General features: G+C 39.3%; 6 protein-coding genes, 1 long non-coding RNA gene and 2 other non-coding genes across 17 annotated transcripts; 3 read left to right on the top strand and 6 right to left on the bottom strand.

Annotated features, from left to right (window-relative positions):
* Positions 1–20,916: 20,916 nt before the first annotated feature.
* Positions 20,917–25,060, top strand: LOC121997740 (UDP-glucuronic acid decarboxylase 6). 4 transcript variants are annotated; one of them, XM_042552345.1, is made up of 13 exons: positions 20,917–21,050; positions 21,544–21,643; positions 21,917–22,003; positions 22,389–22,476; positions 22,848–22,939; positions 23,307–23,371; positions 23,458–23,546; positions 23,640–23,717; positions 23,849–23,942; positions 24,056–24,122; positions 24,211–24,274; positions 24,484–24,524; positions 24,661–25,060. In XM_042552345.1, exons 2-13 carry the CDS (start codon positions 21,554–21,556, stop codon positions 24,844–24,846), a joined length of 1,041 nt encoding a protein of 346 aa, XP_042408279.1. In that variant the 5' UTR covers positions 20,917–21,050; positions 21,544–21,553; the 3' UTR covers positions 24,847–25,060. The 4 variants fall into 4 exon arrangements, with proteins under 4 accessions (XP_042408279.1, XP_042408280.1, XP_042408278.1 ...); XM_042552346.1 differs by lacking the exon at positions 20,917–21,050 and adding an exon at positions 21,087–21,211; XM_042552344.1 differs by lacking the exon at positions 20,917–21,050 and adding an exon at positions 21,218–21,357.
* A 430-nt stretch (positions 25,061–25,490) lies between these two features.
* Positions 25,491–25,564, top strand: TRNAV-AAC. Its single transcript has one exon. It is a non-coding gene; the product is annotated as a tRNA-Val (tRNA).
* Positions 25,565–28,903: 3,339 nt separating this feature from the next.
* Positions 28,904–29,879, bottom strand: LOC121997742. Its single transcript, XM_042552348.1, has one exon. It carries the CDS (start codon positions 29,836–29,838, stop codon positions 29,113–29,115), a length of 726 nt encoding a protein of 241 aa, XP_042408282.1. The 5' UTR covers positions 29,839–29,879; the 3' UTR covers positions 28,904–29,112.
* Positions 29,880–31,089: 1,210 nt separating this feature from the next.
* On the bottom strand, positions 31,090–34,003 carry LOC121997739 (actin-101). Of its 3 annotated transcripts, XR_006116363.1 has the most exons (6): positions 33,875–34,003; positions 32,739–32,801; positions 32,251–32,644; positions 31,560–32,173; positions 31,344–31,460; positions 31,090–31,254 (listed from the first exon to the last, which is right to left on the bottom strand). XR_006116363.1 is itself a non-coding variant. In XM_042552342.1 (5 exons), exons 2-5 carry the CDS (start codon positions 32,796–32,798, stop codon positions 31,395–31,397), a joined length of 1,134 nt encoding a protein of 377 aa, XP_042408276.1. In that variant the 5' UTR covers positions 32,799–32,801; positions 33,875–34,003; the 3' UTR covers positions 31,090–31,394. The 3 variants fall into 3 exon arrangements, 2 of the variants coding, with proteins under 2 accessions (XP_042408276.1, XP_042408277.1); XM_042552342.1 differs by having other exon boundaries at positions 31,090–31,460; XM_042552343.1 differs by having other exon boundaries at positions 31,090–31,460; positions 31,555–32,173.
* A 1,606-nt stretch (positions 34,004–35,609) lies between these two features.
* LOC121997743 lies at positions 35,610–39,140 on the top strand. The gene is made up of 3 exons (XM_042552350.1): positions 35,610–35,949; positions 36,705–36,790; positions 37,016–39,140. Exons 1-3 carry the CDS (start codon positions 35,841–35,843, stop codon positions 38,723–38,725), a joined length of 1,905 nt encoding a protein of 634 aa, XP_042408284.1. The 5' UTR covers positions 35,610–35,840; the 3' UTR covers positions 38,726–39,140.
* A 159-nt stretch (positions 39,141–39,299) lies between these two features.
* Positions 39,300–42,900, bottom strand: LOC121997744. 2 transcript variants are annotated; one of them, XR_006116365.1, is made up of 3 exons: positions 42,617–42,900; positions 42,363–42,517; positions 39,300–41,045 (listed from the first exon to the last, which is right to left on the bottom strand). It is a non-coding gene; the product is annotated as an uncharacterized LOC121997744 (long non-coding RNA). The 2 variants fall into 2 exon arrangements; XR_006116364.1 differs by having other exon boundaries at positions 39,300–42,122.
* LOC121999000 lies at positions 40,169–40,281 on the bottom strand. The gene has a single exon (XR_006116772.1). It is a non-coding gene; the product is annotated as a small nucleolar RNA U19 (small nucleolar RNA).
* Positions 42,901–56,967: 14,067 nt separating the features above from the next.
* LOC121997746 (probable membrane-associated kinase regulator 4) lies at positions 56,968–58,887 on the bottom strand. Its single transcript, XM_042552353.1, has 2 exons — positions 57,547–58,887; positions 56,968–57,450 (listed from the first exon to the last, which is right to left on the bottom strand). Exon 1 carries the CDS (start codon positions 58,328–58,330, stop codon positions 57,602–57,604), a length of 729 nt encoding a protein of 242 aa, XP_042408287.1. The 5' UTR covers positions 58,331–58,887; the 3' UTR covers positions 56,968–57,450; positions 57,547–57,601.
* A 735-nt stretch (positions 58,888–59,622) lies between these two features.
* LOC121997745 (phosphatidate phosphatase PAH1-like) lies at positions 59,623–69,001 on the bottom strand. Of its 3 annotated transcripts, XM_042552351.1 has the most exons (12): positions 68,712–68,998; positions 67,199–68,292; positions 66,842–67,128; positions 66,163–66,755; positions 66,008–66,081; positions 64,810–64,894; positions 64,011–64,097; positions 63,350–63,422; positions 62,022–62,065; positions 60,360–60,488; positions 60,168–60,266; positions 59,623–59,865 (listed from the first exon to the last, which is right to left on the bottom strand). In XM_042552351.1, exons 2-12 carry the CDS (start codon positions 68,143–68,145, stop codon positions 59,812–59,814), a joined length of 2,472 nt encoding a protein of 823 aa, XP_042408285.1. In that variant the 5' UTR covers positions 68,146–68,292; positions 68,712–68,998; the 3' UTR covers positions 59,623–59,811. The 3 variants fall into 3 exon arrangements, 2 of the variants coding, with proteins under 2 accessions (XP_042408285.1, XP_042408286.1); XM_042552352.1 differs by lacking the exon at positions 59,623–59,865 and having other exon boundaries at positions 60,168–60,278; XR_006116366.1 differs by lacking the exons at positions 59,623–59,865; positions 60,168–60,266; positions 60,360–60,488; positions 62,022–62,065 and having other exon boundaries at positions 63,356–63,422; positions 64,743–64,894; positions 68,712–69,001.
* Between the last annotated feature and the right edge of the window lie 1,011 nt (positions 69,002–70,012).

The following is a 70,012-nucleotide window of genomic DNA, read 5'->3' on the forward strand; positions in this document are numbered from 1 at the left end:
CCTATATGTCCTCGCTGCACATTGATGTCACTAGGGGAGACGTTGCCCATATGACTGAGTTCGATGTTATAGCCGCTCGAAACTTTTCTCTAGCCGGCATCCACATAGATAGAGATGACGGGACTATGTCTTGGCGGAGGGGCACCGGCCCGATCCAGACGCACAGTGGACCAGTTCATGCTCGCACTATTTCCGGAGGAAGCCGCACCGGCTCCACCACCACCCCCAGCTCGAGCACCACGACACGCTCCCGCACTCTAGCCGACCGTATGACCGGACTAGAGAGCTATGGCGAGAGAACTCTGACTTTCATCGGGACATGCGGCGAGAGGTTGCCGAGTTACGAGCTGCCGGAGTCACCCGACACACTGAGCTGATGACACTTCTTCGATCCTTGGGATCTGGACCACCCCCTTCATCATCTCAGTAGCCTTAGTGATGACCTACGTCTGTAGCTACACTACTTGTAAAATATTTTGGATTTATCTAGTAGCGTTTCAAACTTACATTGAATATGTTCTATCTTAATAGGCTAGAATCTTTCAAAAATACTTTCAAAAATGATTTTACCAACTTATAGGCTAAAATTGTTTGTTTTTCAAAACTTTCCATTCTTAGACTTTCAAAAACAGTTTTGGCCTTAGACTAGTTTTGAATCCTTAGAAAGCATGTGCCCATAGGTCTAGTTCTTGAGCATCTCACCAACACCTTAGGTTTACCTTGCTTGTGTTTGATAAACATAGAAAGGGGTGAGATGCATAGGCCAACTGTCTGGACTTAAGATGCTAATTTCAGTGCATCAACATAAGTCTGGACGTTAAATACAATTCAGATATTAATCAGATTAAAGTTCATCAGTCAAGTCAAACACTGATTGATTATAATCTGACTAACCAAGTGAAAGCTACTATCTTTCGATAGTTAGTTAGTACCTAATTGGTTAGACATTTGGTTAAAGTTAAGTATCAGGTTCAGGGGGAGGAATTAATTAAAAATTTTCCTTTATATAAAATATTTTAAATTTTGTTTGAAAAATGTTCTCTTAAAAATTTCTTAAACCTACTTTTGAAAACTAACTCTTATAAAACTAAGTTGTTTTTAAGAATTGGGTTTTACTTTTTATTGAAAATTGATTTTGAAAATTAGATTTAACTTAGTTTTGAAAATTGTGGAAATTAGATTTTTTAAAACTTAAGTTTACAAACTAAGCTTCTCAAAATCATTTTTCTTAATTTTGAAAATCAAAGTTTAAAAATCAATTTTCAAAATCAACTTGCTTAAAATTGTGAAAATTTTTTAAATCAACTCAAAATTGTTTCTTTTAAATCACAAACTTTTTATCCATTTTTCTTAGTTTTTGAAAACTCAACTTTTCAAGTATTTTAAACAATGGTTTTGAAACTAGTACTTTTGAACTTTAAAATTTTGATTTTTGAAAATTAGATTTAATTATTTTACTCTATCAAGTGTTAAAAATTATGAAAGTTAGATTTTTTCAAACTTCAATCACTGTCAAAACTTAAGTTTTAAATTAAATCGTTTACAAACTTAGTGTTGAAAAATAAATTTTTCAAACTTAGTTTTGGAATTCTGGTTTTTGAAAACTTGTGTTTGAAAATGAAAACTTAGCTAGCTTTCTAAAAGCTAAAAGCTAATGCTTTAAACAAATTTTCAAAAGCTTAAACTCCCCCAAGTCAACTTGACTATTTTTTAACTTGCTGTTAAAAATTGTACTTTTATCAGTATCTTTGAATTTTTTATTACTCTACACTATGCTTGTTTACCCCTGCTTACTTTTTGATGAATGCCAAAGGGGGAGAAGGGTTAGGTGGTTAAGTTAGCTAAACCAATTTGAAAACACAAACTGACTTTAAAACCACACAAATGCATGTTGTTTCGTACATATGCTTTCACTAACTTAACCAGGTTGTCATTCCATCAAAAAGGGGGAGATTGTTGGTGCGGGTAGCACTAACGGTCTAACCCAGGTTTTGATGAATGACAAATAGGTTAAGTTAGTTGTGTTGTTGTCTGACACTTTGATCAAGTGTGCAGGAAAAGTCCAGCTAGGTCGACGGGCTGACCGGATAGCTGGCGAGAAGTCCAAGCGGGTCGACGGGCTGACCGGACGCTTGGCGAGAAGTCCAGCTAGGTCGACGGGCTAACCGGATAGCTGGCGAGAAGTCCAAGCGGGTCGACGGGCTGACCGGACGCTTGGCGAGAAGTCCAGACGGGTCGACGGGCTGACCGGACGTCTGGCAGGTAAGTGAGGTAAGTCACTGGAGGGGAGTGACTGTGAGGACGCGTTCCCGGGAAGGGGACATTAGGCGTCGATCCGGCTTAGATCCATTTCGGATATCTAAGTCGAGATCGTGACTAGATTCCGGTCTCGGAAAGACGGAATCTAAGTCATACTCTTGATGCTAATTTTTATTACTTAGCGTATCTGTAAAAATGTGCTAACAAACTGTGCTGCAGGGTTTATTTGCCTCGGACTAACACTGTTTTGCAGGTAGGGAACAGTGAGGGTCCGGGCGCCCGGAAGGGATCCAGGCGCCCGGAGGCAAATTTTATCCCCAGGACGACGTTGACACTTGGAGCATGCTGGTTGGGAGTGTTACGTCACACTCCAGGCGCCCGGAAGGGATCCAGGCGCCCGGAGCAGCATATAAAAGAAGCCCCAGGCAGGAGCTTCAACATATCAGTCTTCTGAGAACTCTGAGTCCAATCACTCTGCTGCTCTGCGCTCCAACAACGTTCACAAAGCTCCGACGACTCACTCCGGCTCTCTTTTTAATTCATTGTTTGTCGGTTAGCTTTGTTTTCTTTCTTTTCATTAGCAATATTTGTACGTAAATTGTAATTATCCGAATTGCTAGTGAATTGCCCAACGAAAGTACTCAAGGAGTACGGGCCTTCGAGTAGGAGTCGTCACAGGCTCCGAACGAAGTAAAAATCAACAGTGTTCATCTCTTCTTTACTTTTCCGCTGCGTCTTAACTCGAGATTTTCGAATTGATATTCCCCCCCCCCCCCCCCCCCTCTATCGAATCTAACGGTCTTACAGAAGGTACCTTTTATTTTATTTTTTGTGCATTATGTTACGGTGTAGGAAATGTTTTACGTTTTCTCTTTTGGATAATTTTATACACTTTGATTGTTTATGGTGTAAGAAATTTGATTGTCATTTGTTTGTATGATAATGAAGTTAATAGAAATATGTTCTTTCTTAAGCTACCAATCATTGTGCAATGAAGTAATTTAGTTACTGTCTAGGAGCTAGAAATATAAAAAAAAAAAAACTGGAATATGGTTTTACTTAAATAATTTTTCTATATTTAAGAATTATCTAGAAATTTATTATATACATAACTCATAATTGTTATTCCTAGATTTCAAACTATACCTTATCAATCACCGTCGAATGATATTGAGATATGCAATATTAATGTAAATTGATGATTTATCTATTGCTTAATGTTTGAATATGCCAATATTGTTGTCTTAATGATACTTTTAATTGTCCTTTTACTTATTTATTGACTATTCAGTATTGGCTTTTGTTCTATATCTTTAATAATAATTTCATGCAATTTGTTAGCATTATAAAAGATTGTAAAAGTTGATTCAAAATATCAAAGGACAATCTAAGGAATCGAGAGGCAGGGATCTTCAAGATGAACATGCATCAAATTTAGAATTTGATACACAAAATGGTTCACTAGAATCAGATCAAAATGAGGAGTTTAACGAGGAAGGTTAAAAAGATTTTTTTTTTTTTATAAAATGTAACTTATGTTTGTAATTAACATGAAATGAAACTTAATTATAGTTTACATTTATTTTTTCAGATTATGATGCTGACATGCTTACGTCTCAAAGGCATTGAAATAGACGTGAGAGGATAATGATGAGGGATGTGCATGTATTAAATCCTGATGACATACTTGTAGTGTAATTTAATGAAAGAGGTCAACCTTATGGAGGCATACAACTAGATTTTATCAATTTTATGAATACTATTGCCAGAAGTGGGAACTTGTTACCCTTTAGTTTTCTTGATTGGAGAAAGATGTCCAAAAAAATACTTGAATGATGCATGGAGAAAAGTAACTATAAATTGTTAAGTGTTTATTTCTAAATTTGAATTTAACATCTTCATATTATTTATTAATATTTATAGACACGTTTTGATATTCCTGATCACCGTCGAGATGTTATTATGCAAATGATAGAGGTAGCAAGGAGGCGATGATGGACTGATATCAAAGGTAAATCTTATGATTTGAATACTCCATTGGATGAGTTTATTTTCATTCGTCCAGTTCCTTAAAAGTTGACTCTTAAAGTTTGGGAAACATTTTGTCATTACTAGAACACTAATGAGATAGTAAATATATTGATTATTTTTTTTATATATGACTAGTGTAAGTTAAATGTGTTTTTTTAGAAAAATTCAAAAATTAATTTTAGAAAAATTCAAAAATTAATCAAGAAAATGTGAAGAAAAGAAGGGAGTCATGCACTTAGTCGTACAAATATTCCTTCCTTGAAGCATAAATTTGTAAATATCAAATTGTATTTTGTATTTACAACTAGATTCACATAATTTATGTAGATCATAATAGTCATGTATTATTAAAGTTCTATGATTTTATTTAATATGTTATGATAGTAATTGCATTATGATTGCTTTCCTACCTAATACTATAATTTTATTTTTCTGGATTAGTTACTTATTTAATTGATAAGGAATATGATTTGATATATGTTTTGTGTTTTTTTTGACAGATGAAATAGTAAATATTACTAATGTGATATAAATAAAGTAACAGTCAAAATTTATTTCAATTATAGATATGTGAAGTGCATATTTATATGTGGTCTTTATGTGAAATCAAAAATTATTTCAATTATAGCATAAATAAAGTAATATTTCTTGGTGGAGTCTTTATGCATATTTAATTAGAAAACATTCTCGTTAAAATCCTTCTAATTTCTTTCATAATTCATCTCTTGAATATTCGCTAAAAATCCATAATATTTGTTAATGTTACTTGACATTTATCTAAAAATAATTTTTTCGTAAGTAATTTCAAGAAAAAGGAAGAAATCCTATTCGCATTAGATAATAAAAATAAGTTGTCGAAGTAAAAAGAGATGAGATGCTCCTATCGATAATGAAGTGATACGAGTTTAGATAGTAATTTCTTTTAAATTTTGATGAAGTGACCCGAGTTGAGGTAGTAATTTCTTTTAACTTTTCAAGTTTATATATTTCTCAATATTCTTTGCATTTTATTAAACATTTTTTTTATATACTTTACTAGATGAAGTTGTGTAGCGTCAACTACAAGATAAACTTGAGGAACCCAACCTACAGAAGTACATGAGGACGCATGTTGATTATAATTTCGTAACAAGTTTTAATTTATTTATGATGGTTAAAGTTATTACAATTATATGATATTAATTATATTTTTTTGTGTAATGATGTTTTTGGACCCGAGCATTCTGACAGAGTTCAATGTTTAGTTGCCGATGCATTTCCCAGCTAAGTTTTCCCTAAGCAATGTAAGCACTCAATCTATACGCCAAGTTATAACTTTAATTCAAATATGACAGTTGAATTTAAAGAGATGCAAGAAAAACTAAAAGAAATGGAGACAGGAGAAGTATAGAAGCGGATAGAAATGTAGCAAATAATAAGGCAAATGCATAAACAACAGCTTCAAAATTTTACACATATTATGTAAAAGTATGATTTTAGAAGTTGTTGGAGGATCTCGTGGCCTAGAATTGTTACCGAACAGGTAATAAAAATATCAAATATTTATTAGTAACAATTGAACCATTCAAAAATATATGATTAAATGCATCGTTTTAATTAATATCTTTTTTTTAATAGATTACAGATATAAATGGCAGATATTATACAACAAAATGTAAATGTTCCACCAAATGTAAAAGGAAATCATCTTATACCTCCATCACCAATAGATCTAACTAATAATTAGATAAACATTTAGAAAAAAGTTTCTTTAAATTATGTTGCCACTTGTTAGTGCTATTGTATTGTGTTGTTTTGGAGTATGCACAATTTTGTAAAAGAATTTTGTACTTGTTACTGATATAGTAGTGTTTTAGGGTATACAAATTTTTATAAATGAATTTCGTATTAGTTTTGTAAATTGAAAGATTAAATATGAATGTTTTGTTGGTTAATCTATTGGTATTTTAATTTTATTGTTGAATGTTTGTATTTATTATTAAAAATTAGGAATCCAAAAGATTTTGTAATAGAAAAAATTAAAAAATGGAATGATTATAGGAGCTTTATTGGGGTCCATTCTAATACACTTATCAGAAGCGGTAAATAACCGATCCAAGTAAATAAATTTAAAAGCGGCTTAATAACTACTACTAAACATGATACATAGGAGTCGTTACGAACCATAGCTGAATTACTTTCGGAGTGGTTACAAACCACTCCATGATTTAACTTCAAAATTGATTAAATATCCGCTTCTACTACCTATCAACAGAAGTGGTCATTAACTGTGTTTGTAGTGGTTAACAAATGCAGTTAGTAGTCTCGTCAAACCGTATTTGGATCGGTTAAGGACCGTTGATATTACAACCCACTAAGATGATTAATAACCGCTTTTACATAGGCATCAGCAATAGTTATTCTTTGTTTACCACCGGTTCCTATAACCAATGTCATTGATGCTATTAGCACAGGTTGTTGGATTGGTGAAGTAACTGATTCAAAAGTAAGCTTTAGGATTGGACATTGAAAACCTTCTATAGTTTGTTAAAACTGTACTTATATATCTATTTTTTTTTTAGTGTTTTTGAATGAGATATTTGAGGGGTGTGACCCATAAATATATTTAGTTGATAAAATATTTGATTGTAGTATTTGAGATATTTATAAAGTGAGATATTAAAATAATGATATGGACATGAGAATCATAAATATTTGAGAAAAATATCCTCTCTTATTATTGTGGATGCTCTAAGGGTAGATGAAGTTGAAATGGGTATGCTCTCTTTCACGCACGCACAAGCACTCGTTTCCCCTTCATTCTCTTCTTTTCTTAGCCCAGTGTTAATTTGACTATCGAAGGGGTCACACAGTTCACATGGGGGTTTGCCGACGCATGCATGAAGTGCACGCATAAAGGCCAGTCGAATGAGTGGACGGATGGATGGGCAGACGTAAGTAAAGGCTCTATCAATAATGGACAGGGAAGGCATGCAATGGGGTTGAGCAACTTGAAGGACAGACTAAAATCAGTGGAAGTCATGCAACGAAGGCTGAGCTAAAGACAGTCAAAATGATACAAGTAAGAATATGATACAAGTTGATCCTGTCCGAGTGCTGAGTCGACGGACGCTGGAGATGTGACGTTCTTCGCTGTCCTTTGGTGTTGAGGTGGACCTCCGGTGAACCTGCAAAGAAGCCGAGCCAGGAGAGATTTCCCGGCGACGACCCTTCGACGCTCAAGTCAGGCAACGAAGAAGCAGAGTAACGTTACTGTGACTATCTTGATCAAGATTGCATACCTTCGTCGAAGTCTGGGGGTCCTTATATAGGACCCCGAGGAGGCACGGGCACGCTTTTCGATTCGTGCACGCTTCTCGATGAGTACACGCTTCCCCAAACATACCTCAGTAGGGTTGTGTCAAAAAAGTATGTCTGACACTATTCCGTAATCGTCCGAGCATATCTCGGATGTGACGGTAGAAGCTTCCACCGTACGATACCCTGTCCGCTCCGGCCGCCGACCATTCTGTTTGTCGGTGGCAGGTGTCTCGAGGATGAAGCTACCAGCTGTCCTTTTTGTCTTCCAGCGTTTTCACCTGCTTCCGGGCCGAGCGGACATGCCGCTCGGCTCTCTTGGTTTCCGGGAATGCGCCTACCTTGGCCTGGGCGGTGAAGCCCTGCTTCTGTGCTCGGATGGAATTGCACCTTATTGTCATGCGACTTGGCCGAGCGTTCCGCTCGGCCCATAGACTCTACTTGAGCGTCAGAAACCCGACCCCTGGTCGGGTTGTCTTTCGTTCGGTCCGGGAGACCCTTGGTCGGATGCCCGCTAGGCATGACCTCTGTCCATTCGGCACGACCTTGGGGTTTACTTCCTTGACCGTTGACCTCCACGTGTCGTTGACCTCCCGCCAATGAGGGTCCCCCGTCCTTACCACCGGATTACATGCCTCCCCCTCAAGTCTAGTCGAAGAAGGCGCTAAGTCCGACTGACTGGACTATGAGTTTGATCGAGCGACATCGACTCTGTCGCTCCTAAAAGTGTACCTCCGTTCGGCTCTAGGGAGGTCCATTCGGCCGACCGGCGAGTTGATGGCTATGCCTCGGTAGTTTTGATTTCTATTCGCCGCTTGTCGCGCTACCGCTTTTAAAGATGGTCGGAGTCGTCGGGTCTCCTCGGAATTCGCACCAATCCTCATTAAGTTGCCCACGCGCGAGTAATGATGTTCATTAAATGCTGCCCCATCACTAATCGCCGCTTGGCAAGTCCGCCGTCATCGTATGGCGAGGGCGTCATCTTCGATGGGACAGACATCAGTTCAAATCCGACGGTCCGATGCCGACGTTCCTTTCGATGACCTGGATCGAACGGTTGCTGTGGACTAAGCCCCGGGTTTATGAAGCACCGACGCTGATCTTCCTTCTATCGTTCTTGCCTTCGTGCTTTTGGTGATTCCTCTCGTGTCCAATTTCTCGACGTTCGCTTGCCTCGGCGCCCCGACGAACTTTCGACCTCCCTCTTCTGCACGCTTCGCCTCCCAGTAAGCCTTCTTCTATCTTTACCTTTTTCTGTGTTCTCCATTTCGGTGGCCTTTGCGCCCGTTCAATACAATTCCGACCTCCTCCGTCAACCCTTTCGTTCTTTTTTCCTTTCTTCCTCGATATTGTCCCGGCGATCGCTAGCACCTCGCAACCTTCTGATCCTTCTCCTGGCCTATGGTATATGACCATGGTAAGCCGGTTTGATGAGGATGATGCGGGACGCTTCCTTCACGAATTCGAACTTCCTCCTGACCATAGATTAGTTTTGGCCACCTCTTCCGATCGGACCCACAATCCGCGGGCCGGCACTGTTTGTTTCTTTCGCGACCAATTTGTGGCCGGCCTACGCTTCCCCATACATCCTTTTATCCTTGAAGTTTGTAATTATTTCTGCCTCCCGCTCGGCTAACTTGTCCCCAACTCTTTTAGGTTGTTGTGCGGCGTAGTGATCCTTTTCAAGTTGCACGGCATTCCCTTAGTCCCTAGAGTATTCCATTATTTTTACTATCCCAAACAGTCCGAGTGGGGTACTTTTCTCTTCCAATCGCGGATCGGTCTTGTCTTTCTCGACAAGATGCCGACCTCGAACAAGCACTGGAAGGAAAATTATTTTTACCTTCGCTTTTCCGAACGGCCATCCTTTCGCACCAAATGGCAGACCACTGTGCCGAGCCCACCGAACCTTGGTAAATACAAGAACCAGTCGGATTATCTTCATGCAGCCAATCTATTAGCCGGCCAGAGGTTCAGTATCAATAAGCTACTTCACGAGGGGGTGTTGTGCATATTCGGATTGAGCCCGATCCGAATGAAGCTTCTGAGCACCATGGGTAAGCGCTTTCCCTGTCCCCGCTCCTTTTGGTCTAACTGATTTATTCTTCTTTTATGTAGCTGACATCATGTAGCGCGCCAAGGCCACCGAGCGGATGAGATTGAAGGCCGCCGAAATAGAAGCAGCAGCGGCTAAGGAGATGGTCGGTCTGGGTATCGCGCCGGTCGGTTCGCATGAGGGCGAGAGCGAAGAAGCTCCAACAGAGGCCCGAGAGTCTACCGGTCGGATCCCTACAACCGGAGCGATCGGTGATGCTATCTCGTCAGCCGGTCAGCCTACCTCCGAAGATGTGGGGCAGTCGGCCGGTGACTCCCCCTTGATAACATGCAAACGTCGCCGAACGGATCTCACATTTGTGGAACTAGTGACCGAGCCAGTTGACGCCCCCTCTGAAGCGGTCAACTCAGCCCCTGCTTTAACCGAGGTCATCGCTTCGGACCGAACTCCTTCCCAGCTCGACCAACCAGCGGCCTCCCTCGAAGCACGACCCGTTAGTTCCCTGCCCCGGGTTCGTCTTCGGCTCAGGCGCTCAGGAATAGTTTCTGCTCCGCTTGGCGAGTCATCCGGTCGATCCATCTCTTCTCAATCCGATCCGAGCGGGCGTCGAACGATCAAGGTCGTCCTCCATCTTCCCACTAAAGAGTTCCTTTTGGCCGTTGATCGTCCAACTACTCCGGAGCATCAGATCACCATCCGAGGACCGCTCACCAAAGTATGGGAAGATGTGAGGGCTCGCGTTGCCATGATGACCCCCGGACAGCTCGGCGACAGCCATCTACAACAAGCAACCGGGGTATGCTCTTTAACCTACTGTATGCTTAATCTTAGTTCTTGACATTATTCTGTCCGAACAGTACTGGGTGGAGAACATTACGGTCAGCAATCGCCTGGCCGCCCTGGAGGAGGAATTAAAGAAGCTTCAAATTTCCGGAGGAGCGCCAGCTCAGGGGCCATCATACGCCACGCTCCGAGCCGAACTGAGTAAATTGGAGAAATTATTGGAGGTCGAACGACACAAGTCCTCTGGCTTGGAGACCAAGGTAGCTGGCCTTGAGGCCCAAGTCAAGTCTCACGACCGGGAGATGAAGCTGGCGACCAACAGAAAAAATACAGCCATCTCCGATTTAAAGGCCAAGAATCTGCAGGCCCGAGTGTTGGAGCAGCGTGTCCAGGAGTTAGCCGATCTGCTTTCTGCTGAGCAAAAGGGTCGATCGACTACTGAGGCTAAACTTCGAGGAGACATTAAAGATCTCCAAGACGCCTTAGAAGCCGCCCGAGCCACTTTCAAAGAATACCAAGATGGCGAACCAGGGCACTTTGCGACGATGAGGCACAACTACTTCTGGTCGGATGACTTTGGTAGCAAGTTCAGCGATCGGCTGGTCCTTGCCTTTGAAGAAGCCATCCATGCAACCACTACATACTTGAAGGCTAAGGGTCTGCTTCCAGAGGCGGCTTCTATCCCACCCAAGGATCTGGCCGGGCTGCTGGAGCACATTCCCAAGCCCATTTTTGACGTTCTTGAGTGAAAGTATTTTCTGTAATTCTCCCGGTCGGCTCCTATAGCCTTACCTTTAATGAAGACTTGCTTTCTTTTTTCCGTACTTCTCCCGGTCGGCTTAAACGGCCTTAATTGAATGAATGGCATTTGTAACTTTGCCCTTGGTCGGCGAGATGTAATTTTGGAATGCCAACTCTTGCTTTGTTAGCTTTTCGTTTGAGTGCTTCCGGTAGCTACGCCGTCCGGTCGCTCGAACTCTTTTTTTTCCGCATGTTTTAACTTACTTGCCGGGTCAAGCGATCTTCATTTCAAATAGAGATTTCGTTAGTTTTTTGTTTAAGTATTTTTTTTTCAACTGCGCCGCTCGGTCAAGCGATTTTCATTCCAACTGGAACTTCCGTTAGCTTTTCGTTGATCGGCGCGACGTTGTCCCGTTCGGGGGGTTTATAGTCGCCGACCCGACTCTAAAGTTTAACGTCGCCGATTGACGGTCTTCGAACCGGGAGGTTTATAGTCGCCGGTCTGACTCTAGAGTTTAACGTCGCCGCTCGACGGTCTTCTGGCCGAGAGGTTTATAGTCGTCGGTCCGACTCTAGAGTTTAACGTCCTCGCTCGACGGTTTTCAAGCCGAGGTTTTGATAGTCGCCGGTTCGACTCTAGAGTTTAACATCGCCGCTTGACGGTCTTCAAGTCGGGGTTTTTATAGTCGCCGGTTCGACTCTAGAATTTAACGTCGCCGCTCGACGGTCTTCAAGCCGGGGTTTATATAGTCGCCGGTTCGACTCTAGAGTTTAACGTCGCCGCTCAACGGTCTTCAAGCCGGGATTTTTATAGTCATCGGTTCGACTCCAGAGTTTAACGTCGCCGCTTGACGGTCTTCAAGCCGGGGTTTTTATAGTCGCCGGTTCGACTCTAGAGTTTAACGTCGCCGCTCGACGGTCTTCAAGACGGGGTTTTTATAGTCGCCGGTTCGACTCTAGAGTTTAACGTCGCCACTCGACGGTCTTCTGGTAGTTTGTCGTTCGGCGAATAACGCTCATACTCTTTGCAATTTTTCTTATCTTCAATCTTGCAGCCAAAGGATACATACGAACGGAACGTACATAAAATAAATTACACTGGTGCACCTTTTATCCAGCACGGTACGGCTAGAGGTGGTTTGCGCTCCACGGTCGATCTAGCCGCCGTCCGCCTTCATCTTCCAGGTAGTAGGCACCCGATCGGAGCTTCTCGACGACCTTAAAGGGCCTCGCCCAGGGAGTTGCCATTTTGCTCACGTCGCCGACCGAATTCACCTTCTTCCATACAAGATCACCAACCTGGAATGCTCTGGGAATTACACGCCTGTTGTAATTCTGCTTCATTCTCTGCCTATACGCCATCAGTTGGACGGCTGCTTTAGCTCTTGCTTCGTCCACTAGGTCCAACTCCAGCTGCCTCCGCTCGGCATTGTCCTCATCGTAGCTTTGGATCCGAGCAGACTCGACTCCGACCTCGACTGGGACGACCGCCTCGCCGCCGTACACCAAGTGGAACGGTGTTACTCCCGTTCCCTCCTTTGGGGTTGTGCGGATGGCCCATAGTACGCCGGAACCCAGCTTCCTCCTATGTGATCGAGCCGAACTCGAAGTATTCGCAGGATCTCTCGATTGGCCACTTCGGCTTGACCGTTGCTTTAAGGATACACCACGGAAGTGAAATGTTGTTCGATGCCGTATCCTTTGCACCATTCTCTGAGCTCCTGACCAACGAATTGTCGGTCGTTATCCGAGATGAGTCGACGAGGGATGCCGAACCGACAGATTATATGCTGCCAGATGAACTTTTTGACCATCCGCTCGGTTATCTTGGCTAGTGGTTCGGCTTTGACCCATTTGGAGAAGTAGTCGACTACCACTAGTAGAAACTTCCGCTGACCGGTCGCCATGGGGAAAGGCCTGACGATATCCATGCCCCATTGATCGAATGGGCAAGATACTGTGGACGCCTTCATTTCCATCGTAGGCCTATGAGAGAAATTGTGGTACCTTTGACAAGAAAGGCAGGTAGCGACGGTCCGAGCGGCGTCTTCCTGTAGAGTTGGCCAGAAGTATCCGGCCAACAGGATCTTCCTAGCTAAAGACCGGCCGCCCGGATGACCTCCGCAAGATCCTTGGTGTACCTCTTGGAGAATGTACTCTGCGTCCTCCGAGCTGACGCACTTTAGCAGCGGTCAGTAGAATACCTTTTTGTAGAGTTGGTCCCCGATGAGCGTGAATCGGCCGGCTCTTCTCCTCAATAGTTGGGCTTCCTCCCGATCAGACGGCGTGGCCTCCGATCGCAAAAAATCAATTATGGATGTCCTCCAATTGCTCGGGAATGTGAGACCTTCCATCCGGTCGATATACGCCACCAAGGACACTTGCTCGATTGGTTGCTAGATGACGACCGGCGATATCGAACTGGCAAGCTTGGCTAACTCGTCCGCAGACTGGTTCTCGGCTCGGGGGATCTTCTGTATGACAACTTCTACGAAGTTGGTCCTGAGCTTTTCAAATGCCTCCGCGTAGAGCCTGAGCCTCGCGTTGTTTATCTCGAAGGATCCTGAGAGTTGCTGAGCGGCCAACTAGGAGTCTGAGAACAGAGTCACCCGGCTGGCTCCCACGTGCCGCGCGGCCTGTAGGCCGGCTATTAGGGCTTCGTACTCCGCTTCATTATTGGTTGCTCGATAGTCCTGCCGGACGGACAGGTGCATCCGCTCTTCTTGAGGGGAAAGCAACAGGATGCCAATTCCACTTCCGAGCCGAGTGCACATAGCTTCGGGCTCGGGATTTTGCACTTCGGTCACAAAATCTGCCAAGGACTGAGCCTTAATCGCTGAGCGGGGTTGATATTGAATGTCGAACTCACTCAGCTCCGTTGTCCACTTGATGAGCCACCCGGACGCTTCTGGATTCAGGAGCACTCTTCCCAGCGGGTTGTTCGTCATCACGATGATTGTATGCGCTAAGAAATAAGGGTGCAGTCTCCGCGCGGTGAGGATCAAGGCAAAAGTCAATTTCTCGAGACCAGTGTAGCGAACTTCAACATCCTTTAGAATGTGGCTTAAAAAATACACAGGCTGCACTTTGCCATTCGACCTTACTAAAACCGAGCCCACAGTATGCTCGGTCGAAGACAAGTAAATACGGAGCGGCTCTCCTACAGCCGGTTTGGCCAGCATGGGTAAAGAATTGAGATAAATCTTCAGCTCCTCGAACGTCCGATCGCACTCCTCATTCCATTGAAACTTGGTAGCCTTGCGCTGAATCTTGAAAAATGGGAAGCTTCGGTCGGCCGTTCGGGAGATGAATCGTGATAGCGCCGTTATCCGACCGATGAGACGTTGTATTTCTCGAAGATTTCTGGGATGAGGCATATCTTGCAATGCTTTTACCTTGTTGGGGTTCGCTTCTATGCCCCGCTCGGTCACAATATAGCCCAAAAAATGCGCGCCCTTTGCTCCAAACAAGCACTTCTGGGGGTTCAGCTTGACCCCGTATCTCCTCAGTGTCTGGAAAGTTTCTTCCAAATCCGCATAAAGGTCCGTCGCTCGGAAGGATTTGATAAGTATATCGTCCACATATACTTCCAAGTTGCGTCCGATCTGCTCCCGAAATACCTTATTCATCAGCCGCTGATAGGTAGCTCCCGCGTTCTTCAGTCCGAACGACATTACGTTGTAACAGTAAGTGTCGTCTGCAGTGACGAAACTGACTTTCTCTTGGTCTTTTCGGGCGAGCGGCACTTGATGGTAACCCTGATATGCATCCAACATGCATATCAGCTCGCATCTGGTCGTGGAGTCGACCAGTTGATAGATTCAGGACAAGGGGTAGAAATCCTTTGGGCAGGCCTTGTTCAGATCCCGAAAGTCGATGCAGACTCTCCACTTGTTGCCTGGTTTGAAGACCAGCACCACGTTTGCGAGCCAGCTTGGGAATTGTACCTCCCGTATGTGGACGGCCTCCAAGGGCTTCTCTACCTCCGTCTGAATGATGATATTTTGTTCGGCACTGAAGTCCCTCTTCCCTTGCTTTTTAGGTTGTGCATCCGGTCGGACGTGAAGCTCGTGTTGCGCTATGCTCGGCGAGACTCCTGGCAGCTCATGGGTCGACCAAGCGAAAATGTCGCAGTTTTTCTGGAGGCATCCGATCAGCTTCTCTTTCTGACTTGCTTCCAGGTCGGCTACTATGAAAGTTGTGGCCTCCGGTCGGGAAGGGTTGATCTGTACCTCCTCTTTTTCTTCATAAACTAGAGAAGGTGACTTTTCGGTTATAGCGTTTATCTCGACTCGTGGCACTTTTCCGAGCGGATCTAGCCTCGGCTCGGACCATCTCTACGTAGCATCGCCGGGTTGCAAGCTGATCTCCTCAGACCTCCCCAACTTGATCTTCGACCGGGAACTTGATCTTCTGGCAGAAGGTGGAGACAACCGCTCGGAACTCGTTGAGAGTCGGTCGCCCCAGGATAACATTATACGCAGAGGGGGTGTCGACCACGATAAAGTTGGCGGTCCGCGTTCTTCTGAGTGCCTCCTCCCCCAGTGAGATAGCCAGCCGGACTTGTCCGACCGGCAAAACTTCGTTACTGGTGAATCCATAGAGGGGGGTTGTCATCGGCAGCAACTCGGCTCGGTCGATTTGCAATTGGTCAAATGCCTTCCAGAAGATGATATTGACCGAGTTGCCTGTATCAATAAAAATGCGGTGAATAGTGTAGTTAGCTATTACCGCTCGAATGATGAGGGCGTCATCATGCGGGACTTCGACTCCTTCGAGATCCCTAGGCCCAAAGCTGATGTCGGACTCGTTCGCTCGCTCCTGACTGCAGTCAACTGCATGGATCGTGAGCTGCCTTGCATGCGCCTTCCGTGCCCTGTTGGAATCTCCTCCAGTCGGGCCTCCGGCGATGATGTTGATTTCGCCCCTCGAGGCATTTCCTCTGTTCTCTTCCTCCTGAGCGGACGGCTTAGGTCGTTCATGCGACACCCGGGGATTAGCTCTGTGCGGCTGGTGAAGGTGCCGCTTGGGTGATTCTCTGGTTGCCCGCCGCCCGGCCTCTTGGTGCCGATGTCGCCTATCAGGCGATGGGGATCGGCGACGATAACTCCTGGCCACCTGGTTGAAGCGTTGGATGTAGGCCCGAGGCGACTCCCTCGGTCCTTGTTTGATGGTGAATAGGCTGACGCTGGTTTTCTGATAGCGTCTGCTACTCGCGAACTGGTGTAGAAAAGCCGTACGGAACTCCTTGAAGCTTGTTATTGATCCGTCCGGCAGCCTCCGGAACTACCGTTGTGTCGACCCAGAAAGGATGCTGAGGAGCACTCGGCACTTCACCCCATCTGTATATTGATGTAAAGTGGCGGTGTTGTCGAACTTACCCAGATGGTAATCCGGGTCGGTGGTCTCGTTGTATTTTCTGATCGCCGGAGGTGCATAATGCTTTGGTAGTGGGTCTCTCAGGATGACGTCGGAGAACTGTCGATTGATCCGCTCGGGGGATGAATCCATCCGGGGCGCCTTGCCCTTCCTAACGTCTTGGATAGGCGCCTCGTCGGACGATCCCTGGTTGGCTAGGGCCAATTCTGACGGTGTCTAGAATAGTGCTCGATGGAATTGAATAGGGGCGGCTGACGCGTCTCCTGGTGTGTCGGTCTGCCCCTTGTTCTGAGCCCACATAGAATATTGTTCCGGTCAGTCCTCCATTGCCTCTCGGCCTCCAGAGACGGATGCGGCCTGCTGCGTTATCCTTTCTGCTTGAGCCTTCTGTTGTTGCTCAACCATCTTTGCGGCTCGTGCTTGAATGAGTGTTTCGAGCTCCTCGGGAGAGAGCGTTACCAGGAGTTGACGTCCAGCTTCTTCCATCTTTTAGGCTCGGATTCAGGTGCGTTCCCACAGACGACGCCAATTTGATCCTGTCCGAGCGCTGAGTCGACGGACGCTGGGGATGTGGCGCTCTCCGCTGTCCTTTGGTGTTGAGGTGGACCTCCGGCGAACTTGCAAAGAAGCCGAGCCAGGAGGGGTTTCCCGACGACAACCCTCCGACGCTCAAGTCAGGCAACGAAAAAGCAGAGTAACGTTATTGTGGCTACCGTGATCAAGATTGCATACCTTCGTCGAAGTCTGGGGATCCTTATATAGGACCCTGGGGAGGCGCGGGCACGCTTCCCCAAACATACCTCAGTAGGGTTGTGTCCGAAAAGCATGTCTGACGTCATTCCGCAATCGTCCGAGCATGTCCCGGATGTGACGGTGGAAGTTTCCACCATACGATACTCTGTCCGCTCCGGCCGCCGACCATGCTGTTTGTCGGCGGCAAGTGTCTCGAGGATGAAGCTGCCAGCTGTCCTTTTTGTTTTCTAGCGTTTTCACCTGCTTCCGGGCCGAGCGGACATGTCGCTCAGCTCTCTTGGTTTCCAGGAATGCGCCTACCTTGGCCTGGGCGGTGAAGCCCTGCTTCTGTGCTCGGATGGAATTACGCCTTATTGTCATGTGGCTCGGTCGAGCGTTCCGCTCGACCCATAGACTCTACTTGAGCGTCGAAAACCCCGACCCCTGGTCGGGCTGTCTTTCGTTCGGTCCGGGAGACCCTTGGTCGGATGTCCGCTCGGCATGACCTCTGTCCGTTCGACACGATCTTGGGATTGACTTCCTTGACCGTTGACCTCCACGTGTTGTTGACCTCCCGCCAATGAGGATCTCTCGTCTTTATCATCGGATCATAAGTTACTTGTAATCTGACTGAGTTTAGCTTCAAGGAGCTTTGAGTTGACTAATTTGGTGGGTTAATAGGATATATCATATAAGTTACTTGTAAATTGACTATGAGTTTAGCTTGAACGAGCTTTGAGTTGGCTAACTTGGTAAGCTAATTAATAGGATATATCATATTTTTCTTATTTATAAGCATACATAGTTTTTCAAAAATTAATTAATTATTTATTAAATAATAATAATAATAATAATAATAATAATAATAATAATAATAATAATAATAATAAACACATGTTTGAACTGAAGAGGTGGATATCTTACCAGAGTTTGGTGCCACCCCAACTACCCAAGAAAGGACGACTAAGACATGCATCATTTGGAAGGGCACAACTTTCATGAGATGATGAAGCAACCATCACCAAATTGTACCATATTATATATTTGATGTTTATTATATTGTGTTATATAATTAATAAACCTCAAATATATATAAGCAATTATTTGATGTTTGGTATGCTCCTAGAGACCAATATCATAACCGAAATCAAGTTGGGTATGGTCTCCATACATTCGTTTTTAGATGAGAATTAAAATTTGACATCTTACTCAATCAAACCAAATAAGTGCAAGTTTATAGATATACAAATACTTCAGTCCATCAAACATTTTCGATCAAAATTCTTTAATAAAACTAGACTTGGATGATTTTTGAGATTGTCAAAAGTCTAAAAATATTATTTATTATTTGTTTTAGCTCCTAGAGATACTTTAGTATTATGTTAACTTTCTATTTAAATACTTGAGTAAGTCTAGAGACAACATTCTAGTTGAATTTTTTTTTTTTTCCAATGGAAGTATGAAAACAATAAAAGATGACGTTGAACTCCTTTACATTTTAGAAATTCATATGATTTGAAATTAATGTAAGCAAAGCTTCTACGTTGATTAATAAATTATGATCGAAATTTATAAATAGACCTAAAACTATTTGAATTTTTATGAATTTGCAACCACTTTAATAGAGTTTGGAGAAAGCCGATTTATTTTCGGGGTTATGGTACCGTGATAGGTAGATTTACTACCTTAGCGGTTCTCCTAATGTCAATCCTATAGATATGGAGGGAGGTACATGCAGGTACACAGGTCATAGATACATGGTGGGATAAATCTCAGGTTATTAGTTCCTGAGAATCGATTCTTAACTATTATGTCAGAAATATCATTTGTTCATCGTCTATACTATATTTTGGGAGTTATGATGTTATGATAAAATATCAAGAAAATAGAAAGAGAATTTGATGAGAAAAGAGAGAGGGAGATGTTGAGATTGAATGCATTTAAAACATTAAAATTATTTTTAAATTCAAAGGTTTCAAATAAATTGGATGTATTAAAAATCGACGTGTGAAAAGTTAATATTAACTAGAGGGGTAAAAAATGAAAATCAACCAAATTAATGCTCCTTTAATTATTTCAAAATATGTCGTGCATTTTAAAATTTCACAAATCTAAATTGTATTTTTTATTAAAAGTATTTAATGATGATAAGACTAAAAAAATGAACTATATTTGATATTAATTTATAATTTTTATAGATATTAATAGTAGTTCAACTACTAGTTCATGGAAGAAAAAGTTTGCAAAATAATATATTATTTGGTAAATTTTAAAATATGATGCATTAATAAAGTTAACGAACTTTTTAAAGGAGAGATTTATAAATTGGATTAACTAGTCAATTTTTGATCTAATGATCAAATTTAATTTTTTTTATATAAATATGCGTAATTAATTGGTAGTTGAGTTCTTTAATTATGAAAATGACGGATGCTTAATTTGTAATTATCTACTTTAAGCTGAATATTAAGTTAAAATTGAACTGACATAATTAAAATAAAAATAAAAATCAAATAAATTAAAATTTTTTAACCAACTGAACTAAATTTTTTTATAAAAATTAAATAAATCGAACCGATTAAATGTCGATTAATTTAGTTTTCAAATAAATTAATCAAAGAAAATTTTAAAATTAAATTAATTAAATTTAAATTTTATTTAATTAATTAATTATTTTTAAAATAAAAATAATTAAATTAATATTTTTATTAGATTAATTTAATTAAATTATAAATTTTAAAATAGAAGCCCAACTAAATTAATCTAATTAAAACCAAATGCGTCATTTGAAGATTTCACAATCTAAATTATATGTGTCATAAATTCCGTAATATTGTCGAGTAAATATATTTAATGATGATAAGACTTAAAAATAACTAGATTTGATATTAATTTATAATTTTTACAGTGATAATAGCAGTTCAACTACAAACAGTTAAATTGAAGAAAAAGTTTGCAAAATGATATATTATTTGGTAAATTTTAAAATATGATGCATTAATAAAGTTCACGCCAACTTTTTTAAGGACAGCTTTAAGCTTTTTTCGTATAAATATGTGTAATTAATTCGTCGTTGAGTTCTTTAATTATGAAAATGATGGAGGCTTATTTGTAATTATTTTACCTTTAGTGTTGAGTATTCATTTAAAATCGAAATGAATGAATTGAATAAATTAAAAATTTTCAAATCAATTCAACAGATCAAATTTTTCTATATAAACTGAACAAACTGAATAAATTAAATATGGATTAATTTAATTTTCAACCGAATTAATTAAATCAATCAAATTTTAAATAAATAAACTGAACAAACTAAATTAATTAAATATCGGACAATCATGATGGTATCGTGATATGTACTACATCTTTGAGATATGATTTAATCCGTCCGATTGATAAGGGGACATGAGGATACATCATTTTAGGGACAGAGGATCTCACCTCGTCAGGATTAGAGATCCCAATGCTATTCAATTGGCACTAGCCGGTTCAAACGTTAATTAAATTTAAATTTTATTTAATTAATTCCATATTTTATTTTATTAATTATATTTTTTAAAAATAATTAAATTAATATTATTATTTGATTTATTCGATCTATTCAATTTAAAATTTGTAAATTCCGTTGATTCAATACGGTTCATTCGATGTTACGATTGTTGTGTTCACTGGTACTTACCTTTAGTCTCTTAAGAAAACAACTTAAAACCGACGCGCAGCTCGGGTTCTCCGAATCCCTAATCCCATTCCAATTTCTTGTATAATTCTTCAGGTTTAATTCCTCTGGCATCATATATTTTATATATTTTTTTATTGTGATTATTGATGAATGTAATGGAGGTGGATCTGTGAAAAAGTTTGGTGGATCTACTTGCTTGCGTGCGTTCAACGCGTTTTCGTGATTATGATGGCTTGCAGCGATGCATTTTTTAGGTCGAGATCGAGATCTTGTTTGTTATGGGGACGAGTTGTTTCTGGTTATTTGAATCTATATAAGCCTGTGGATCTCGAGGGTTTTTACCAGGAAGAGTAGTGTGTAAGAAAAAAAAAAGATTTTGATTGTTAAACTGAGTGTGTAGGTACTTGTTTTTCTTTGCTGCAGAAAATTTAATATTCAAGTGTTTTGAATTTCTTTCTTCTCTATTTGGGTTTCTTAACTTCTCACGTATTTTCATGCTACTTATCATTGATTGCGGGATCATCGCATTGTTATTGTTCCTTTTCTTTGGAATCTCATTGAATGAGATCTGGAACATGTGGTGCAGGATCTGAGGAATGGCGACGGAAGCAGCAAATGGGAATAGCCATGCGGGGGCAAAGCCACCTCCGACCCCTTCCCCTCTTCGCAGTTCAAAATTTTTGCAGGTTACCCTTTTTGTTCTTAGAATTGGTTAATGATTGATCTGGATCGCTGTTGCATGGTTATCTGGAAGCTTGCTTATTTCTGTTTTTAAGATAGTATAAGACAGATCTTCAATAAAGCACGAGTATAACGTATTCATAGTATTTGATTGTTTTTTAGTAAGCTTCCTTTATTTTTGAGAAAAATGACGACTACATACTTTCTGGTTTCTTAGATCTTCTTTCTCACTATATTGTAGTAAAAATTGAAGTTGATTTTAACCTTCTCCTGGGCAGTCCAATATGCGGGTCTTAGTGACAGGTGGAGCTGGTTTCATTGGATCTCATTTGGTTGACAAACTGATGGAGAATGAGAAGAATGAGGTATGTGTCTGGTCTACTTCACCCATCACCTTGTCTTAGTCTTCTCTAATAACACTAGAAGACCAGCAGAAATGTGAAAACCTACTATCAGATAAAAGGAATCGTGAAACATTGTGTTGTGAAAGTAGTTCCTCATTCAGTGATTCTAATCTTTCACACAAATGATACCTTCAATAAATCTTATACTCTTCTCATGCACTACTTTATGTTTCATTCACTCTTATCTTTGAACTTTTGGATGTAAACAAAACAGCCCAATAAAAAATACAAATTTATTTTGATATCAAAACACTGATGTTTTATTGACTCTTAACAAATTTTCTCACTATTCTGTTTTCTTACTCTATTTGGTTTATCTGTGTATTTTCTTATGTGTTGCTGTCAGGTAATTGTTGCCGACAATTATTTCACTGGTTCCAAGGATAATCTTAGAAAATGGATTGGTCATCCAAGATTTGAGCTGATCCGACATGGTAAATTTCAACTATACGAGTAATAATTAAAGCAGTCTGATTGAGAATTTGCTTTATAACTTTTATAGTCCATTCTATTTGTAGTGATATAGCCTTGTGTATTGTGTAAGTCAGCACTAAGATCCATGTAGCAGATCTCAAAGAGTGAAGACTAATAGATCTTGTTCTTGTTATTATTATGCTCCAGTCTGTTTAATGCTTTCTAGAGTTATCGTGTTTCATTCATAGACATTTGTTGATAATAGCATAATTTACAAGGTCGATGTCCTAAGATTATCTTTGGCAATTATATATGATTAACTTATGCAAGACAAGAATTTGTTGAGATGTTACGGAACTTTGCCTTTTATTTTTCTCATCTGCTTTAACAGATATCACGGAGCCCCTATTGGTGGAGGTTGACCAGATATATCACTTGGCTTGCCCTGCTTCACCAATTTTCTATAAGCACAATCCTGTGAAGGTATGCTTCCAACAGGTTCTCAGGAACAAGTTGATAGCAACATCAGTAATACACGCTTATAAGTTAGTGGCGCCAATGTTTATTCTTTCAAGTTTTACATGTGTCATTATTCTTTTCTAGGGATAAGTAAATTTCACTGTCTCTAGAATTTACATATCAAAATACTATCACAGTTATATATGCTATAATGGTTATTGACATTTTTTTAATGATCTAGGATGCATTTGGTAACATTTGAAATTAAAGCACTGGTACTCTGTTTTATTTCATGAATCTGATTAATCTTTCTAGTGTGTGCATGCTACTGTTGTTTGAATTCTGTTCTTCTTACTTGTGGTTAGTAAGCCTAATTGAGATAATGTCACAGACGATTAAAACAAATGTTATTGGCACATTGAATATGTTGGGGCTTGCAAAGCGAGTGGGTGCAAGGTATGATAACGACTTTTACTTGACTAGTTGAGTATCAGAGGTGCATGAATGACATTTACCTTCAAATTTTGATCCTACACTTTAAGGATTTTATTGACATCAACCTCTGAGGTGTATGGTGATCCGCTGCAACATCCTCAGACGGAGGAGTACTGGGGAAATGTTAACCCAATTGGTATTTTCTTTTATTTGCAAATAGTTATTTAATGTCTACGTCAACAATCAAAAGCTTCTTTTTTTTGTGATAGCATACCTCTTATACTTTCAGGAGTCCGGAGCTGCTATGATGAAGGGAAGCGAGTGGCAGAGACCTTGATGTTTGATTATCACCGGCAGCATGGCATAGGTGTGTGTGGTTATTAAATTGGCTGGATCACTTATTTTGTGCCAGTCTTTCGCTGGTATTTAATCAAAAAAAAAAAGGTTGAGGCTAGTTCTTAATCCATTCTGTACATTTTGGATTGATGCTCTTGTCAGAGATCCGGATTGCTAGAATCTTCAACACCTATGGACCACGCATGAACATTGATGATGGTCGTGTCGTCAGTAACTTCATCGCCCAAGCACTTCGGTAATCTCAATGATCTCCTCAACCAATGAATTGGATATCCTTTCATGATTTTCTCAGCGAATGAACTGCATATCCTTAATCTGTAATCACTTATCCGTTAATGTTTCTTCTAGTGGTGAGCCATTGACAGTCCAAGCCCCTGGAACACAGACTCGAAGTTTCTGTTACGTCTCTGACATGGTAAAACTGATTGCTTCTTTTATTTGAGTTTTATGTAAGGTCTTTGCTGGTCATCTTAAACTTAACATTTCTGACATACCACCATAAGGTTGATGGACTTATTCGGCTGATGGAAGGAGAAAACACAGGCCCTATTAACATTGGAAACCCTGGTAATTCCATTGGCTCACTTGTAATATCATGATGGACCTTAGTAACATAGTTATTCATTGAGGAAGCGTTCATCTGTTACCTCTAAGTTGTATGGACTTTTGAGTTTATTGCCCTTCCCTCATTATCAATATAAGTTGATGATGGGGCGATTTTATCATTATGATCACAACCTTCATCATAGTCCCTGACGTAACTTCCAAATGTGCAGGTGAATTTACAATGATGGAACTTGCTGAGATTGTTAAGGAGGTAAATCTGTGTCTTTGATTCCTTTCTCCCTTCCCCTTCAAATAGGATGAACAAACAATTGAATGGAACTTTTTCATGTGATTGGAGAACATTTAGAAGTCATTTAATCAGGAACAAATTCTACTCTTTTTTGCAGTTAGTCGAGCCATCGGTGACAATTAAAAATGTCGAGAACACACCTGATGATCCTCGCCAGCGGAAGCCTGACATCACGAAAGCAAAGCAAGTTCTTGGATGGGCTCCCAAGGTTACTCTGCGAGAGGGTCTGCCCTTAATGGAAGAAGATTTCAGGAAAAGGCTTGGTGTGCCAAAGAAAGCATGAGTCTACTATCTACATTATGTCCAACTATGTCTTATAAGTTGAATGTTCTTGTCAATCATGTCGAAGGTGTGCCCTGAAAGTATTTGAGAAAGAATTTTTTTTATCCCCTAGAGTTGGCGAGGTTAAAGGTTTCCCAGAACTTGTTTGAACATGGTTCTTTACCCTAATGGTCATAATAGAGAATAATGATCAATTTGATCTTTGCTCTAGTCAATTGCTTCTCTCACTTGTGCTGAATGTGAATGCGTAGAGATGAAAAAAAAAAAAGCTAACCTCAGTGTATTTAGGGTGACCGTATTATCGATCGATTTCTCAATCTTGTTCGAGTCTACTATGGATAATACTTAGTTGCACACCCTGTAAGATAGTGATTTGCTGTTTTTTTTTATCAGAATGTATCATCAACAACCACATTTTGTTAACTTTGATGAGATATTCCTATCATCTATCCAATTTCTTGCGTTTTATACCTTGACCTTAATAGTTCAGTTTATTTATTTATTCTGTCTTTCACAACACGTTGATGCAATAGAAGTTAAAGTACCACTGTTTTTTTTAAAAAAATATATATATATATTACTTTGATTATTTTAGTTTATAAGTTATTAAGAAGGATTATAAATATGCTTGCTACATGAAGACATGGTGTCGTGGTGTAGTTGGTTATCACGTCAGTCTAACACACTGAAGGTCTCCGGTTCGAGTCCGGGCGACGCCAATTAACTTTTTTTATTCGCTTTATTTCCACTGTAGGATCATGACCTTCGATGCAACCGACGGCTAAGATTGAACAGATTTTTGCGACCTTTGGCTCGCTCTGCACTCAATTGCTGCTTCACCGTTGATTGCTTTAAATTGAGTATAAATGAACGGGTTATGATTGGTCTACTGGCGAGTACCACGGATTGCAATTTAAAGTAATCTATGTCCGTCTATTTATGATGATCCAACGGTTAATAAAAATTATCAGAAGCACGCGTACGTAACGCTTAATTATTAAACCGGCCGGTAAAGAAGCTGCCGGCTCAAGTCTCAACCAGACCGGAGGCGGAAAAAAAATAAAAAAACCTTTAATATTTTTTAAAAATTAATATAATTTTTATATAAAATTTAATTATTATTTTTAATGCAAAAATAATAATTAAAATTTTATATTAGAATTTTTTTAATTGATAAATTATTTAAATTTTTTAGATATTGGTGGAGGTAAATAAAATTTTATTAATTTTAATTTTGAAAACTTTCTTTCAAACTTTATCCCTGCATTAAAATTTTTTTAATAAGATTTAGTATGCCAAATCTTAATTTTAATTTTGAATTTATTGTTATTTTTTTTCTATAATATTATTTTCTAATGAAAATTTTATTAATTTTTCATTTGTATCACTGCGAGAAAGGAGAATAGTATGAGTTCACAGAGTGAGTAAAAGCACACCAATAAGAGAAGAAAATAGTACAAGATCATCAATTATTAATTTTTCATTTGTATCACTACGAGAAAGGAGAATAGTATGAGTTCACAGAGTGAGTAAAAGCACACCAATAAGAGAAGAAAATAGTACAAGATCATCAATACATATGAGGGTCAGAGGGTGCACTGTTTTTTCTCAAGATCAATGCGGTAAAAAATAATCCATTAAATTTTAAAAATAAGATATACAATTAAAAAAAATTAATAATGAATAAAATTAGAATAATTATAATTAAAAATTAATTTTTAAAATTAATCTAAAATGGTGAATATTTTTATAAAAATATTAAAAAATAAAAATTATGTGCCCTAATTTTATTGGAACTAGGCATAGGCCTAGCTTGATCCGGCACTGCAGCGTCTGCCCTGAGAAGAAGAGTCTCTTGGTCGGTGAAGGCCGGCCTCCAGTAGTCCAGTTCCTGGTCGGCCACATTAGCATTACCTCAAGCACCCCCAATTCCATATTTGATGATATCCCAGAGGATTTATCATCTGGTTTGATTACGGTGGTTTTCTTTTGCTCCAGATGTTGGAGCTGGCAGGGAACGCGGCGCGGGAGAACAATAAGAACCGCATGTTGCTGGCCATCAGTAACTAGGGCGGTAAATGAGCTGCATTCAACCGAGGGTATTCAAATTTATTTGATAAGATAATCGATTTAAATCGAATTTAAAATGAATCAAACTTTAAAAATAATTATTCAAGTTTAACTTAATTTATTTTGTATGAATTTGAATTTAGTTCGTTTAGATGTTATTAAACTCTCAATTCATATTTTGTTTGAACTTATTTGAGCTTGATTCGTTTAGATATTATCGAACTCTCAATTTAAACTTAAACTTCGCAACGAAACACATATGTGTTCAAATTTATTTATTTATTTTAACGAGTTATTTAAATTTATTTATTTAATTAATCTTATGTATATTGAATAAACATAAACAAATTCTTAGGAGCTAGGAAAGCTCCTTGTGTATTGAATGAATATAAACAAATTCTTAGGAGCTGGGAAAGCTCCTCTGTGGCGTCAGGATCGCCCATGGCAGGCTGCTGCCTAACATCAACCGGGTTCTCCTGCCCAAGAAGACCGCAGGGAAGGATCTCAAGTCTCCTTCCAAACCTGCCGCCAAGTCTCCAAAGAACGCTTTGATCTAGTAGCTTCTGTGGCAAAGTTAGCTCCTTTTTGGCTCTTTTTTGGAAGAACATGCGGGATGATCCTACCTAACCGAACAAAATTTTTGACTTGTGGAATTTTGTTCGACTTGCAAATACTTGCTGTTTTGCAAGATGATCAGTTTGATTATTTCTTTCTCCCCTCGGATGTTTAATTTCTTAACCAATATTACAAGTGCAAAAAGCATAATTTCAGAGAAGAAAGACCTCCAAATTGTGGCATTCAGCAGTATTATTAGATATGCAGATAGTGGACTGTGAACTGCGGATGACTAAAAGAAACACTACCATGCAATCAACAAGTGTTCAGATTCCAAACAAGCATTTTGGCTGATTTACTTTGAAACTTTAATATATACACACAAACTATCATTTCTTTTTCGCCAATTGTATACATACATGTTTCTTCTTATTTCAATTGGAGCATGTCCGATGGAAGAACATGAGGGATGATCCTTCCTAACCGAACAAAATTTTTGACTTGTGGAATTTAGTTCGACTTGCAAATACTTGCTGTTTTGCAAGATGATCAGTTTGATTATTTCTTACCCCCCTCGGATGTTTAATTTCTTAACTAATATTACAAGTTCAAAAAGCATAATTTCAGAGAAGAAAGACCTCCAAATTGTGGCATTCAGCAGTATTATTAGATATGCAGATAGTGGACTGTGAACTGCGGATGACTAAAAGAAACACTACCATGCAATCAATTAGTGTTCAGATTCCAAACAAGTATTTTGGCTGATTTACTTTGAAACTTTAATATATACACAAAAACTATCATTTCTTTTTCGCCAATTGTATACATACATGTTTCTTCTTATTTCAATTGGAGCATGTCCGATAAATTTTATGCCCAAGTACGCAAAATTAACAAGCCGTGTCATATGTAAACAAGATGAACATTCTTTGTGCATATAGAAAAAGGAAATTCAAGTATAAGCTACAACTGGAACAGTTTGAAAACATAATACTATACAGAGCCTCATTCTGATAGGGATATATCTTTTGCAAAAGTACAATCTAGTATGAACCAAACAAATGCAAAATGAAGAGTGAAACTATTTAACATTAATCGAATCATATTCATGATCAGCACTCCTCCCATCCTTGCCTATATATATAACCTTTTGATGTTTATCAGAACTCTTACTACCCGGCCACAGAAATGCTTAAATCCTATTTCCAAATGATGAAGCACAAACTAAGGATCTATTGCTAAGCTTAGTTGAGACTGAGTTTGTCACGCATGCCCATGTCCAACTGATTAATAATTAAGCATAGTATGAAAAAGACAAGACTATTAATCTCAATGAGTTCAGAGTTTTCAACAATGATCATCTATGTATCTATAAGAGAGAGAACATTGTAAACATAGAATATGCAACATTAAATTGCACAAGTAGGAATGACTTCAACATGAATTTTTGGAGTCCAGTATATGGTGACGAGAAAAAACATCAAATTCACCACAAAGTATGTTATAGATCCAACCCATGGGGAGTTTTCAACACAAGCTTACTTTATTGGCCACCAAAGATCATCCAGATACAGCACAACTTCTTTGATTTACGCTTAATGTTAAAAACATGCCATAAGAACAAAAACCTCATTCGTGTTGTTTATTTCTCATTACCTTGATGTAGAGATTGACCTTTGAGAGAATTTCGATGGAGAACCCTTCCCGCTGCATTTCCGATCGATTCCACTACATTCCCACTAATCAAGTCCTTGAGTCCTGAATTCCCGACCACGTCGACCTTTGTCTTGCTCTTTTCCTCTTCCTCATGGACGACCTGTTTCCTCCCTCGCTGCTGCGGTGGAACCAACTCGTGGTGAAACCCGTGAATGTACTCAAGCGAGTAGCCATCGTCCTCATCGAATAACATGATGTGTCCGTGCCACTGCCATAGCCGATACTCTGAGTCGGGCTCCTCGTGGACGCCGACACAAATGTTGTGATCGCCGATGGCCACAGACTGGCCGGAGTTCACCTTGAGAGCCTCGAAACCGTTGCCAGTTTCGATGATCCGCAAGATCTCCCTCTCCAACTTGCTCTCCTCCTTCGCGAGCAGCCGGCGGTTCTTCCACCCCTCACCTCGGTGCTCCATCATGTCCTCCTCCTCGTTGTCGTCCTCCTCTTCTTCGTCTCCCTCATCATCGAGGCCGCTGCCTCCGTTGCGGAGGAGGAAGTCGACGACGTTTTGGGGAAGCAACGAGTTGGTGCCCAGGTACGGCGGGCGAAGCTGGAGACCGGCGAGTAGAAGGTCGATGTCATCGTTCGAAGAGGCGTCAGCCCCGTCGGAAGAAGCGGCGGCGTTGGCGGCCATGTTAGGGTTGGAAGCCATCAGCGAGGAATAAACTGGGGAGGGGAAAACGATAGGATTCCGGCCAAGGGTTAGGGTTTTATAGGATAAGGAAAGGCAAAGGAAATAATCGATCATTTCTTATCAAACGCACGTGCAAAGAACGTGCGTTTAAACTAAGAAATACATTTTAAAAAACAAAATATGATTTGTATAATAACTTTAAATTTAACTTTTAGACTAATTAAATCCATCCGAATAATAATGTCGAAGCTTTTTTAACAGTTAGTTGGAAAAAAATTTCAATTATAACTTCAATCTTACATAATTTTTATATGTAGTCTCATATCTAAAAATTTTTATTTTCACTCTATAAAAAATATTTTACTTCAACTCTCTCGACTCTCATAAAGACATAGTTATTTAATTATTTTTCATATTTTTTAAGTATAAAAAATTATATAATTTCTATTAAATTTAGTATTTTAAACTATAATCGAGTTATTTTTTATCAAAATTATCTCTCATATTTTTTTAGGTAAAAAAAATCTAAAAATTAGTAAAATTATGATTAAATTCAGCACTTTAAACTATAACCGAGTATATTTTCTATCAAATCAAGTACGATTTTTTTTCTGCTTAATATAATTCCTCATAAATTTAGCATCATTTTAAGAAAATTTAATATATTTTTTATCTAATTGAACATCATTTAAAGATCAATATATTTTAATTCAATTGAGGTGGAAAAAAATATATTTAATGTGATATAAAATATACTAGATTTTAATTTAATATCTTGAATTTAAGAGAACTTATACATATTTTTGACTTTTTTATTCAAAAAAATATGAGAAATAATTTCACATATTTTTTATTTTTTTATTTAAAAAATATGAGGAATAATTGTATAAATTCATGTTGATTATGTTTAATTAAGAAGTGAAAAGAAAATTCTTTAAATATTAAAATTATATGTAAAATTTAAGTTATGATTAATTACTGGATGCTAAGTCTCCATTCTCATAGTATCTAATTCCTCTTGTCAACTCTATAAAAATTTCCTATCGACCACCGTTAAAAAAAGTTCTAATCCGCCAAAACTGGGTTATCACTTATCAATTTCTTTATATCAGTTGAAACACAAAATTCTGCTGTTGATGTTGAACATCGAAAGAACTCCAAGCAATATAGAATAACAAATCATGGAGATTAGTGTTTCCCGAGTGCAAAGTAAATCATCTGAATGCGGTAAATTTTTGGCAAATTTGTGAAACCAGAAAAGAAACTTCATTTGGGTGATAAAAATAGTAGCTGATAAAACCAAATAATACATCATTACATGAATACAAGTAAATAATCTCTGGACCAGTCCTCAAACCAGGACATAGACACTAAGTTGATACATATTGTTCACATTTACTGCACACATCTGCAGCCTCCTTGAAGAAACGACGCCTAAAGAAGAAACCTTCTTAACAACCAAATTTAACAGTGAAAAGGCATCACAATCACTAACATGATTCAATCCCAGGAAAGGCAAATACCAGATTGAACAAGCCGGAAAAAAACTCCCCAGAGATGGGTCATGCATGAGCTTAGAAGCATTTCCGGTGAACGATTGATGGACCAGATTCCTCGTACTCTCCCTTGGTAATCCACATCTGCAGATTGAGAAATGCAATCGACAATTATGAATAACTGTGTATATATACAGATAACAATATGGAATGGCAATACAACTAATGAATAGCGAACTTCACCTGCTGGAAAGTGCTGAGGGAAGCAAGGATGGAGCCTCCAATCCAGACACTGTACTTTCGCTCCGGTGGGGCGACCACCTTAATCTTCATGCTGCTCGGTGCAAGTGCTGTGATCTCCTTGCTCATTCGGTCGGCAATACCAGGGAACATGGTGGATCCACCGCTGAGAACAATATTGCCATATAGATCTTTCCTGATATCCACATCACACTTCATGATAGAATTGTATGTTGTCTCGTGAATTCCAGCAGCTTCCATGCCTATTAAGGATGGCTGGAAAAGGACCTCTGGGCATCTGAACCTCTCAGCGCCAATGGTGATAACCTGGCCGTCAGGAAGTTCATAGCTTTTCTCAACAGCTGAGCTAGTCTTCGCAGTCTCAAGCTCTTGTTCATAATCAAGAGCGACATAGGCAAGCTTCTCTTTAATGTCCCTTACAATTTCCCGCTCAGCTGTGGTGGTGAATGAATATCCTCTCTCAGTCAGGATCTTCATTAGGCAATCAGTTAGATCTCGGCCAGCAAGATCCAGACGAAGAATAGCATGAGGAAGAGCATATCCTTCATATATAGGAACAGTGTGGCTTACACCATCGCCAGAATCAAGCACAATACCTGAGAGTAAGTGTCATAGGCATCTTAGTTGAAATGAGATTAGTATCAACAGAAATCAATAATGAGAATATACTAACCAGTTGTACGACCACTGGCATAGAGGGACAGAACAGCCTGAATAGCAACATACATAGCAGGTACATTAAAAGTCTCAAACATAATCTGGGTCATCTTTTCCCTGTTTGCCTTTGGATTGAGAGGGGCTTCAGTGAGTAAAATAGGATGCTCCTCAGGAGCAACACGAAGCTCATTATAGAAGGTGTGATGCCAGATCTTTTCCATGTCATCCCAGTTGCTGACAATTCCATGCTCAATGGGATATTTCAATGTGAGAATACCTCTCTTTGATTGTGCTTCATCACCAACATAGGCATCTTTCTGGCCCATCCCAACCATAACACCTGTGTGGCGAGGTCGGCCGACAATACTTGGGAAGACTGCCCTAGGTGCGTCATCACCAGCAAATCCGGCCTTTTGACATATAGGAGAGGAGTCATTTCCATTCATAAATCAATTGAAGCAAGTAAAAGGTAGGAATGCTAATCTTCAATGAGAAAAAACTGACCTTGACCATTCCAGTCCCATTGTCACACACAAGGGGCTGAATATCCTCAGCATCGGCCATTTTCTATATACATAAACAATGAAATAAGAGAATCTTATGTTAAGTTGTTAACCCAATTCCAAATTGCTAATTTTGTTCACATTATGAAAGAAAACGAACATATTTAAAAAATAAACTTGTTAGAATCTTATGAGATGATCTAAAAGAAGTTTAAAGATGAAAACAATTGGATAGATGGATCAAAGAAAGAAATAGTAATTTTTATGGTTCTTTAGCAGATCTACCACTGAAGTCAAATTGCACAAAAAGCTAGCAGGGCAAAACAGACTTTACAAGTATCCATTTGACCGCTTAAGAAAATGATACATTATTCAAAAATCAGTGATTGCTGAATAAATTAAAAATACCCAATCACGAATTCTTCGGCAAGAAAATCAAAAAACGAGACAAATTCCACATTTAGAAATATCAAGTTCAGAGGCATGGGTTCATACGACAAAAACTAAGGTGCGAACTTCTAGAGGGGATTTATAACAGTAAAAGAAACAACATTTATCTTATAGGACGCTAAATTCGAGCATCCGTTAAGCTAAAGTTGCACAAGTTCAGATCCCTACAGAGGCGCCGTAAAAAATGGAAACAAATGACAGAATGGGAAATGGAACATGAAAAATTGACCCCAACTCGTGTATTTCTTACACAAATTCCAGTGGCATTCACAGACTTTACAGACGATAGAAAACTGGCATCAACTTAGTAACACTACTAATTGGTTGCAAAGAACCTACGTTAGATCAAAGCAGACTTAAACTTCCAGAAAATTGAAACGACTGCAGAAATAAAGTAGGCCAGACGATCTTTCTCGAAACATAGCACGGAAAAATAAGATGAAAAAGAAAACTTCTTTGGGTACTCAAAACACAACCGATCAATCCGGATCACAGTATCTGAACTAAAGGGTCAAAGTTGAACTAGATCAAACCAGGAAATAGCATTCAGGCAACCCAGATCTTCACATTCACTGACCTAAGCAGCCAGTTCCCAGATCCTGGCAACGCTTGCGACAAACAAGTAAAAGGCAACCAAAAAAAATAAAAATAGATCGAGAGCAAGAAGATCTGCAGATGAGGACTTACCTAACCAACGACGGCGATCTGCGCGAAATCCGAGCTTGAGGAGAGATCGGGATAAGGCTTTGGTGTAGAGAGGGAGAGCTCTCTTCGCCAAAACCAAGATAGGGCAAGAGTGGTGAGCAAGTAGGTGCCTTTTTTATATTCTCCGAAGCGACTAAACCAGCTTAATTAGGCCGTGCTTGGACCGACCTTACTCGGGCCGGCCCATGAAAAGCAATTCATTAGAGAAAATTTCATTTCACTCCTAAAAAAACTTTGTATTACAAATATGCACTCCTAAATTTTTAACATAAAATAAACGCTCTCATGAGTTTAATAAAATTTATCATTTGACCTCAATAACTAAAAACCTAACAGAACAAACTTATGGTCCCAATTCAGTTGGCCATTTATCAACTCGAACATAGACTAATTCCAAAACTTTAAAGGGCCTTTGAAAAAATCGATAAAGCTTATGGATTTGAATGAAATTTTCTCAAGGTGGAGATTCTTATAGACCAATAATGTTAACAAACATTAGTATCATATATATAAATAATATTACTAAGTAACATAAATATTATATTTGTATTTTTGAAATTTAGGTTTATTACTCATTATTATTATTATTCTTATTTGAAAAAGTTTGTATTGCCAAAAATATATATTTTTTTGCCTTACAAATAGAAATTTGAATGGGCAATTTTATTTGAAATTAATGCAAACTTGCTTCCCATTTACATCTTGGATGCATGTGAGTGGGACCCAACTGGCCAACTTTATTTGTGTCAATTATGCAAACTGGTGAATGCATGTGGGAATGATGAAAACACAGCTAGTTTGTCCCCCCTTTTGATTTTCTTTATTTTATTTTTTTATTAATCTTTCATCCAACATTACAACTCATCCAATACATTTTTTCTTAGATGATTTTTTTAGTTTCCATTCTTAAATGCCCAAAAGAAAGATTCTACTTACAGGTAAGCAATAAAATTATGTTTATTCTTTGTATTGCATTCTGTAGTTACCTACAGAGGATATAATATATGTTTTGTCAATTGTGTTTGTTTACAAAAAAATGTGAGAAAGGAAGATATATAAAGTTTTTTTTATTTGTATAAGAGCTTGTCAACTCATTGGCGACTTGAAATAGTATGGCTACCACGATTCTTGTCGATACATTCTTTAAAATAGTTGACTACTTTGGTTAACATATCTAATTAAGTGGTTGAGATACTTGTTTGAATATACACAAACTCCTTAGAGTAGGCAATGACTCTCCATGATCGAGAGATGCTACATTTTAGATAGTTTACACTTTATAGACACATCTTTTGGGGTATATCGTCGACGTAAGCTTTCGTCGTCGACGCATACCTCTTTTAGTTAGTTTTAAGATTAATGTGAGAGTCGAGTTTAGTCTGTTCAAGATGATATTACTCGACTCATGTGTTTATAGTCTTGGACATCCCTTAGACAAATAACAAATAGCAATTGCAATATTAATAGCAATAGAAGAAAATGAGAAGGAATTGTAACAAATAGGAATCGATGGAAACTTCATTGGAAACCCTCTTTCTTTTCTTAGTAGTGTGATTCTATTTTTATATTTCATTAAACACAACCCGTAGGATTTATTTATTTATTTTATTGTTCAAATGATTTTATTTTTCCTCTGCGGGCATCTTGGTCAAGCATGGGCCATGGCATTTTGCTCGACGGATTGACGTGTTCCGATAAACCCTAAAAAGTTGTACTCTCGTAGCATCTTCCTTTGGGTTCCGTTTCCGTGGCGGCAAGCAGCGTCCAACGCAAGAGAAGAGACCCATTTAATCCTCTCTCTAGCCACGCTTAATCCAGCGATTTCGTGTCGTCGTCTACGATTTCTCCCTTATCCAGCTCGGCCTCTGCTAAATCGTATTTTCGCTTGTTGATCTTGGAAAATCTAGTTGCGAGCTTTGGTAAAGTTTCCGCCTTTGACGGAGAAGAGATGGATGGTGCTGGCTTTCAGAGTGGAGGATGGCGACGGAGGAAGAGGGGCTCTAGGATTGGGTTCGGAGGTTCCGGTAGATTGGTTACTTCTTCGCTTCCGAAACTCGGTGCGTTTTCCTCTGAGCTGGTCCTGATCATTGAACATCCAGGAGATTTCATTGAACTCAGATCGTGCTTTATTTTCTTAAAAAAGAATTAGGATTTCTGGCTTTGCTAGATCACTACTGAACTTATCGAATAGTTGTTCGCCTGTCAGAATTTGATATCTGACAATTATGATTACGATCTTTTGGCAATAGTTAGGATCCTTTGTTTTCTCCATTTAAGGATGAATTCAAGTAAAGAATCAGATATGTGCCTTTTTGAGTTATCATTGAGATGAATTGCAAAGTTAAATCAATAAGCAAAACTGAAAATTGTTTTCCTCTTTCAGATTATAATTTCATCATCATGAATAATCTCTATTGCTTATCCTTGGTAGTCATATGCTTAAATATACCCGAATTGCTTTTACACTAGTTCTGCAAATTTAGTTTTCATAATTCAGATAGTATGTGACCTATATCATCATATAGATGAAAGAATATCATTCATTTATGGGCTTCTGCAAATTTAGTTTTTGTAATTCAGATAATATGACCTTCTGTTTTTCATAGTAAATGAGCACAGAGGTCTGATTACCATCCTGATAGCTTTATGTGTTCTATAAGTTTTCAATCATCTGCTTAAGCTCTGAGTGTGTATTCATTTGGTAGTTTGACTAGATGTCCATCTCAAGCTGTGTATCTTACTACAGTTCTTGCAATTGCATGCGTGAGAGATGATGCTTAGATTCTTATTTTCATGTGTATTTTCCTTGCAGGGCTTGACCATCCGCGTGATGGGAGCTATTTTAATGTGGAATCAGATTCTACTAGCAGCAGTGGGTATCGAACCGAAGAAAGTTCAGTAAGTGCAGCATGCTCCTTCTTAGGCTATAACCACATGATACACTCTTCCTTAATGATTAAGATTTACAAGTCCAACTATGCTTTCTTATCTAAACTAACAAAATTAGATCGTGTTACACATATTAACAGAATATTATTCTGTTTGCAAAATAATGTCTGCGAAATTTCATTGTTTTGACACGCTTAATAATATTCTGATGATGATTTTTTTCTGTTCTAGCAGAGTTCAGACAAGCAAGCAGATAGAGGACAAATAAGTAGGGATTTGGCTGAAAAGTTAGCAAATGCAGAAGATACTAAATACTGTTTACCAAGCATGATTGAAAAATTAATGCATACTGATGACCTGCATAGTGCAGGAATAATCCCTAAGAAACAGAGGACAATATGCTCTTGGGGTTTGACAAAGATGGATAAGGGCAATACAAATCCAATTCAAACATCTTTCATGAACTTACAAAAAACCAAAGTGAATTTGGTTTCTAGGCAACATAAATGTGTTGGTCCAATAGGTTTCCCGGTTAATGAACCATTATCTGGCCGAGAACAGTCTAGCAATTATTTGGAGGAACAAAGCTTCGCCGGGGACAACATAAACTCTATTAGGGAAAGAACTTCCTGCCTATTCAGTCAGTCTCTTAAAGAGCATAGTCAATTTAGGTTAGCAAAATTGCAGTATACAGGCAAAAGCTTCCAACGTATCCATCCAAGTCAAGTCAGCATGTTGAAGCACAATTTAAAGAAAGATTATAAAACGGGTGGTGATGTTTTGCTTCCAAACCAATCTGCAAATCTGCAACTTAGTAACAGAGCACAGGAAACTAGATTGAGGTTCATAGAATTCCATTCTAAAGGAAGGGGCCATCTTAGTGTGCCCAGCAATATGAAAAAGTTTGTCAGTAAGACAAGGAATTCAAGAGAAGTTGCCAAAAGTGTCAAAAAGCTTGTGGGGCAGTCCGTGGATGTTGGCACTAGGACACCCGGCGCACTTGGCTTGGGCTCAAGGTATGAGTCTAATGATGATTTCAGAATGTTTACAAAAAAGTTGTACTCAAGGCACAAAAATTACTATTCTTATAGTCGAAGTTTCACAAGGAATGGCATTATGCACAATAGGGAGAAGCTTCAACATAAGCTACCTTCATATGACCTGCAAGTGTGTGAAGATGGGAAGGTACCTGAGCTTGACCTTCCTGGCTCGGCTATTGCAGCTGTTTCTGATGATGGGAACCTGGATGATGTGGATATTCTGTCGCCAAATATTAGACATATGGATGAAGAAGCTAGAATAGATACACACTCAATAAAGAATGAAGATAATATCAGCAGTCATCCAGAGGTTCTTGGTCAGGCCCAAATTTCCAAATCAAATACGGAAGTTACATGCGACGACAATTCAGAAGTTCTCAGACTGCCTAATGTTGATGTTGAAAATCTTAGATCGCTTCAACAGAGTGAGGACTTGAGGGAGTTTGTTAACGAAAGGGTCAGGGATTCCTACCTGCTTGACATATTCTTACATCCTGGTGCTTGTTGTGCTAAGAAAAGGAAGCTTTTTGATGCAAACTACTTGATGGAATGTGGTACTGGCACAGGTCTGTTTGAAAAACTCGAAAAGAAGTACAACAAGCCTGTCTCATGGTCAAGTTCAGAAAGAAAGCTAATTGTTGACCTTCTAATCTCCATCCTTGCTGAAAGCCTGTCCGCTTGTGTGTACCTGCATCCATGGACAAACTCAACTCGTAAGATCGAGCCTATCTTGTGTTTTCAAGGAACGACTGAGAATGCACAAGAAATGGTGCTGGATCCCAAATGGTTAGATTTGGGAAATGATGTCCATGAAATGGGAAAAGATATAGCACAGATGCTGCAGGAAGAACTCCTAGATGATCTTGTTTCAGAATTCATCTCATGTTACGATGGCTTTTGCTAGGAAATGCTTACATACAGTGGGAGTTTTTCAATTACCATAAAGGTTTGAATCGGTCATTCCAGTTGAGTCGAGAGGATGCCTATGGGTCGATCGTGATGATCAATAAGTGCTGGGGTTACCGGAGTCGAGTCATCTTGCTCGTCTATAGGTGTTTAGGTCCAACAACCATGCCAAATTGTATGGGCATGGCTATTTTTTTCTCCTTGTGAGACTTTTATAGTGAGCATTTGGAAGCCAATTTGGTAAGAGTACCAGAGGTTTTTTTTGTCCGTTTTAGGAAATAGTTGTCGCTAGGTAGTTAGGATTGCTTTGATTGTTTGGTTAGCAATAGCTATGCTTAGTCTCTCTGGTATTTGTTCTACAACCATAGCAAATAATAATAATCATAATAATGAAAAAAAGAGATTGATTGGAATTGTTGAAATGGGTGATAAGTGTTGACTTTTTCGACATTTGTATCGTGCGACTCGTAATCTAAATCGCTATTATTTTTTGGTTTTTTCTCTATCTATATATTATCAAAAAAACTACGGTCCTTTTTCCAAACAATAATGAAAACATTGGATGTCATGACTTAAAACAAATAAAAATAAAAGAGCTTTTTTTTATTAAAATGTGACAGACGTCAAACAAATTAATCGAATATATGAAAAGAAGCGTAAAAAAAAATTAATAAACGAAATTTACACGATATAAAAAAATATTACATTTACTTGATCATGCACTGGATCCAATTTAGCCACGTATCAAGTGAATCTCCAATGGGAAAGACACTAAACTTTTACCAGCTGCAAGAATACTGGTGTTGGATCTTTTCGTTGGGGTCATCGGGAGGATGGTGAAGAACAATGATGTGGCAGGTACGGAGAAGCTTTCCACAAAACTAGAATCTCCTCTCCAAAAATGAGTGATCAATCAGATCAAGTGCAAACATATCAACGAACAAGAAATGGATCAACAAGTGGAATCCTAGTGATAAACAAGCCAAAAATTTTTGAACAAATCCTAGTGATAAGAAATGGATCAAGTGCATAGTTCGTGACATGAAGAAGTACTTGCAGTTGTTTGGAATCGAACGTTAGTTTTTTTTTGTAAATGAAAAACAAACAACAATGGGGAAAAAATCCAGACACAGGCACATTTGCTGGAAAATTTCTTGTTCACTATACTAAAATATTTCTAGGCCACGAAAGAAAATTGCTATATTCAGGGCCTGCATGGAAAAGAAAATCCAATTGGTTTCAATCCAAGAAACTGGCACTTTTGATTCCAGTCTACCGGCTTATTAATTTCCAGTTACAACCAGAGGCCGAAGCCCTCAGTTGAGCACTCAATAGATGAGAAGGTAACCCCAAATAGCATCATAACAATATAACAATGTTATAATCGTATGAAAATTAAGAACTGAGTGGCTAAATGCAAGAATAGTGTCTTATTTTTAAATTATGTACAAGGCTGCTTGAGGGATACCACATGGAGAGATGAGTGAGAGTCCCCTCAAACGGCCTCATAGGAAGAAACCTTCCTTTTATGTGCACCCCTTAACTAAGTCAGATGGCACTCTGGAGCTTTCGCCACCACATGGCTACTCAAGGAGGCAATGAAAACACAGGACTAATTCCCGACCAAGGTAAAACATCCTAATCCTCAAGGCCATGTTTCCTACCAACGAGACAAACTGTTGAAAGAAAAAGCAGGGGGAAAACTCATACAAAAAATTGTATTTTTTTTTTCCATCTGAGTGTTTCTGAGGCTGCTTGGGGAAACCACACGAAGATAAGTGGAGTCCCCTCAAAAAGGTGCCATAAGGAGAAACCTTGACTTTTTCTGTCCACCCCTAGCTAGGCCAGATGGCAGAAGAGCTTTTGCTGCCACAAGGCTACTCAAAGAGAAGATGGTACTAGGGCTTTTGCTGCCATTGGGTTAGTTCTTACCAAGGAAACACCAGCTAGTCCTTAACAGATGATAATTATGTGCTGAAACGCTAAATACAGGATTAGTTTTTTTTAAAAAAAAATAATGTCCAAGGCAGATTGGGGGATACCACATGGAGTTGAGTGATGGTCTCCCCACAAAAGCTTCAAAGGAAGAAACTTAACTTTTCTGTGCGCCCCCTAACTAAGCCAGATGGTACTAGGGCTTTCGCCGCCACATGGCTACTCAAAGAGGCAATGAAAATAGAGGATTAGCATTGGAGAACATATTGTGAGGATGTACTACGGATGACAGTGCCGAAGATGGAGCAGAGATCAACAATTTACATGCCGCAGGACAGATGGCAAACGATCCAAGAAAATGTGACTATCCTTTTCATATGCAGCTGATAAACAGCACAAGAATAACAATTAGATAATAAGTAACAAGTCACATTCTCAGTGTTCCATCTTTCAATACAACAATGATGAGCAAACGAGTATTGGATTGGAGTGAATAAGGTACAACAATGACCTTCTCAAGCACATTAATGAAGGCAACAACAGAAATAAGATTCACAACACAATAAAATTGAATCTTCGCACATCTTTTATAACAATTTGGTTCTTGCTATAGATCTTAAATTCAAATGATTGTTGAGTACAGTTTCTGATATAATTAAGGATATCTTCAAAACCTAGAACAAAGTACTGAGATTTAATAAATCTAGCATTCATTTATATACAATAAATTCATGCATATACTTTATACTTTCAACTTCGCAAAAATCTCCTTAGAAAATCTATTTCTAAGGGTTGTTTTTTTAACTAATTCTTCATAGAGCAATGATATGCGCAAGGAAAAATCTCAAGGAAATACTCAAAGATTGACACATAAATTCATGGCCTACTATTTCACTTTTTTGTGGGTCCCATCATTTTATGTGTTTATCCTTGAGTATTTCCTTGAGCATATCATTTTTCTTCTTCATACTATTAATTCCACATGACATAATCTATCAATTTGACTCCTTTGTATCTCTGATGATCACGCAAGCCATATGATTATTTTTTTCAATAATTAGGTTATTTAAATTGTAGTAAATTTATCTTAATTTTTTAGCTTCTTACCTAACAATGTTTAAAATTGATAAATCACAAATGACAAACATAAAACTCAAGCAAAAAAAGTGTCATGGATACTATTAAGAATGTGCTGGATTTGCTACCCAATTAAAAATACATAACATATAACAAGCAAAAAAAAATTATCATGAATTTGCTCCCTGTGGGCAACAATCAACAAAAAAAGGGAAGCATGGATATATACTCTAGATAAACAACAGATTAGAAAGTGAATAATCACTTAAAATACAATTACATACACTCTAAATATCAAATGATGCTCGGCATTAGCATCTTGACTCACGTGTGAGAAATGGCATGCCAAAGCACGTTGCCTAATCAAGGGCACAATGAAACCCCTACAGAATAGTGATGTAATTTGTAAATATAAAACTAAACTACAAATACCATGAACAAGACTGTAAACTTAAATTAAGAGAAGAACACGACATTCACATTGAAGTGACTGAACATAACACGAAACCAAAACCAACAGCAAACTAAAAAGGCACAGCCATGATATAGAAGTCCCAAAATACTCCAAAATCAATCCATTTTACTCACATTTAGACAAAGAAAACCACAAAGAAAAGAGCTACCTGATGCTTTTGAGCCGGTTGCGGATGGCACGAGTCATCTTGGGGCGGAGATCCAACGGAAGAAGCTTCTTATTCTTGTAAGCCTCCCTCCGCGCAGCTCTCTGCTTCTGTCAGACCACAGTAAGCACACGCGCTATGACAGTCTCGCATCCTTTCTGCCAAGCAAATCAAAGATCCAAACTTTAAGAAAATATAAGCAACGTAAATTAACACACGTACAAGCGCAATGGAAAAATATAGGAAGGAATGCTGACATCTTCGAGAGCTTGTTGGGCGCGCCACACCGGTCACCTTAGCGACGCGGAGGAGGAAGAGCTCAATCTCCAGGTCCTTCAACTGATTCTGCAGCTCCGCCTTCGTCTTCCCGAGAAGCTCATGAACCTTAATCGTTGCAGCAACCAACAACCACAAAGGAGATCGAAGGACTCCTTCTCCAAGATATCAAATAAGGAGAGGCATGCATCAGCAGAGATCAAAAGCTTAACCATCGCTGTGGAAAATCAAATCACCACCCCCACTTCGTCGCTACGAGTTCTTCCAATGTGAACAAACCCTAGCACACGACACAAATATATATCATGATCCCAAAACCGAGAGCTCGCTTTAGGTGGCCCTTCAAGCTACGATTTTGGGCTGAACTAAAGGCGGTTTAAATTATAATTTACTTGGGCCGATCAGCATAATGGACCTGACTGTTCATTAGAAGGCCGCTTAATATTAGGGCCCAAGCTAAGGTGGTTTTAGAGCATTAATTACGCAGAAGTGAGATATTTTTTTTTATGTATAAGCTCGAGAACCTTTACCTCTCTCCTTCGTAAAAAAAAAATTATTTAATTTTTTATAACAGATATTAAAATGATAAAAATATATATTATATTTAATTTTAGTTAAAAGATTGAGAAATATATATTTTCTAACCTCTATAATTTAAGATATTTATAAAAAAATTTCAATTCGTAGTATTACTAATTCTAAAATATAAGACTAAAATGAAGTATGACAATACATATTTTTTATGTAAAAAATAATTAGAAAAAATTATTAATAAATTTTAAAATTATTATAAAAAAATATTAATCTAATTTAATTTTAAATTTAATCAAAATTAATTATGAAAGGTTGAAATTCTTAATTAAATAGTTGGATTAAAAATAATAATTATTAACTATATCATAAACTTTACTAAATTCATCATAAATGTTTTACTCGTATGAAATACATAATATTTAGAATTTCGTAACAAATAAATCACATTTTAGATAAAAAAAATATTCAATTTTCTATAATATTATTAAATTCCTTCCTTGATTAAATATATCAAGTATTAATATAAAATTTCTTTTAAAATATATAATTATATTATATAATTTACTTAGAGCAGGAACATAAATTTTTTCCATGAGCATTTGTTGTTTTTTTATTTCTTGCATTCAACTCTTCAATGAGATCTCCGGAATAAATCAAAAAATACTTACAAGGTTTATCCAAATGGTCAATCTTAGATTTATCATCCTACTAGTTAGGGTATACCACAATTGAGATTTGAACTTTAGATGTCAGCCCAAAAAAAGACATTGTATGACCAACTAAGAGTAATCATGAACTATAATCTTTGAATACAAATTAATAAATTATAAGTTAATCCAATGATAAACTCTAATATTATATTAGACATCTCAATAAAAGAAAATCCATGAATATGCTACTTTATATATTTAGCATGTACTTTGTTTTGACATTAGTTTGTTTTCTTTTTATTTTTTTCGTTGAACTTAATATCAATCAACATTAGCAACATTCCTCTACTCATGGGCATAAATTTTGCCTAATTGAAGGAGTATGTTAAGGTCATCTTGTGTTGAATAGACTTACATTAATATGCATTCATGCGTAATTATTTTATACCTTTGTTCAATACTAGCACTCCTAAATAAAAATTATTTTTGACAAGTGGAAGCGATCAAATCACATAGGTCTTAGTATTTAGAATCATCAGATTGTCAATTTAAAAATCATTAAGGGGCTCAAACTCTGAAGACATTGATGTCAACTATATTCTTGAATGATGTAGCAAGCAAATTCACCTCAAATGAAAAGGTAGAGACTTCTATGATTTATAAAAGTTTGTCTTAATGTGGTAAAAGGGAAGAGAAACATTAGAGAGTATATTATTACAATGTCTAATATGGTAACAAGATTGAAGGCACTAAAATTGGAGATGTCCGAAGGTGTGTTAGTGCACTTCATTTTGATATTTCTCCTTGTACAGTACACTTCTTTTAAGATCAGTTACAACACTTAAAAAGAAAAGTGGACATTATAGCTCAATGTCTGTAAGAGAAGGGGAGATTAAAACTAGAGACATTTGAAAGTGCTCATATGGTAACAATTGCTCAGAGTAAGAGTAAGAGTAAGAGTAAGAAAAGGAAAAGCACAATAAATAAGGGTAAGCAAACTGTGAGTAAAATTCAACAACATACAATAAGTAGATATGCAAATCCTTTCATTATTAGAGTTTAATTTCCCTAAAGGCTCGGTGGCTAGCTTGGGCCTCTATAAGAGTATCACACTAATGACCTCTCTCTATAAAGTCATTTAGTCATATACAATCTTACACAAATTATATATACCTAAACTAGAGTGTGAGATGCTGGAGCTTCATAAAAAAAGGGTTTATTGAAGGATGTCAAGACAAGTAAATTAGACTTCTACAAGTATTTTGTTATTAAAAATAAAGTAGAGTGTAGTTTAAGACAACCACACAAAAGCATAGAGAATCCTGGATTATGTTCATACGTATCTCTGGTGTCATCCAGTGTAGCATCACTTGGAGGAAATATGTAATGATTTTGTGAATTTCATCAACAATTACTCATGAAAGTCTAAGTGTACCTTATGCACCACAAGTCACAAATCTTTTCAAAGTTCAAGATGGGAAAGCTAAAGTAGAGAATCAGACTAGAAGGAAATTAAATGTCTAAGATAAGATAATAGTATTGAGTACAAAAATTCAAAGTTCCAAAATTTTTATGATCATCATGATATCAAGAGACACTTCACAGTTCACATGACATAACAACAAAATGATGTAGCAAAAGGATAAACAGAATGATAATCGATAAAGCTCAATGTTTAAAATTGAATGTAGGGTTTGCAAATAACTTTTGGACAAAAGAAATAAATATGATGTGTTTCTTGATTAATCAGTCACCGAGGGCAACACTAGATGAAAAAGTTTTAGAGGAGGTGTGGATAGGAAATTCAATTGATAACTCTAGTCTCAGGGTATCGAATGTCCAACCCACATGCATATTTTTAATGAAGACAGATCAAAGGTGAATGCAAAGTCTATACAGTGTATTTTTCTAGGTTATCAAAAAGGGTGAAATGCTTCAAACTTTGGGATTCTAAGGAAAATAAGACGGTGATTAGTAGAGATGTGACTTTTGATTAAAAAGTCATATTATAATGTACTCAAAAGGAAGAAAAAAGTCATTAGAAAATTGCAGCAACAATATGGATGTTGTGTCAGTGGAGCTAGAAACCTATCATTCTAATAAAATTAACTCAAAGCACATAGAGCATCAGACTATAGCTATAGAAAAGAATAGATGTGCAATCAAACAACAAACTAGGTATGATTTTGAGGACTTGATTTCTTATACACTTAGCACTAATAGTGAAAATTTTATGAGTTTTTGAGAGGTAAGACAAAGCTCAGAGAAGGACAAATGGATAACTACTATGATGAGAGTGATAGAATTTTTGCATAATAACTAAACGTGGGATCTAATAAACTTTTTGAAGAAAGACGGAATATAGGATACAAGTGGGTATACAAGAAAAAAGAATTCATGTAAGAAAGTGAAGAAGAAAAATTCAAAGCTCGATTGGTAGTAAAGGGTTACTCAAAAAAGAAGGGGAATTGACTATGATGAGATAATTTCTCTAGTGGTCAAACATACATCTATCAAGGTGGTGTTGCTTTGGTAGCACATCATGATTTGTTATTAGAGCAAATGGATATGAATATAACTTTTATTTATGGCAATTTGGAATAACATATTTATATGTCACAACCAGAAAGATTTAGTCAGTTCGGGCATAAGCACTTAGTTTATAAGCTGAAAAATTACTTTATGAGCTAAAAAAATCTCTATGATAGTGGTACAAGTATGTTAACTCCTACATGATTCAAAACATGTACAAAAGATGAGAGTATGACTGCTGCATTTACGTGAAAAGCTTTGACGACGATTCACTTATCTTCTTATTACTGTATATGGATGATATGATGATTGTTGTGAAGAGTATGAAAAGAGGTCAATAAGTTAAAGAAGCTTTTTAGCAAGAAATTTGACATGAAAGATTTGGGTGTAACTAAGAAGATTCTTGTTGGATCGATCGCACGTGAGAGGGGGGGGGGGGTGAATCACGTGGTTTTCAAAAACTTGTCTTTTCTATTTTAAAATCAAAGTACGAATGCAGCGGAAAACTAAGAAGAATGAGAACACAAGAAGATACGAACGATTTTACTTGGTTCGAAGCCTTCGACGACTTCTACTTCAATACCCAAGTCCCGCGATTTTATAGATAGATAATTCATTATAAGCCTCTTCTGGTACCTCCAGAAGAGGGGATCAAAATACAAAGGAAAGTTCGAGCAAGTGCAACACCCTGCACTTGTCCTTTTTACAGTAATTAATTACAAAAATTAAATTTTATCGACACTTTGGAGATTGAAAGTGGGAGCGCTCGTGTAGATGTCAATCTGCCGGCCTCGATCGAAACTCCTCGGAGCAGTCGTCGGGTGCAGCAGCTTCACAACAAAGTCGTAGCAGGGGCCCAGAGCAATCAGAACCTCAAACATGCGTGTAATAACTTGTATGGAAGTTGTTTTTCAATGTCTTCTCGAGACAACCTTATAAAAGGCATGAAAGGCGTCTTCCATAGCCACGTAAGGCACCTCCAAGGAGGCAACTTCGATCCCGATTAGCCCCGCACTTATCTAGACTTCGGCCAACATTTATCCTACGAAAGACGTCTTTCATAGCCATGAAATGCGCCTTCTATGAACATTATGAAGACGTCTTCTATCAAGCTTGAAGGTGCCTTCAAACACTGTTCATCCGAAGGTAAATTTGCTCCTTTGTCCTGCAAAACAACATTAGTCCAATAAATAAAATAATAACCTGCAAAACAAATGTTAGAACACTAATAATGAGCAGTATTAATTAGTTCCTGTCCTCCTGTCCCACTAACCGAGAACGTCCTCACTTGGTCACTCTCCTTTAGGGACTTACTTTAACTTACCAGTTTATCAGACATCCGGTCAGCATATCGACTTGTGTGGACTTCATGCCAACCATCCAATCGATCTGTTGACCTAGCTGGACTTCTTGCCAGATATCCGATCAACCCGTCGACTTATCTGGACTTGGTACTAGCTATCCGATCGTCCTATCGACCTAGCTGGATTTCGTACCAACTATCCGGTCATCTAACTGGATTTCGTACCAGTTCTCTGGTCAGCCCGTTGACTTAGCTGGATTCCTTACACACTTAATCATATTTGATCCGGCGGTTAGAACAGGGGACCCCCATTTTGAGGGGTCAACGCCACGTGGAAGTCAAAGGTCCAGGTAGCCGACCGGAGAAGGATGGGCCGACCTCCCAGCCGGTCGATCGATGAATAACCGATGGCGAAAGGCACCTCGACAGGGGTCGGGGTTCCGGCGCTCGATTGAACAGTAACGAAGGGCCGAGCGGAAGTCATGCTCAGTCATAGACATAAGGTAACATACTGCTAGCAGTCTCCACATAGCACCTTACCGAAGATCTCCCCAGCATACCGATGCATACAGAGGGCCGGACGTGAGATGAGTGCCGGCTGGCCGGACGGGAGATGAGCATCGGCCGGCCGGACGGGAGATGAGTGCCGGCCGGGCGGACGCCCCGGCATGGAGTAGGGAGAGAAGGACAAGGAACATCTTATGACAGCTGTCAAGTCCTATGACTAGGCCATACTCCAAATCTGACGGCAAGGTGTTCTGCTGTCCCATCGAAGACGTGCCTGGACTGTAGCAATATGGTGTCAAGTAAGCTTTCTGACAAACACCTACCGAGGTATGGGCTAAGGACACGTATGTGCCTCGGTAGGTGTGCGTGAGCCCTTTCACCGCTCTATATAAGGAGCCTTATACTTCGCCAGAGGTACGCATTCTACAATTTTTGGAGCCACTGCTTTGTTGCTTGCTTGCCTGACTTGAGCGTCGGAGTGTCATCGCCGGGAACCCCTTCCCGGCCCGATTTCTTTGCAGGTTCGCCGGAGCGTCGTACGACCGGCCGGAGATCCACGGCATCAACAAGGAGAGAGCCACGTGCCCAGCGTCCGTTGATTCACCGATTCGGACATCCCCGACCAGTGGGGAATGGATATTGTGGGTCCATTCCCTATGGCGACCGGGCAGCGGAAATTTTTACTAGTGGCTGTCGATTATTTTTCCAAATGGGTGGAGGCCGAGCCGCTAGCCAAGATCACCGAGCAGATGGTCAAGAAGTTTATCTGGCAGAACATCATCTGTCGGTTCGGCATCCCCCGCCGACTTATTTCCGACAATGGGCGGCAGTTCACAGGAAAATTGCTTGAAGATTGGTGCAAAAGCTACGGCATCAAACAGCACTTCACGTCCGTGGCATATCCCCAAAGCAATGGTCAAGCCGAAGTAGCCAATCGGGGAATTCTTCGCATTTTGCGGGCTCGGCTCGACCATATGGGAGGTAGCTGGGTGGATGAAGTGTCAGGCGTCTTATGGGCCATCCGAACGACACCGAAGGAAGGAACTGGAGTCACGCCCTTCCATCTGGTGTATAGCGGCAAAGCGGTTATTCCTGTCGAAGTTGGCGTCGAGTCCGCTCGGATCCAGAATTATGATGACGACAACGCCGAGCGGAGGAACATGGAGCTGGATTTGGTCGAAGAAGAAAGAGCCAAGGCGTCCGTCCGGCTGATGGCGTATCGTCAAATAATGAAGCAGAGTTACAACCGGCGCGTAATCCCCAGATCATTCCAGGTCGGCGATCTTGTCTGGAAGAAAGTGAAGCCGGTCGGCGACGTCGGCAAGCTAGAAGCTCTTTGGGTGGGCCCCTTCAAAATCATCGAAAATCTCCGCTCGGGCGCTTATTATTTGGAAGATGAAGACGGGCGACAACTGGATAGGCCATGGAGCGCGAATCATCTCCAGCCTTATCGAGTTGGGTGAAAGGTGCACTGATGTAACTCATTTTTGTATATATTTTGGGCCGCCTATGTACTTGTAATGTAGAAAGCAAAAATGATTAAAGGGCAAATAGCTTCGCCGAATGGCCGCTTCAAAGTTAGCCTTAAAAGACCGTCGAGCTCCGATGTTAAAAATCGAGAGACGAGCCGGCGTCTATAAACCCGCCGAGCGGAAGACCGTCGAGCTCCGACGTTAAAAATCGAGAGACGAGCGGGCGTCTATAAACCCGCCGAGCGGAAGACCGTCGAGCTCCGACGTTAAAAATCGAGAGACGAGCCGGCGTCTATAAACTCGCCGAGCGGAAGGTTGTCAGGCGCTGACGATAAAATTCGACGTTAAAAGGCGAGCAACCGGAGTCTATAAATCCTCTGGACGGATAACTTTCTGCAAGGTCCTGCTCGGTTGTAAAGACCAACCTCTGATTGGGCTTGCCGATAAGGCGAAAATAAAGGCAACGTGCGGCCGAGCGGCTCCCTTATAAAATATACTTAGCGCAAGAAAATTAGGACCGAGGCAAAAGTTGAAGATTTGATGCTAGTCGAACAAACAAATAACAAAAGAAGAGGATTCGTTTGCGCAGAACAAAGGACCGACAAAATTTATAATATTCGCCCCGAACGGCAGGCATACAAAAGATTGCACACTTAGAGAAATTACATAAACCCCTCATTCACTATCATCAAAGTTAAAGAGAGAGTCGGGGATGGAGCCCATCATGGCCGCCAAATCTTCGGGGGGGACGGACAGCTCGGCAGGTATGTGGCCTTTGGTCTTCAGATATTCCACTGCCACTTTGATCGCCTCTTCAAAAGTTAAGGATAGCTTGTCGCTAAACCTTTCGCCAAATTCATCCGAGCGGACGAATGTTTTACGCACCTCCGCCGACCGACCAGGCTCCCCGTCCTAATATTCTTTAAAAGTAGCTTTAGAAGCGTCGAGGGCAGCTTGAAGATCTTTCCGAGCCCCTTCCGCTTTAGCTTGGTCGGCCGAACGGCCCTCCCGTTCAGTCTTGAGCAGGGCGTCTAATTCCTTCACTCTCTGCTCTAGCCCCCGGTTCTCTACCTTCATCATATCCATGTCTTCGATGGCTTTAAGTTTCCGGGTGGTCGCGGTCTTTATTTCCTTATCTCACTGCTTGACCAAAGCTTCGAGTCGAGCCACCTCACTCGACAGATCGAAGGACTTACCCCGCTCGGCTTCTAGCAGTTTTTTGGCCTTCTCCAGAGCGGTCGTTGACTGTCTGCTTTCTCCCGCGACTCTGAGCTTTTTCAGCTCGTCCTCCAGTTCGGCTAGGCGATTGCTGATAGCAATATGCTCCACCCAATTATGCAAACGGACAGGAGCAAGTTAGAAACTAAATCCAAATAACTAACAAGGCAAAGAACATACCCCGGTCGCCTGTTGTAGATTGCTGTCGCCTAGCTGACCGGGAGTCATCATTGTAATTCGGAGCCGAGCATCCTCCCAGGCTTTGGCAAGAGGACCCGTGAGGGTGATCTGCTGCTCGGGGACCACTGGTCGATCAGCAGCCGCCATATATTCCTCCGACGGAAGGCGTAGGATAGTTTTTATCAATCTCGGGCCGCTCGGATCACCCTGTGGCGCAGCTGCTTTACCGGACGGCTCACCACTTGCGGAAGGAAGGTCGCCCAATCGCCTAAGGCGACGCATGGTTCGCGGAGGACTGGCGGGCGGCCCCTCAGAGGTAGCCCTTGGAGAGCCGCGCGGTGTGGGGGTACTCTCTATAGAGACCGTCCCGGACAGCACCGGAGCTTCATCGCCCCGCTCGGACTGTGGTTCATCAGATGGAGTTGGTTGAGAGGCTGGTTTTGGCCGTCTTCGCTTCCAAGTTGCCAGGGGAGCTTCGTCAACCGAACGACCCTCTACCCCGACTTGAGTAGAAGGCTCTACATCGCCTGCAGCCTCACCGAGAGAGGCAGAAGCATCTAAGGCTTCGGGGACATTTGGAGTCCCCTCATCCTCGCCGCTGGCCGGACCAGCTGAGTCCAAGCTCCGCTCGGCGATCTCCCTATTCTTGGCCGCCTCGATCTCAACGGCTCGCAGTTTCAGCCGCTCGGTAGCCTTTGCGCGCCACATAACTTCGGCTGCAGAAACAAAGAATAAATCAGTTAGAACAAAAGAATCGGGAAGATAAGAGAACTTACTCATGCTGCAAGGCAGATTGGCTGGGATAGAAGACAAGCCGAATATAAACAGTACTCCCGGAAGGAGCAGCTTGTCTATGTGATAGCGCTGGCCGACCAGCCGGTCGGCTGCATGAAGGTAGGCCGGATCGCCCCTAAACTTGCCGAGCTCTGGTTGCGCTGGCATCGCCGTCTGCCACTTGATTCGGAAGGTCGGTGGCTCGGGAAAGCGCATATAGAAAAAATGCTCCTTCCAGTATTTGTTGGAGCTCGACATATTATCAAAAAAGACGAAACATATCCTAGATTAGAAAACAAAAGTACCCCACTCGGCTTGCTTAGGGTAGTAGAAGTAGTGGAACACTTTGGAATCCAACGGGATGTTGTTCAGCTTAAACAGAACTACCACTCCGCTCAGCAGCCTGATTGAATTCGGAACTAGCTGGTCGAGCGGGATGCGAAAGTAATTGCAAACTTGTAAGAAAAACTTATGGGGTGGAAAGCGTAGCCCGGCCAAAAATTGGTCTCGGAAGAAAAGAACGGTGCCGGGCGGCGGTTCATGAGGCTGGTTTGCGGGAGTGGCTAATACTATGTGGTGGTCGGTAGAGATTTCATAGGTCCGAGCGAGGCGCAGTGCATCCTCCTCATCAAACCTACTCTCTATGGTCATGTACCAGAGACCAGGAGCGCCGGCGGTCGATTGGGAAGTACTAGTCATGGTCGAAAGTAAAAAAGAAATGTGGGACGAAAAGGAATGGGAAATAAAACAAAGAATGAAGGTGGCAGAATGAAAGAGGCAACCGACAGAAAGAAAAGGGAGGAGAAAGCGAGGAGAAGAAAGGCTTACGAGCAAAAGGATGGTTACAAGGGGCCTCGAGGTCGTCGGAGAGTTGAGAAGCGAGGTCGCCGGAGAAGAAAGAGCAGCGGGGCGTCGGGGATCGATAAAGAAGAAATGCGGCGGAGAAGAGAGGTCCCGAGCTTTATAATGTCGGCTTCGAGCAGCCTCCACCGTCCGATTTAGGTCGTAAAGAACGAGGTCATCATCCAGCCGTTCATTTCAAACGGCGGCTGTCCCATCGGACGTAACGCCACCACCATACGCTGACAGAAGCGAGATCGCCACGTGTCAGCAGGACACGGTCGCATTTAATGAGCGCCCCTTACCGCGCGCAGCGCACGTGATTGGCAGTAGGGGAGAGGATTCTGCATGGATTCCAAGGGAGTACAAGGCACGGGCAAGACACCGCCGAACGGATGTGCATCCCTAAGCCTGGCCGAGCGGACTAATGCAGCGGCCGTTACTCAGTCTGATCGGCAGTCCAGTCAGTCGGACTTCGCCTCCTTCGACTAGACTTGAGGGGGAGGCAAGTGATCCGGCGGTTAGAACAGGGGACCCCCATTTTGAGGGGTCAACGCCACGTGGAAGTCAAAGGTCCAGGTAGCCGACCGGAGAAGGATGGGCCGACCTCCCGGCCGGTCGATCGATGAATAACCGATGGCGAAAGCCGCCCCGACAGGGGTCGGGGTTCCGGCGCTCGATTGAACAGTAACGAAGGGCCGAGTGGAAGTCACTGCGGTTCCGGTACACATTTTACGATTTTTGGAGCCACTGCTTTGTTGCTTGCTTGCCTGACTTGAGCGTCGGAGTGTCGTCGCCGGGAACCCCTTCCCGGCCCGATTTCTTTGCAGGTTCGCCAGAGCGTCGTACGACCGGCCGGAGATCCACGTCATCAACAAGGAGAGAGCCACGTGCCCAGCGTCCGTTGATTCAGCGATTCGGACAGGATCAATATTGTTAGATCATAACAAAACCTAACTTAACTTACTTATTATTTATCAAAACTTGAGTTAGACCATTAGTGTAAAATTGCACCAACAATTCTTAAGGTGGAGATACATAGAGATAGAGTCTGGAAAATTAGAGCTATCTCAATGGAGTTATATTGAGAAGGTGTTGGATAAATTTAACATTGAAAATGTGAAATCTATGAGTACACCTCTGGCGCATCATTTCAAATTGTCTCTTACAAAGTGCTTAAGAACAGATGATGAGATTCATAACATGTAAAAGGTTTATTATGCCAGTACAATTGGTTGTCTGATATATGTCATGATTTGTATAAGACTTGATTTGATGCATACTGTTAGTATGGTTAGTAAGTTTATTTCAAATCTGGTAGACAACATTGGAATGTTGCCCAAATCGGATGGAACATTATTGTCTTCCTCACTGTCGTATCTCCACTTGCCCGTCATCGTCCCAATACTACTGCCTCAAGAGCCACGGTGACTATTGTAGCTCGTGGCTAGTTGTAGGCGACACTACATGGTCGCATCTCAAGTAGAGCTGCAATGCTGACCTTGTGAGGTGGCTGCACAAGCAACACCATGAGGTCGTCGTGTAAGGTGTGTTGCACGAAGTTGTTCGTGCAATGGTGTCATTGTGTGGCTGTTCATTTTTTATTTTCCCTATTCTTTCCTTGGATTCTCTTATCTTTCATCTTCTCTCCTATCTTTTCTTTGCCTTCACTTCGAAGAATTTTTCCCCTCGAGGAGATTGCTTTTCTCTCTCAATCTGGACATTTTTTATTTTGCATATTTCATATATAATTTCTATAGAAAACTTTGGACAGGTAAACTTATCTTTTTAATTTCAACATTTGTTAATTAACAATCATTCTAAACATGTGATTTATTAAGCATTCTATTTGGTAAACTAATCGCACAACCTTCCCTCCTTCCTCCCTGCCGTAGCCAGAGAGGTCTATCTTAGGAGGACTACAAGGTTGTTGAAGTATGAGTTGAGGAGGCACAGTAGTACCAAGAGAACGAGGGTGGCGACCACGACGACGAGGACGAATATGCCTAGGGAATCGGCGTGCGTGAAGAGATTCATACGTCTCCACCGAGCATCTAGTCAATCCTCTCTGACACCATTTTAACTCCAAATTCACATACTATCAACAAAAACAAGCAAAGAACAGTTCTCTGAATCAAAAGAGTAAAAATAATGAAATAACGTATAAATAGGATGTGATAATAATGTAAATCAAACTCATTAAATGCAAGTAAATGTACGACAATCAATGCCCAGAAACATGTAAATATATGCACATCAAGGACCAAGCTTATCTCTAAGTCGGCTCCTAATGGAGTCAATTCTCGTCTTAGTGGGATTAAATCTAGCTTCTGTGGGCCCATCATTCTCGTTTGATATGTTTGGAGTTTTCTTTATTTTCACAGAGTAACTGTTAATAACTTTTATCATATGTGCTTCCAGACTCCACCATGTTGGTCGTGCTGAAAGAGCTACCCTCCTAGGACACGCAAGGGATTGTACAAGCGGAAGTCCTCCCCGCCAGTTTTGCCAGTTGCTCCCACTACAAAGGTTATATGAGTTCCCTCTATATAAGCAGGATTGCTAACCACTATAAAGAAGAGGATACCAGCTGTGCGAGCGGAAGCCGCCCTTTTAGAGCCTTTTTCTACAATCTCTCCTACATCGATAGCAATGCAGCATGCCAGGAAGAAGAAGAAAGCGACACAAGCAATGACTGCTTTCGAGGAACTGAGTGCTGCAAGCCCCTCTTTGGGGACCTTGAGATCCTCATTTAGAACTAAGGGGCTTGGTTCTGAAAGTAAAGGGAGCTGAGTAGGCAAAGAGCCCACTAAGAATTAAGAAGAAAAAGAAGAAGAAGAAGAAGAGGACAACTGGGCTGACACTATCCCCATTTGGAGACATGACCTTCGTCGTCACTCCATTGCAGATCTTAGAGCCTCATGCAAACATAGAGAGGCTCAGCCTAGTGAGGAAAATGAGTCAGACGATTGATGTACCATCTATTAGGTTCAGTGTAAAATTAAAGTATTAAAATAAACATAATAGAAAAAGGAACCCATCAAAGATTCAAACAAAATCTAGTTATATCGTAGATTTTGTAAAGATGTTATCTCTTGATACGTAAACCCTTTTGTGTATTTGGAGAGTCTAGTACATCTCAGCATAATCAATACGTTCGTGCTTCTAGCGGTATCTATACGAGTACAACCGCCGCTCGTCTCACAAGTACAATTGAAGTCTCTCAAAATCACATGTACATAGTGCTAGCCACCATGCATATGTATAAGTAAAAATAAAACCCTAACTTTTAGGTAATCTTTTTAGATAAGATATGCCCGTGCTGTCACTAAGTCTTATCTATTTAATAAGACTTTTTAAACACATGGTCAAGTCTTATCTAATAAGACTTTTCAAAACGTGATCAAGTCTTTTGTGATGGATTTTATTTAATAATGTAGTCAAATCTTATATACTAAAATATTATCTAAGAATGTGGGTTTCATTTCATTTGGTTTATTTAAAAAATCCAAATAAATATTAACTAACTATTAATCCAATAAGTTTAAAATCTAATTAGATTAACTCATTAATCTAATAAGATCTAATTAGATTAAAGTGAGACTTTGATTGTATTCTCAACATCATCGTCGTCTATGGCCATTCTACAGGTAGGGTCAACATCTCCCTTTGTTAACGTGACCACCATGTTAGCTAAGCTTTCTGGGACATCCGCAGGGCCATCGTCTCCTCGCCCTCTTTGAGGGAAAACTTTCAAGCACTCGGTGAAGGGGCCCCACCCAGTCGATTGCGAATGACCCAAAGGTATAGTTTGCTCAACTTCCAATGATGAGGAGTTTCATTCTCCACTTCTCCACTCAACGGGTTACATTCAATCAAACAATATGTGAAAAATCGGGACATTATAAGGTATACACTTTTAAGACATTCCCTTAAAACACCTTATAGGTATCTATGGTAGATGTATATAAAGTTTCTAGAGACCTTTTAAAAATTAAATTAGACAAATTATTTAGTGAATTTAAATTGCATGAATAAACTAATTCAAGTCAAGCTGAGAAAGATATATCTTTAATTGCATGTCAAATTAAGAACAAGAAGTCAAAATCTAAGTCTAGAATTGAAATTCAAAGATGAGTCAAATTCAGATGAAGACGACGAGAAACTAACTTCGGAGATATTTAACCTAATCCGAAAGATGTCCAAGAAAATAAAGGGTTCATCAAGCGATAAATCAAAAAGATCATCCAAACAAAATGCCAACCAACGGGTCTCATTGCACCGTAGCCCTAGGCTCCTTTAATACATTTGTTATAATAAAAAATGATTATATTCATTTCAGATATCTTGGCCGTCCGTAGAAATTTATGTGAACCTCTGATGCATTTGTGACCAATAAAAACATTAAAAATAAATTTAAAAATTAAGCCATAAGAAAGCCTAAAAAGTTAGAGATTTGACTATACTCATCATTGATGTCTATCTAATGCAAAATAAATAAAGCAGGCAAATGCTCCACAGCATCTCACTCCAAGTAGGTTGCTCTGGTTTCCTTTAGTTCCTCTTTAGACACCTTTGCTTAGTTTATGGATTATTTGTCTACACCTCAAATATTTTTCCATATCCTGCATTCCAATCAAGGAATCAATTTGTTCTTCGGTGGGTTTCTGCAATTATTGCCAGCACCATGATCATGCTTTTGTCTCCATCAGCTCCAGAGAACATGCATGAAGACAAAATTAAGCGAGGAAGACACAAAAAGTCAACCTTCGAACTCTGCGTCCTCTGTTCTTTGTTTACAGAAACTGCCAAAATGAGATCTTTGATTGTTTTGAACAATTGGGAGTGATTTGAGGCTGATGTTCAAGAAGAAAATAAGCATCAAAGACAAAATTTTTGACCTTTTTTCTTTCTTTCCCATGAGAAGAAGAACAACAAGGCAAAAGGGGGGCAAATCTAACTCGGAGGCTTCGCCTGATCACAGTTCGGTGCAATTCTGGAAGCGGAGAGCAAGTGGAAGCCGGCATTGCTCGCGCTCTTCCTGGCAGCGGAGTGACCGGAGTCAACCACACGTTGACTACTCTTCTTGCAGTAGGCGATCGCTCCCTGGATCGAGGTCTCCGCGTCGGAGCTCGCGCTGCTGCTCCGCCTCAGCATGGACTTACCGCCGCTGAACTCGCTGGAGAAGGACGACGACTTGGAAGAAGCGGCGGAGGACTTGCTCCAGCTCTCGTCTTCCGCCATGTTTGGATTTTGACGGCGCCTCGAGGTTTTTGGGCCTTCCAATTTGTCATTTGTGGGTCGAGGTTTGTGGAACAGGGATTTGAAATAAGATCTGGAAGCTTTGACTTTGAGGCTGAGAGTGGCCTCCTTGAGCTTCTTGGCCCATGATTTCTTGGGGTTGAGCTCGGCGAAGCTGTCCTGGAAGTAGTCCTCTTCCTCGGGATTGAGCTCACCGCTGACGTTGCAGGAGTGGTATGGCGTTGCGGTGGCGGAGGAGGAGGCGTTGCGGAGGAGCTGCTGGACCATTTGGAGACGAGGGGGGAGCTGGAGGGGGAGGAGCTTGCCCTTGTAGAAGAGCTCGTCGGCGGGGGAGGGCAGGGGTGGATCGTCGGAGGTCATATGGAATTCGAACTCCGGCTGAAAGGAAGCGAAGTCGATGTCGATGAAGTCTTCTTCCGCCATGGACGCTGATCTCTGTTTGCTCTCGGCGATGGCGTGGTGCTTGGGGAGGAGTGAAGGTGGCTTTTAAAGCAGAGCTGGGTTCACTGAGGCATTGTGTCGAACACCTGTCTCACTCACTAAGATCAAGATTTTAGAGCCAAAAGAAAGGGGAAATTTTTGTTCATTTGAGTTTTCATATTTGACATTAAAATATTATTCATTAAATTCATTTCCATCTAAGTTAATATAAAATATCAGTTTTGTCAAATTGTTCCTCCTTAGCACAAAATATTAAAAACTAAAATAATTAATCATTTCGAAGCCCTAACCCAAATCTCCTCGAATTATGTGCTTGTTTAGCTATGTAGTAAGATATCAAATGACTTTATTAACAACTTAATATTACCAGAATCCAGAGCGTAGGCATTGTCTTATAGACGTTTATATAATAATTTTTGCTACGGAAATGAGGAAGAACACTTTGAATGGAGGCATTCTTTTTTGTTCTATCGGAGCATCTACGCAACTAGTTGATAATAATTTAAAAATAAAAACAAAAATCATGTTTTTTTTAATCAGTAGTTGGAATGTCCTAAACACAAAGTTTAACAATATCACTCAACTTTTACTGCATTTTTAATGTCAAATTTGTCGTTAGCTAGACAACTCAAACAAACAAAAAGGAAAAAAAGTTTTTTTTAATTGAAATATTGTGGAAATATTTATGTATTAAATGGAGCTCCCTTCGCAGTTGGCCTTCAAATGAAAGGGGACATTGAATGGTGGTGGGTGGGAAAGAGGTGATTAAAAATAGGGGCCTTGGAAGCTCGAGGCGTCTCCCTCTCTGCCTTTGTGTTGCCCACGCGATCTCAATGAGCACGTCTACTGTATTCTTCTCGCACGTAGGCGATAGCCGAGAAACAAACAAGCTTGCACGCTATCCAACTCTGGTTTTTCAGGAAACAACAAAGAAGATAATCAAATTGAAACGGATCAAATTAGTTTAACCTTCCCAGTTCAAACTCAATTTCCAGAATGGATCAACTTTCTCATTGATGGTCCTACAATTTATCCCCCAGTTTACGTACGGAATAATCATATTCTTCTTCTGACTATAAAAAAAGGGGGAGAAAACATGATAGAAAGGTGATGCAGTTGTGTTGTTGCATCAGGTGTGGCAAACAAGCAGGCCGAAGCCACTATGTGATGCTGCCTTTTATATTGGCTGAACAAAAACATGATACCAGGAAGGCAGGAAACTAGCTGCTGCATTACTTATATCGAGTGGATGGGACAAAATATGAGAGATACAATTACTGAATTTAGTCATTTTTCATTTCTATATAGGTGGTCTTTCGCACATTATTTTGGAACAGCTCACCTCCAGAGAGGGTGGTGGTGTAAAAAATTCCTCCACTAGGCATCATAATACAACTTTGTAAGAACACCTCCTTAATCACTCTTTATCTGAATCACCTCGAGCAAAAGTGTGGTGAACATTATCAATCAATTTTCATCAGTGGCATCCTCCAGTAGTTCCAAGAGTTGAATTCCTCCTGCGCAACGGAGCAGATAGAAAAGCATTTACCATCTGTAAACAGATTTCGAAAAGCTTGTACTGTCCGGACGATATGAACAAAGTCCCGAGAGAAATTTGGTTACTCGAGCTGGTTCACGCAACATCGTGCTTTATTTATACTCCAAATGAAATACTCAAAAGACCATTCATCAAGGAAATGTAGAAACTTAATGGTCTGAAAGAACTATTGATACAAGGGGAGGTAAATAAATGCAGGTGGTATTAACAGTGTTTAAGCTCATATAAAAGAATGAACTTTCCGTAAGTGGAAACACACACCTGTTCAACCAGCGAAGTTGACGGAAACATGTCATTGACCAGCGTATGCAGGGAGGTATAAGATTTCACATCGACACAGTGATTGATTGCCACTTCACCCTGTCAATTAAACTTTTGAGAGAACGTTAATACTAGCAGGCATTTTTGCGTGTATTCCTCGTGAACCATTAAAAAGCGAACCAAAAGATTAACCTTTGGATTTATAATGAAAATCTTTCCCTTGGGGATTCCGATCTTCCTGTAACTAAGCTCATCCGTGTCTCTATTCCCGAAGCCCGCATAGAATGGGTTGTAGTCAACAGGAAAAAGTGCTTTAATGTCCTACAAATACATAAATGCAGTTGATTCATTCATAACTCAAAACTATCGAAGAAAAAATGCAGCAACTTTTATCAATACGAGATTTTCAATCAACTGGCAACTTTTGCGTAAATCACTGTACGCGCATCTTATGTAATAGTCAAGAAGAGTGATTGATTGAAGTATGGTAAGCTGAAACTGATGACAAGACCATTTGAGTAAGATTCTTCAACTTCATTAGCTTTACTATAGTTAAAAGCTTTAAGGTTTCACTTGGCATCGGGGTTTTATTTATCCAGCAAAATGGGATTACACAAGATCTTCAATAAACCTAAGTTTGAACTCTCAGATCATATTCAAGATAAACCTAATATTATTTGCAGATAATATTGTTTGCTGCTGAGTTAAACAGTTGAATTTAAATTCGGGAGGGAAGCTTTAAAATCTAAAGGATATAAGTCATGTAGAAGTATAACTAAATATATGAAATATAATTATTAATAATAAAGAAATGAGTGAATAATAAGAAGTTTGGGAATGAAATTCTTCAAGTAAAAAAATGTAAAATGTAAATATTTTGAATTATTATTGAACCAAAAGGAGAAATTAATGAATAATTATTAACAAAAAAATTATGGTTAAAATAGAAAGGAAATTTCATTTTCTTGTGTGATTGTTATCTACCATCTGGGTGGAAATAAAATTTCTATCAAATAGTGGCATGTTACCCCTGGAAGAAACATGTAAAGAATTATTTAAGTAGCAATAGGAATAAGAATGCTAAGATGTAGTATGAGTTTACTAAAGAAGCTAGCATAGCCACTAATATCTCAAACAATCAGATTTAGCTTCAATAGACAATAAAATATAGACAAGTTGAGATAGCAAGGATATGACATAAGTTAACCATCTAAGCAAGCAAATTTTATTCGATGCAATAAAAATAATAATTTAATTGGTTTGAATATTACTAGTAATATGAGATTGTATAAAATTCAATGAAGAGATAAAATCCATTTAGTTAACCCTAAATAATTGAGATAAACATGGTTTGATAGAGAATGAATTGTTGTTGTTTATACATCAAGTAGTGATAAAAATGTTTTATCAATACTTAGGTGAAAGTTAGTTATGTACATATCAAAGTAACCTAAGTGTTGATATACAAACATAAGGCCATCATACAAGATTCCTACCCAAATTTAAGTGAAAAATGATTTGTTTGTATACCAGAGTAAACAAACAAATATGTTTCTCTAAAACCACAAACATTAACAAGGCTACTGTACCCTGCTGATGTCCCTGTATGTCATCACTGTTTGAGAGACATCTGATAGAATTCCATGTTTCTCACAAGTCCTGACCAAATGTCTAGATGAGTCATATGTGATACAAACATGTGTTTCCCATAATTAGTACGAGGGAAGCGCTGATCACTCTGTAAAAGCTCCTTATATTTGTGTTAATCTTTTTTGTCTACCTTACTTTTTAGATAAAAAAAATAAATGAAAAAATAAATAACAGAATAAATGTCTAATAGGATTGAAATATCACCTCCAAACATGCAATCTTGAACTCATGAGGAGCTCTCCTTATAACTGCCAAAAGATGCATGACAATTAGAAATAAAAATGCATATGATTTTATCTATATATCATATTTCTCACTTTTCGTTTAATATTGGCTGGAAAAGTATGCATTGCTAAGCTTTATGAGGTTAACAAAAAGCTCAATAATACAAAACACATTCACATGGGAGCAATTTCAAAGATTAGGACTGGTTTGACACAGCACAAATTTGATAGTTTTTGGACTGGTTTGACACAGCACAAATTTGATAGTTTTTGGACTGGCTTGACATAGCACAAATTTAATAGTTTGTGGATACCAATCTGCCCCAGTCTTACAGGACTCCTTTCAATACAAATATTGATTTAAGCCCATACATATTAAAAATAAAATATTCATGAACAAGCACTATACTTGACGTAGTAAACACTCATTTTATGTCATCCAAACAAGAGAAACAAAGAAGCTCGTTTTAAACTTAGCTCATCCATGTTCATGAGAAAAGTTCACAAGAAATTATTCAACAAACTTAATTGCAAGCTTCGTAGTGCTTGTTTACTCATGCAAATGTATAAAAAAATATTATATATATCTGAATTACATATGTGATGTATATTTGTCTTACAAATTCTAAGGTTGTAAATTCCACAATATTAATGAGTCATGTTGGTGTCAGCCCACAACCCTTTGGGTCAACAACATGGTGTAATCCTTCCAATAGACTCTATGCAACACTATATGAGCTTATCATTAAAATTTAATCTCTTGAATGACTTTTAGATTATGTTAACTGGAATTTTCTTAGCCACTCTCAACATTTTATACCTTCCATTTCAATTGATTCATTTAGCAATTTTTGAATATTTTCCAACTATCTTAACCTATTTTTCCTCATTTAATTATTCTATGATCCTAAACTATTTGAAGTATTCTAAAATAAGCACAAAGTATTCTAAAATAAGCACAAATAAATAACATAAATTTCATTTAAAAATCAAGTCATAACTGATTCAACCTTTTCTCTAGTTGGGCTCTGTAAAAGTTAGAGCTCTGTGAACTCTCAAATAATTCATTTTGTAAGAAAATAAACTTTGAACACAAATTTTGAGCTCCGTTAACAATTTTCTAATAAACAAGATTGAATGTAGCATGAGTTTCTTGTAAGAATCAATATCATTGCATTGTTTTGATTTGTGAAGGAAAACCTTAAAATTAAACGTAAAATGGACCATTAGGTAAAGTGGGCCTTAAAATTAGTTGAATAACAAGAGATATTCAACTATTTTTTTCACTTCTTGAAGCCATAAAAATACCTTCTCGGTAAAGTGAGGGAAACAATCCATCAGGAGAAATAACAATCGGACCATTAGGCAAGGCTTTTCCATCCTGAATAATATAGAAATAATCAAGCATTCATCGATTAGCATAATGGTAAAGAAAATAAATGACGATCAATTCTAAGAAATAAAGTTGCTGGAAATTAAACCAAATCCTGAATCAAAATATATGAATAAAGGGCAGCCCGGTGCACGAAGCTCTCGCCATGCGGGGTCCCGGAAAGGATCCATTGTACGTAGCCTTATCCTACTTTTTGCAAGAGGTTGTTTCCAGGATTCGAACCCGTGACCTTTTGGTCACATAGCAACAACTTTATCATTGCGCCAAGGCTCCCCTTCAATCAAAATATATGAATAAACCAACATTTTCTGCATGTTCAGTGAATCATCAAAATACTATCTACTTTTCCAAATGGAAATAAACAGCCATGTTGAGTGATCAGCGAATAAGTCAGTCAACCGATTTCTGGAAATAATTAGCCAGTTCTTATTCAATCATCAAGCAAGCTCTGCAGACTGAATGAAACGTTGCCAACTACTTACTATTTAGTCTCAAAGGATAATGTTCCCAATGATGAGATACTACCAAGTCGGACAGAAGCCCTTATGTTTAAGTAATATTGACATTATAGGTTACCTGTTTCAGATTGAGAAGAAAACTTCTGGTAAGATATGCCTGAACAATAGCCCTTGCACTCAAGAACAATAATTGATAGCCATTTTCCTGATTAAGAATAAGAAAAGGCATCACGAGATCTTCAATGTTACATAACAAATGTTACAATTGGAATCTTAAATAGGTCAGAAAGCTATATCCTGATCAGAACATCACCTAATGGAACATAACCACCATCGAGACTCATTGAGTTACTATTTTCCAGTTAATATGCACACTAGAAACTGAACTAATGCTACCAGCTTAAAAACAAACTCTCTAATCATAACAGGAGCATTTCAGAACAAAATCTACATAAAGGTATGTTAACCAAGTTGAACTCTATTAACAAAGAAATAAATCTACAGGGGCACTAGTAGCAAGAACTGGAAGTATATTGACTATAAAATGTTTGGTTGTTTCAATTTTCAAGACAAAGTCACTAGTCAACTCATTCTACACAAATGCCAACATGAAATGTTTAATCATTTCAAGAAACAAACCACAATTTTTCAAGAGATACAGAAAGAACGAAGATGTATTGTGACTTAATGATAAGGTAATTCAATAATTTAGAATCCTTTCCTATTGTTGGAAAAAAAATGATATATAACATGCTTCTGGCCTAATGCTTGTTTGTTTGCTGCTGCAGCTTTCAAATTTCAAACAGAACAAATAAACTATGTAACTATATTCTGAAAACAATTGGCTTACAGAAACAGCAAGATCCAGAAACACAACTATGGGCTGAAGAACTTCTAATTATTGCATAACTGGTAACCTTTATTGCAGAGAAAAGTCCAGCAACTCCAGACTGAGTCCAATCCCTTCCAACAAGTGGCATGAACTGTCCCAGAACATCAGATCTAAAAATAGGACCAAAATGAACTTGTCATGACTCGCCAATGAATGCATGAAACCAACACAAAACATCAACTATCAACAACTGGGTTAAAGTGCTAAACACAAGATAGAGAAATACAGATCAATTCATAAGCACATCACCAAAATAAGTATAATTGCAAATCAGAGAAGTTATGAACTTCATGAATTTTCCTTAAGAGTCATTAGCAAACTCTTCGGTTTGATTATATAGAGCAAAATAACAAATAACTTCATATCAGCTAAACTGCTTTATGATAAACCAAATGTTGATTAAAAAACAGAAAAGATACTTGGTTAACAACACAGTTTTAAAAACCATGACGTGCCAGTCAGCATGGCCAAAACATTTCATTCAGCAGATCCACTGAAATGCAGAACAGTGCCTAGCTCCTTTATTTTCCAAGTGACTCATACTCTTCGTCCAAAACAACATCATCTTCTGAAAGCAACTCTAGCTTTCCGGCATCTAAAAATGCAGCACACGCCCAAATTAACATCAAGGTGGAATAGACTGCATTTCTAGGACATGCTTCCTTTCTTATTCAGATTCTTCTTCTTTTATGAGCGCTCAACACCGAGCTTGACACAGCTTGAGCACATCTGTTTCCAGTCAAGCACTATACTTCTAACATGACACATGACTTTAAACTGTAGTTAAAAATCAGATACAGCAGCATGAAGGAGACCTTAAACCTTAGTCAGCAATGCCAAATCCTAATCAAAGAATTCTCTGAGCAAAAAAACAATGGAGCAAAGAAGTAATATCATTCATTTTATTACTGAAAAAACTCTGGATTAAAAATTAAATGCACATTTCCACCAGGAATAATGTTTATTGTAAAATAAACAACAAAGTTCATAGCTAATTATGCAGCTTCTGCTGAACACGTTGACCCAATTGCAATGCAAAAATCATAAGAAAATGCCTTCAATTACAAGCATATATTTCAAATGAAAGAGGATCTAGTAACTAAGATAATCTAAAGTGATGACATCTTTCTATCTGCAAATCTTATTGCTCAGTTATAGTTAGATAGCCTATCTTACTAACATATCAGTTAACCAAAATTTCTAAGCAATGAAAAGAGACTTACTTTGTAATTGTTCCATCTACATCAGATATGACTATCCGTGCATTCCACTTCCACAAATAAATATGTGCATCAACCTGTCAAAGTAGCTTAATCAAACGGACATATTAAAATGCTTATGAAAGTTCTAAAAAATCAAACATTATAATAACAAGAACCTGTTGCCTCCCTAAAACTCTAGTTGAAAAACTGAAGGCTATCATGTTTTGACCTTCCCTTAAGTTTAAAGAAGCAATCTGCTCATTTGTAGGAATAAGTGTTCGCAAATATTGCTTGCGAGGAGATTGCTTTATGTCATCATTGTTAATTTTTTCCACACTTGAATTTTGTAATCCAGGTTCTGAATCGACATAAAGATCCTCATTAGAAGAATTACTTGTGCTGTGTTGAAGAGACCTTGACCTCCTAAATGGAATTGGCCATAGTCTCCATCTACGGCTGATGGAAGGTGATACTCCCGTTGTATCCTCTCCCGACTTTGTTATGGCTTCATGTTCAATGGGGATATAATCTTTCAATTCCATTGAAACATTACAACCAAATACAGCCTTTCTGAGTATAAGATGGGCAACATTGTCCCATTGGAAATATTTGTTTTCATATCTGACAACAAGATTTGCATTCTTGATGATGGACATTCCAGATGCCTTGTACTCGTCTTCAGAAATAAGATGGGCTTGAAAGGCTTCCTTGGCAGAATTATGCCCCATACCAGGACGTAGTAAGTTACCACAAAGTGAAATTTCAAAGCCTGTATCATAAACAAATGATAGAACAAAAGTGAATTGTCAAATCTAAAAAAGATAAACATGACCCAACTTCATATAGTTGACATACCTAACCCAGCATCTTTCTTTTCTGTGACATAATTCTCAGTTGTGCAGCATTCTTCTTCAGCAGTAGAATCAGAAGCTATTGTGTGAAAATGTTCCTCATTATTTAAGTGTTTGACAGAATTAGACGTACCCTCAAGGTGCACAGTTTCATTGCCAAGGATTTTATCCTTGGAATTTAAAGTATCAATTTTCTCATTCAATAACCTCTGGGAGCATGATAAATGACCAGCATCAATATCTTTTTTCGAATCCTCCATTTTTGTCATCAAAGTTTCTGATGGATCAGACCTGAAGTTAGGATCATAGTTAATCATTGGCTTGAACAATGGTCACTATAAAGAAGATATTTTTCAAATACCTGAAATACACATCTTGTGAATCAACATCATCAGCATGTAACGAAAAATCCAAACAGCTCTTAAATGTGTCATTTTTCATCAGACCTGCAGCATCTTCCTCCATATCACTGAGGTCATCTGTTTTATCAGTCTCTTTATCATTTTGTCTCAATTCATTAAGGGCTTCCAACTGGTGATCAGAAGCATTTTTTTCCTTCAGAGTCTCATCTAGATCACCAAATAAACCAGATTCCCACACTTCTTCGTTGGCAACAAATTCTTCAGTGGATTCTTTGCCAGGTCCAAGGTGGAACTGAGGAGTATCCAATTGGACATTGTCAGTGTTCTCTTGATTTGATGAAATTGGGGCAGTCAGAATATGCCCATCCACACTTATCAACACCATTTCTGAATTAGAGTCGCTTGATTCTTTAACCATATCTTCCACCTCATCAAGACTACCATAGTGGTAATTGCTAAACACCGAGGACCCAGACGAACTCTGTGGTGAAGTTTGTTCATCCTGAAACCCATTTAATTGTTCGACAGTCTTAACATCATCACCCTTGTCTGAATTGTAATCAGTTTTCAAACTATCAGCATTGTTGACAAAACTAGAAGTTGGCCTTGAATTTGAAGTGTCTAAATCACTTATAATATGAATGCTGGACTCTGCATCGTCACTTCCTGGCACAACCTCTCTCAGAAAATAGGCCTGTCCAGAATTATCAAGATACATGTGGAAATTTGCTTCTACGCCATTAACAGATATCGTGACGACCTTCTCTGCACCTTTAAGTACACCTTGAAACTTTCCAAACCGCACATACCATGGTGTGCTGCGATATGAGCCATCCTCTTGCCGAACAACAATGACATCAACGGCACCACCAAAAGGGTGGAAAGGTGTTGCAACCGAGTAAACTCCTTGAGAGATGAGGCTTCCTACTCTTCCTACCACATTCATCTTAGATGATGCACGCAAGGCCTAACTCATAAGCTTCATCTTAGAACAAGGCAATCCAGACAAATAAATTGCTAATCAGCTGACCCTCGAATGACCAAACGAAAACCATCTTCTTAAAAGCAGCGTTAGTTGACAGAAGCTACTACTCTGCAAGATTCAAAGAAAAATTAACGGGTTTTGTGCAGACAAGCCAAATTCTTGGAAACTACCCGTCAAGAAAATATTTTGAGGCTCTTCCAATTGAGGAGGAACAAAAAAAGAAACGACGCAATGATCACATGCCCGCAATAGTCAAGTAGTCAGGGGGAAAAGGAAAACCTAAAAAAATCAAGTAAAGCCACATTTTTCGAATAAGGCAAAAAAAAACAAAGAAGGAAGTATTCATCAACACTCGTCGTACGGAGCATAACTATTCGATCTAGTCAACAGACACAATAGTACTGGTAAAAATCGACTCGACCAAAGAACAACAGATAAAAGCTCGAAAAATCAAAAGCGATCCTCGTCTGAATCCTTGCAGATAAGAGATCAAAAAATCCAGATAAGAGAAGGACAAGGAGGCTCACCGAACAACCGAAAAAGCAGAAAAAAAAAAAGACACCGCCGAGGCTCTTGCTCGTTAGCTCTGCAGTCCCCAAATCGTCGTATGCGGCGTTCGCAGATTCCAAGATTCAAAGGCGCCGGCGCGAATGATTACCCTGTTCTTGATCGAGGCTTCGAAACCATAACGAGAGGACAAGGACGCGCTCGAGGAGACGGGAAAAAAAAAACCGAGCACGAGGAAAAAAAGGGGAAAAAAAAAAGAAGAGAACTCAGAAGTGACGCCGTGACGGGCACGGCAATCCGTTACATTCTTCTTATCACGAGATTATCTAACCCCTCTAATTTAAAGAACTATTTTCGCACATTTTTATTTTTTAAAAAATAGATGTGTGTTGTTTGCGAATATCTTAATTTTAAAAACTCATATTTCCAGACTTTATTCGACAGAGATTGACTGGAATTAGCAAATAGATAAAAATATATATATTAGTACAAATAAATTTGATTACGAAACAACAAATTAAAGTCTTGGTACCGTGCGTGAGGGGCCCGCATGAATGGAGGTCTTCTACGCCGTTGCGAGTCGCTCTTAAATTAACGCCTTAATGGACAAAAAAACAATAAATAAAAACTAAAAAACGTGGCCGGCACATGACCGGTGGGCGCTTCGTCTTCCATGCGGAAGACATGCTTGCCACTTGTATATCATCATTTTATTTTTTTTATATTCAATATTATTTTATTTTATGGAGGTTTATTTTCGTTCTTTTATTTTTTTTTTGTCTTCTTCTATGTTATCAGTAAAAAAAATCTAACTTGTCGCTTCTCAATAGGATTGTAAATGAACCAAGTATTCATGAACAAACTTGATGTTCAGATTAGTAAGAGCTTATTTATGTTCGTTCAATATACATTAGATTAATTAAACAAACAAACTTGAACAGCTCGTTAAGCTAAGCAAACAAGCTTGAATACATATGTGTTCAGTTTGTTAACGTTCGTGAACAACGTTCGTAAACAATATTCGTGAACAACGTTCGTGAACAATGTTCACGAACAATATTTATTAATAAAATTCTTTTCAATATGCTAAATAAACAATAAAATAAAATAAAATAAATAAATTTAAATTATCAATCTTAATAACCAATCAAACAATTAAAAATTTCAAACAATCAAACAAGCTTGAATTGAGAGCTTGATAACATCTAAATAAACAAAGTTCAAACCAAACTCAAGTCAAGCTTGAATTGAGAGCTTGATAACATCTAAATGAACCAAGCTCAAACCAAGCTCAAGCCAAGCTTGAATTGAGAGCTTGATA

The sequence above is a fragment of the Zingiber officinale genome, chromosome 6A, assembly GCF_018446385.1.
Source record: "Zingiber officinale cultivar Zhangliang chromosome 6A, Zo_v1.1, whole genome shotgun sequence".
NCBI classification, from domain to species: domain Eukaryota; kingdom Viridiplantae; phylum Streptophyta; class Magnoliopsida; order Zingiberales; family Zingiberaceae; genus Zingiber; species Zingiber officinale.

Bases quoted from the DNA above. Each gene is read 5' to 3' on its own strand.
- LOC121997745 (XM_042552351.1), bottom strand. From the start codon at position 68,145: ATGAATGTGGTAGGAAGAGTAGGAAGCCTCATCTCTCAAGGAGTTTAC. The intron at 66,756-66,841 runs GTATGTCAACTA...TTTATGATACAG, and splicing joins AAAGAAAGATGCTGGGTTAG to GCTTTGAAATTTCACTTTGT. The intron at 63,423-64,010 runs GTAACCTATAAT...TATATTATTCAG, and splicing joins TTCTTCTCAATCTGAAACAG to GATGGAAAAGCCTTGCCTAA.
- LOC121997743 (XM_042552350.1), top strand. From the start codon at position 35,841: ATGGATGGTGCTGGCTTTCAGAGTGGAGGATGGCGACGGAGGAAGAGG. The intron at 35,950-36,704 runs GTGCGTTTTCCT...TTTTCCTTGCAG, and splicing joins TTCTTCGCTTCCGAAACTCG to GGCTTGACCATCCGCGTGAT. The intron at 36,791-37,015 runs GTAAGTGCAGCA...CTGTTCTAGCAG, and splicing joins ATCGAACCGAAGAAAGTTCA to AGTTCAGACAAGCAAGCAGA.
- LOC121997746 (XM_042552353.1), bottom strand. From the start codon at position 58,330: ATGGCGGAAGAAGACTTCATCGACATCGACTTCGCTTCCTTTCAGCCG.
- LOC121997740 (XM_042552345.1), top strand. From the start codon at position 21,554: ATGGCGACGGAAGCAGCAAATGGGAATAGCCATGCGGGGGCAAAGCCA. The intron at 22,940-23,306 runs GTATGCTTCCAA...ATAATGTCACAG, and splicing joins ATAAGCACAATCCTGTGAAG to ACGATTAAAACAAATGTTAT. The intron at 23,718-23,848 runs GTGTGTGTGGTT...TGCTCTTGTCAG, and splicing joins TCACCGGCAGCATGGCATAG to AGATCCGGATTGCTAGAATC.
- LOC121997742 (XM_042552348.1), bottom strand. From the start codon at position 29,838: ATGGCTTCCAACCCTAACATGGCCGCCAACGCCGCCGCTTCTTCCGAC.
- LOC121997739 (XM_042552343.1), bottom strand. From the start codon at position 32,798: ATGGCCGATGCTGAGGATATTCAGCCCCTTGTGTGTGACAATGGGACT. The intron at 32,174-32,250 runs GTTAGTATATTC...ACTTACTCTCAG, and splicing joins TGCCAGTGGTCGTACAACTG to GTATTGTGCTTGATTCTGGC. The intron at 31,461-31,554 runs GTTCGCTATTCA...CTCAATCTGCAG, and splicing joins AGCACTTTCCAGCAGGTGAA to ATGTGGATTACCAAGGGAGA.